Genomic DNA, 72,089 nt, shown 5'->3' on the forward strand with positions numbered 1-72,089 from the left:
GATCCAGATACAGAAATCATTAAAAGTAGCAACACAGGTTAATAAGGCCATTAAAAAAAAGCACTGGGGTACATTCCTAAAGGAGCCTTCTGTTCCGTGCCTAGGAGTTCTGAACCATGGCAGAGAGCGGCTGGGACACATTTCTCACATGCCTTGTGATTAACCCGCACAGCAACTTTGCTGTCAGTGAAGACAGACAAGAAAGACCAAAGTGCTGTTTGCACCTCTCAGTGTGGCCCTGAAGGACTGTGTCCAGGCTGGAGTTCTGTTCCCGTCGTACGATCCTCCCCGATTGTCCTTTCTGAGCTCCAGCCAGGTGATGCTAAACACTCAGGTGGGAAAGACGAAAATCTACAACAATGTGTTTAAAACAAAGTTGATTTATTGGACATATATCCAGAATATTAAACTCCAACCCAGTTCCCGGAGTTAACATCAGCAGAAACAATCCCCACCGGTCAGAATGAATATGGTTCAGTCCTGGATGTGATTAACAGCAGCAACAACAGCAGAATCCAACCCCTGCAGTCACTTGTGAACTCGCTGGTGTGTCAGGAGGTAGGATGAGCGAGTGAATCCCTTCCTACAGACGGAGCAGGTGAATGGCCTCTCCCCGGTGTGAGTGCGCTGGTGAGTCAGGAGGTAGTATGACTGAGTGAATCCCTTCCCACACTCAGGGCAGGTGAACGGCCTCTCCCCAGTGTGAACTCGCTGGTGTATCAGCAGGATGGATGAACGAGTGAATCCCTTCCCACACATGGAACAGGTGAATGGCCTCTCCCCAGTGTGAGTGCGCTGGTGTATAGTGAGATCAGATGATCGCTTGAACCCAGTCCCGCAGTGCGAGCAGCTGAACGGTCTCTCGTCAGTGTGAACACGTTGATGGCGCATCAGTTCCCCGGAACTTTTAAAGCAATTCCCACAGTCCGAGCAGTTAAAAGGTCTCTCATCAGTGTGAACTCGCTGGTGTCTCAGCAGGTTGGATGACTGAGTGAATCCCTTCCCACACTCAGAGCAGGTGAACGGCCTCGCCCCGGTGTGAACTCGTTGGTGTATCAGCAGGTTGGATGACTGAGTGTATCCCTTCCCACACTCAGAGCAGCTGAACGGCCTCTCCCCAGTGTGAACTCGCTGGTGTATCAGCAGGTTGGATGACCGAGTGAATCCCTTCCCACACGCAGAGCAGCTGAACGGCCTCTCCCCACTGTGAACACGCTGGTGTATCAGCAGGTTGGATGACCGAGTGAATCCCTTCCCACACGCAGAGCAGGTGAATGGCCTCTCCCCGGTGTGAGTGCGCTGGTGTGTCAGGAGGTGGGATGACTGAGTGAAACCCTTCCCATATTCAGGGCAGGTGAACGGCCTCTCCCTGGTGTGAGTGCGCTGGTGTGTCAGGAGGTGGGATGACTGAGTGAAACCCTTCCCATATTCAGGGCAGGTGAACGGTCTCTCCCCGGTGTGAATGCACTTGTGTCTCGATAGGCCAGAGGGTCGGCTGAAGCCTTGTCCACACACAGAACACGGGTACGGTTTCTCCCCGCTGTGAACAGTGCTTTTTGCTTCCATGTTCAGAGGCCAATGATATTCAGATCCGATGAGTCGAGTGACTGTCAGATCTTGACGTGATGTTTGGTTTGAGTTTCCCGTCTGCAAATCCTCCCCTTCCAGTGCCCTGTAAAATTAATTTAAAACAGGGATCGTGAGAGACAACCCACAAGAAAACAAAGGCAGGTTGTGAAATTGAGCTCAATGAATCTGGTCAATTGTGGGGCCGGCACTAGAAAAAAGTGACCATGAAAGCTGCCGGATTGTCATAAAAATCTAACTGGTTCACTAATGTCCTTCAGGGAAGGGAATCCACCACCTGGTCTGGGCCTACACAAGACTCTGGCCTCTATGGGAGGGGAGCGAGAGCGAGAGACGTGGGTGTGGGAGGGGGCGAAGGAAAGAAACTTTATACATCTGCAACTCGACCAGAACTTTGATAGAACATCCCAAACCTGCAACCTCCACCACGTAGAAGGACAAGGGCAGCTGTTGTATGGAAGCACCATCACCTCCAAGTTCCCCTCCAAGTCACACATCATCCTGACTCAGATATATTCATCGTTGCTGGGTCATAATCCTGGAACTCCTTACCGAACAACATTGTGGGAATACCTTCACCACACGGACTGCAGTAGTTCAAGAAGGTGACTCACCACCCCCTTCTCAATGGGAAACTGGGGATTGGCAATACAGGAAACTTTCGTTTAAACAGAGGTTAAATATCCGGAATGCTCTATCCACCGGCAAAATTCAGGAGTCGGTTCAGATAACCTTTTTTACTTTTAGCTGCTTTTTTTCTCCATTTGTGGCTCTGCAAGCGTCTAGCTGAAGCTGCTGCTTAGCTAGAGACGTATGCAAGCTGCGCCGACTGTTTTGAAGCTGTTGCTAAGCAACAGGGTTTGTTGCTTCAGACGGAGCGCAGAAGCTCCGTATTTTTAACTATAGCGCTCGTTTCTCCGGCAGTGTTGATCGACCGGCACCAGCTCGGTCCCGTCAGTGCCGGATACCAGAAAGTTTCCTGTACTTGCTGCTCTTGCTAGCTACACCCACATCCCAAGGATGAATTAAAACAAAGCTGTAGATGTAAACGGGATTAAAAGCCTGTACAGAAATACTTGTTCCTAAAACAATACTCTTTTACATTGTACGGACACTGTCTGTGTAACAACCTAAACTCCCCTAGAATCCGCCTCCCTTGACAGTCTCACATTGGAAATTGTTGGGTCCTCCTGGGCTCAGAAGTACTGGGGGGTTAAACCCAGCAGCTTCTCCTCCATTTCCACTCCAGCTCAAACTGAAGCATAGAAACATACAAACATAGAAACATAGAAGATAGGAGCAGGAGTAGGCTATTCGGCCCCTTGAGCCTACTCTGCCATTCAATGCGATCATGGCTGATCATCCAAATTCAGTACCCTGTCCCCGCTTTCTCCCCATACCCCTTGATCCCTTTAGCTTTAAGAAATATATCCAACTCCTTCTTGAATATATTTAATGTATTGGCCTCTACTGCCTTCTGTGGCAGAGAATTCCACAGGTTCACCACTCTCTGGGTGAAGAAATTCCTCCTAATTTCTGTCCGAAATGGCTTACCCCGTAACCTTAGACTGTGACCCCTGGTTCTGGACTCACCGACCATCGGGAACATCCTTCCTGCATCTAGTCTGTCCAGTCCTGTCAGAATTTTATAAATTTCAATGAGATCCCCTCTCATTCTTCTAAACTCCAGCGAGTACAAGCCCAATCATCCCAATCTCTCCTCATACGTCATTTCTGCCATCCCAGGTATCAGCCTGGTGAATCTTCGTTGAACTCCTTCCACGGCAAGAACATCCTTCCTCAGATAAGGCGACCAAAACTGCACACAATACTCACGATGTGGTCTCACCAAGGCCCTGTACAACTGCAGCAAGGCATCCTTGTTCCTGTACTCAAACCCTCTCGCTACGAAGGCCAACATACCATTTGCCTTCTTAACCGCCTGCTGCACCTGCATGCTTACCTTCAGCGACTGGTGCACAAGGACACCCAGGTCTCGTTGAATTTCCCCTTCTCCCAATCTATTGCCATTCAGATAATAATCTGCCTTCCTGTTTTTGCCACCAAAGTGGATAACCTCACATTTATCCACATTATATTGCATCTGCCATGCTTCTGCCCATTCACCCAACCTGTCCAAATCATCCTGTAGTTTCTCAGCATCCTCCTCACAGCACACACGCCCACCCAGCTTTGTGTCGTCTGCAAATTTGGAGATATTACATCTAGTTCCCTTGTCTAGATCATTAATATATATTGTGAATAGCTGGGGTCCAAGGACCGATCCCTACGACGGTACCCCACTTGTCACTGCCTGCCACTCGGAAAAAGACCCGTTTATTCCAACTTTTTGCTTTCTGTCTGCCAACCAGTTCTCTATCCAAGCCAATACCTTGCCCCCAATCCCAGGTGCCTTAACTTTATAAACTAATCTCTTATGCGGGACTTTATCGAAAGCCTTCTGAAAGTCCAAATACACAACATCCACTGGTTCTCCCTTATCTATTTTACTAGTTACATCCTCAACAATGAAGCAACAAAAAGACCTACACAGGCGGCCAGGGACCTACCTTCCATCAGCCTGCAATAAAACTCTTCCCCACAGCCGCTGACTAATGGCGGCCACAATTCCCCGCGCCCCAGAAACCGCTCTATCCAACGCGCCAATTTCCCCGCTGAGAGTGCGCATGCTCCCCGGGGCCGCGGGCCATTCTGGGAGCCTGGCTCCTGTCCTTTTCCCGATTCAGGCTTGGTGGAACCGGCTGAAGAAACCGGGAAGCGGCGGCTCGGATGGGGGAGGCGCTGCACCGTGGGTTTCCTGGTGCCAGGGCCCTGGCCGCACTTCCGCAGGGCCCGGCTGTTCTGATTCTGATTGAGTTTTTGATGAGGTAACAGAGATTGGAAGAAGAACCAAAGGCGACATGAGGAAAAACTTTTTCACTCAGTGAGTGGTTAGGATCTGGAATGCACTGCCTGAGAGGGAGGTGGAGGCAGATTCAATCACGGCTTTCAAAAGGGAATTGGATAAGTACCTGAATTGCGGTGGCATAGTGGTTAGCACTGTTGCCTCACAGCACCAGGGACCCGGGTTCAAATCCGGCCTCGGGTGACTGTGCAAACTCCACACAGACATTCTCCCCGTGTTTGCATGGGTTTTCTCCGGGTGCTCCGGTTTCCTCCCACAGTCCAAAGATGTGCGGGTTAGGTTGATTGGCCATGATAAAAAAGTTGACCCTTAGTATTAGGGGGGATTAAATATGTGGGGTTACGGGGATAGGGCTTGGGTGGGATGGTTGTCGGTGTAGGGACCGGGTGCTAGGGTTTGGATGATCAGCCATGATCTCATTGAATGGCGGAGCAGGCTCGAATGGCCTACTCCTGCTCCTATCTTTTATGTTTCTAAAGAAATTTGCAGGGTTACGGGGAAAGGGCGGGGAGTGGGACTAGCTGAAGTGGTCTTGCAGAGAGCCGGCACGGGCTCGACGGGCTGAATGGCCTCCTTCTATGCTGTAACCATTCTATGATTCTATAAAATATGAGAAAGTTTGTTCTACAGAAGCACGGGGGTTATCTGCTTTTATTAATGAATTTTAAAAGTCTCTATTAAAACCTGAGCCAGTGTGTTGTGAGCCAAAGAGCCTTGTGTCCAATGAGGGGAATAAAGGCCCACAGCCTCCCCTGGCCCCGGGCCCTGAACAAGGGACTGGAGAAACTCGCTGCCCTGCGGATCAGACAATCAGCCGGCACTAGTCCCACCCCTCGGGCTCCCCGATTGGTTGGAGGACCCGCCGTCGGCTCGCTCCTCCAGCCCCGCCCCACTCGCTCCCTATTGGTCGGAAGCTCCCATCACAGGCCCTGTGCCCAGGTCACGTGTCCCCGAGGAGCTCACGTGCTCCGTCCAACTGATGCTGCTTGGTCCGGGGCCTCGCGGACTCAGGTTTTTCTATTTCTCTTTATTCTCTCCTGATCCACCCCTCCCCCCCCACCCCCCACCCCACGTGATTCTCCACCCAATTGGAGCAGAGAAAACTCACTTTGCGTCACCGATCGTGACTCTGGAACTGACACCAAGGCCTTTCCCCGGAATGGCCCGCGCCGACTCCATCTGGCAGGATCCGAGTGCGCAGGCGCAGCTCCAAGTGTGGGAGGGGGGGTTGGTGTCCTCTAGGCATGCGCGGTTGTTGCCCTTGGTGACCGGGAGGGGTCGTTGTGCCGGACTCGGGCCAAACCGCCGCTCCCTGTGCGCATGTGCGGACTATCGTCTGTCAATCAACCATCAGCCAGAAGAGGTCGCTGGTGAGACCAGTGAAGAAAGAAACACTTGCATTTCTATAGCGCCTTTCACCAGCACCGGACGCCCCAAAGTGCTTTACAGCCAATAAAGTACTTTTGAAGTGTAGTCACTGTTGTAATGTAGGAAATACAGCAGCCAAATAGCACACAGCAAGCTCCCACAAGCAGCAATGTGATAATGACCAGATAATCTATCTTTTTGTTAACTCTGTTGCTCTCTCTACGGATGCTGCCTGGCCTGCTGAGTGTTTCCAGCATTTCCTGTTGTTATTTAAGATTTCCAGCATCCGCAGTATTTTGCGATTATCCTTTTGTTACATTGATTGAGGGATAAACATTGGCTAGGACACCGGGGATATTTCCCATGCTTTTTCCCACATTACAACAGTGACTACACCTCAAAAGTACTTCATTGGCTGTAAAGCACTTCAAGACGTCTGCTGGTCATGAAAGCACTGTATAAATGCAAGTCTTTCTTTCTCAAAATAGTGTCATGGGATCTTTGACATCCACCCGAGAGCAGACAGGGCCTCAGTTTAATGTCTCATCCGAAAGACGCCACCTCTGACAGTGCCTCAGTACTGCACTGGAGTGTCAGCCTGAATTTTTGTGCTCAAGTCTCTGGAGTGGGACTTGAACCCACAACCTTATGCCTCAGAGGCAGGAGTGCTACCATAGAGTCATAGATTTATACAGCACAGAAAGGGGCCCTTCGGCCCATCGTGTCCGCGCCGGCCATTAAGCCCTGTCTATTCTAATCCCATTTTCCAACACTTTGTCTGTAGCCTTGTATGCTATGGCGTTTCAAGTGCTCATCTAAATGCTTCTTGAATGTTGAGGATTTAATGCCTCTACCACCCTTTCAGGCAGTGAGTTCCAGATTCCAACCACCCTCTGGGTGAAAAAGCTTTTCCCCAAATCTCCTCAACCTCCTGCCCCTTACCTTGAAACTATGCCCCCTGGTTATTGACCCCTCTACTAAGGGGAAAAGTTCCTTTCTATTTACCCTATCCATGCCCCTCATAATTTTGTACACCTCAAGCAGGTCCCCCCCTCAGCCTTCTCTGCTTTAAGGAAAACAACCCCAGCCTGTCCAGTCTCTCTTCATAGCTGAAGCGCTCCAGCCCAGGTAACATCCTGGTGAATGTCCTCTGCACCCTCTCCAATGCAATCACATCCTTCCTATCGTGTGGCAACCAGAACGGCACACAGTATTCCAGCTGTGGCCTAACTAGCATTTTGTACAGCTCCATCATAAGCCCCTGCTCTTATATACTATGCCTCGGCTAATGAAGGCAAGTATCCCATATGCCTTTTTAACCACATTATCTACCTGTCCTGCTGCCCTCAGGGATCTATGTACATGCACACAAAGGTCCCTCTGATCCTCTGTCCTTCCTAGGGTTCTACCATTCATTGTGTATTCCCTAGTTAGTCCTCCCAAAATGCATCACCTCACACTTTTCAGGGTTCAATTCCATTTGCCACTGTGCTGTCCATCTAACCAACTATATTCTCCTGTAGCCGGAGGCTTCCCTCCTCGCTATTTACCACTCCACCAATTTTCGTGTCATCTGCGAACTTACTGATCATACCTCCTACAGTCATATCTAAATCATTAATGTACACTACAAACAGCAAAGGACCCAGACCCTGTGGTACACCACTGGACACAGGCTTCCAGTCACAAAAACAACCTTCGACAATCACCCTTTGCCTCCTGCCACTAAGCCAATTTTGGATCCAATGTGCCAAATTGCCCTGGATCCCATGGGCTCTTACCTTCTTGACCAGTCTCCCATGTGGGACTTTGTCAAAAGCCTTACTGAAGTCCATGTAGACTACATCAACTGGACTGTCCTCATCCACACACCTAGTCACCCCCATCAAAAAATTCAATCAGATTGGTTAGACATGATCTCGCCCTGACAAAGCCAGGCTGACTATCCTTGATTAATCCCTGCCTCTCCAAGTGGAGACCAATTCTGTCCCTCAGAATTTTTTCCAATAATTTCCCTACCACTGATGTTAGGCTCACTGGCCTGTAATTCCCTGGTTTATCCCTACTACTACCCTTCTTGAATAATTGTACTACATTAGCTGTTCCAGTCCTATGGCACCTCCGCTGTTGCCAGAGAATTTGTGTCAGAGCCCCTGTAATCTCCTCCCTCGCCTCACACAGCAGGCTGGGATACATCTCGTCTGGGCCTGGAGGTTTATCCACTTTTAAGCGCGCTAAAACCACTAGTACCTCCTCCCTCTCAATACTAATTTGTTCAAGTATGTCACAATCCCCCTGCCTGCAACGTCCTTCTCCATAGTGAACACAGATGCAAAATATTAATTTAAAACCTCACCTACATCTTCTGGCTCTACACACAGATTGCCACTTTGGTCCCTAATGGGCTCAACTCTTTCCCTGGTTATCCTCTTGCCCTTAATATACTAATAAAACACCTTGGGATTTTCCTTTATTTTGTCTGCCAGTGCTTTTTCATGACCCCTCTTTGTTCTCCTAATTTCTTTAAGTACCCCCCTGCACTTTTTATACTCCTCTAGGGCTTCCACTGTTTTTAGTCCTTTGTATCTGCCAAAAGCCTCCCTTTTTTTCCTAATCCATTCTTGTATGTCCCTTGACATCCAGGGTTCCCTGGGCTTGTTGGTCCCACCCTTGACCTTTACGGGAACATGTTGGCGTTGTACTCTCTCTATTTCCTTTCTGAAAGACTCCCACTGCTCTGATGTGGATTTTCCTACAAGTAGCTGATCCCAGTCCACTTTGGCAAGATCCTGCCTTATCATATTAAAATCGGCCTTCCCCCAATTTAGAACATTTATTGCGAGTCCATCTTTGTCCTTTTCCTACTCCTTCTTGAATATATTTAATGAATTGGCCTCCACTGTCGTCTGTGGTGGAGAATTCCACAGGTTGACCACTCTCTGGGTGAAGAAATTCCTCCTCATCTCTGTCCTAAATGGCTTACCCCTTATCCTTAGACTGTAACCCCTGGTTCTGGACTCCCCGCCATCAGGAACATCCTTCCTGCATCTCGTCTGTCTAGTCCAGTTAGAATTGTATAAGTTTCAATGAGATCCCCTCATTCTTCTAAACTCCAGCAAGTATAAGCCCAATCGACCCAATCTCTCCTCATACATCATTCCTGCCATCCCAGGTATCAGTCTGGTGAATCTTCGCTGCACTCCCTCCATGGCAAAACATCCGTCATCAGATAAGGTGACCAAAACTGCACACAATACTCAAGGCGTGGTCTCACCAAGGCCCTGTACAACTGCAGCAAACAGCCTTGTTCCAGTACTCGAACCCTCTTGCTACGAAGGCCAACATACCATTTGCCTTCTTCACCGCCTGTTGCACCTGCATGCTTACCTTCAGCGGCTGGTGCACAAGGACACCCAGGTCTCGTTGCACTTCCCCTTCTCCCAATCTATTGCTGTTCAGATAATAATCTGCCTTCCTATTTGATGGGCCTTCAATAACCACAAAACTAGAAGTTATAGACTTAAACAAGTTGGCTTTTAATCACTAAGATCAGAGCTAACATCTCAACACGCCGACTGGTTCACAGGAATGAGTCATACAGATCCTGGGATCTTTATGTAAGAGAAGTCAGGGGCGGAGCCAAGAGCCAAGACCTGGAACCTCCCAGGTTAGTCGGGAAAGAGGAAGTGAAACTACAGAGTGGGGGAGGGTCATATACCCGAGTGCAAAACGAATACAGGATCAAGACAAACAGATTTCATTACATTCACCCCATCTATAGATTTAGTCCATCGGGGTGATGTTTCTTAAAAGTTGGTATCAGTGAGTCTGTCAGGAGGTTTTGCAGTTCTCAGTGATCGGCGCAAAGCCAGTTGGGGTGCCTCTAGGGGAGTGGATTCTGGTTCCTCAGCTGTCCGGGCCACCGCAGTGTCTTCCAGGTTATCTGCAGTGTCCTCCAGGTTAAAGTTGGGTATTGATACCTCTGGGCGTCCTGTCTCTTTGTAGTGTAGGTCTTCATCGGGTAGTCTCTCATCGTTCTCTCCGCTCCCCGAGGGAGCGAGGTCTTTTATGGAAACAGTGTCCTCTCGCCCGTCAGAGTATTCGATATAGGCGTACTGAGAGTTTGCATGGAGGAGCTGTACCTTTTCCACAAGGGGGTCCTTTTATGGCCTCTCACGTGCTTCCGCAATAGTACTGTCCCCGGAGACGTCAGCCACGCGGGTAGAGATATGCCAGAGGTGGATTTCCGGGGGAAAACGAACATCTTTTCATGAGGGGTAGCGTTAGTGGCAGTACATAACAGAGACCTTATGGAGTGGAGCACGTCTGGGAGGACTTCCTGCCAGCGGGAGGTCGGAAGGCCTTTTGACTTTAAGGCTAACGTGACAGCCTTCCAAACAGTAGCATTCTCCCTTTCCACTTGCCCATTACCCTGGGGGTTGTAGCTAGTCGTTCTGCTAGTGGCTATCCCCTTCGAGAGCAAGAACTGGCGCAGCTCGTCACTCATGAATGACGTCCCCCTATCGCTGTGTATGTAGTTCGGCATGCCAAACATGCAGAATAGATTACAGAGACACTTGATGACCATGGCACTGGTCATGTCTGGGCAGGGAATGGCGAAGGGGAAGCGGGAATATTCATCGATGATATTGAGGAAGTATACGTTACGGTCGGCAGAGGGAAGGGGTCCCTTGAAGTCCAGACTTAGGCGCTCGAATGGCCGTGTGGCTTTGATAAGGTGTGCACGGTCAGGCCTGTAGAAACGAGGCTTGCATTCCGCACAGATGCGGCAGGCTCTGGTCATTGCCCTGACCTCCTCGATGGAGTGGGGCAGATTGCGGGACTTTGTAAAATGGTATAGTCGGGTGACCCCTGGGTGACAGAGGTCGTTGTGGAGACCCTGTAATTTGTCCGTATGAATGCTGGCACACATTCCCCGCGATAGGGCGTCTGGGGGTTCATTAAGGGCTCCCGGCCTGTACATAATATCATAGTCGAACGTGGATAGTTCGATCCTCCACCTGAGTATTTTGTCATTCTTGATTTTCCCCCTTTGTTTGTTATTAAACATGAAAGCCACCGACCGCTGGTCGGTGAGCAGGGTGAAACGTTTGCCAGCTAGGTAGTGTCTCCAGTGCCGCACTGCCTCCACTATGGCCTGTGCCTCCTTCTCGACAGAAGAGTGCCTGATTTCAGATCCCTGAAGGGTTCGGGAGAAGAAGGCCACAGGTCTCCCAGCCTGATTGAGGGTCGCAGCTAAGGCAAAGTCTGACGCATCGCTTTTGACTTGAAAGGGAATGCATTCATCCACTGCACACACTGCAGCCCTTTCAATGTCCTGTTTAATACTGGTGAAAGCCTCCCGAGCTTCAGCTGATAGTGGGAAGGACGTCGATTCAATGAGGGGTTGGGCCTTATCAGAGTAATTGGGCACCCATTGGGCATAATACGAAAAAAATCCCAGGCACCTTTTTAAAGCTTTGGGATTGTGTGGCAGGGGCAGTTCCTTTAGGGGGCGTAATCGGTCAGGGTCCGGTCCAATTACCCCATCTTCCACCACACAGCCGAGGATACAGAGACGGGTTGTGTTGAAGACACATTTGTCTTCGTTGTAGGTTAGATTCAGCTTTAGGGCAGTTTTTAAAAATCTCGCAAGATTTAGATCGTGGTCTTGCTGGTTGTGCCCGCAGATAGTGACATTGTCCAGATAGGGGTAGGTAGCTTGTAGTTTATTCTCGTCAACCATGCCGTCCATCTCATGTTGGAAGACCGAGACCCCATTTGTTACCCCGAAGGGCACTCTGAGAAAATAGTAGAGGCGCCCGTTCGCCTCGAAGGCGGTGTATGGGCGGTCCTCCATTCTAACGGGGAGCTGGTGATACGCGGATTTGAGGTCAATAGTCGAGAAGACTCGGTATTGCGCAATCTGGTTGACCATTTCTGATATGCGGGGTATAGGCGTCCAGCTGGGTATAAATATTAACAGTCTGGCTGTAGTCAATTACCATCCATTTCTTTGCTATTTTTAACTATGACTACTTGGGCATGCCATGGGCTGGTACTGCATTCAATAATGCCTTCCCGCAGGAGTCTGTCCACTTCCGCCTTGATAAAGTGTCTGTCTTCCAGACTGTACCGTCTACTTTTGGTCGCTATGGGCCTACAGTTAGGAGCGAGATTAGCGAATAAAGAGGGCGGGCTGATTTTTAAGGTTGATAGGCCACAGAGTCGCGGCTGGGACCCGCCATATGCTAGCGTGACACTTTCGTAGTGGCACTGGAAGTCCAGGCCCAAGATTACATTAACACAGAGTTCTGGCATCACGAGGAGTTTAAAATCGTTGTAGTCCGTGCCTTTTACAGTCAGTGTTACCACACAGTAGCCCAAAATGTCCGAAGTGTGGGGCTTAGCAGCCATAGCAATTCTGCTCCGTGTAGGGGTTACCGTTAATGAGTGCCGCTGTACCAGGCTAGGGTGGATAAAACTCTCGGTACTCCCACAGTCAATTAAACATTTCGTTAAATTCCCGTTTACCTGTATGTCCATCATGGATTTTGTCAACGGGTGTGGCCTGGATTGATCCACCGTGATCGAGCCACTGTTGGGCCCTGGGCGGCCGTTGAGTCGGGAAAAGATGGTGGATCCCAAGATGGCGGCCCGCACGAGGCGGTGACGGAGTTGGAAATCGGATTCCCCCTGCAGACTTTGCTAAAATGCCCCTTTTTCTTACCTTTGAAGCATGTAGCGTCCTTCGCTGGGCATCGTTGTCTGGGGTGCTTGGCCTGGCCGCAGAAGTAGCATTTTGGGCCTCGAGACATTGCCGCTGTAGTAGGACTCCTGGGTGAACTTCTGAGTGGGGACTCCGGCGGCGTAGAGCTGGTCTGAGACCTGGATGGGGAAGATGGCCGATTCCAAGATGGCTGATTCCAAGATGGCGGCCCCCTCGGCATGCACGAGGCGGTGAGGGCCGCATGGCCGGAAGAATAAAAGAGTCAGAGTTTTTCTGGGCCACGTCCAGCTATCGCGCAGTGGCCACTGCCTTTTTAAAGTCCAGGACCTCCTGCTCCAGCAGTCTCTGCCGGATATAATTCGATTTGAGGCCCGTGATGAAGGAATCGCGTACCAATTCGTCAGAGTACGCATTGGCCGTCACGGCCTTGCAGTTACAGTCCCGGACCAGGTCCTTTAGGCCCTGTAAGAAATCGTCCATTGATACCTCTGGTCGCTGCCTGCGTGTAGCCAGCAGATGTCTGGCGTACACTTCATTTACCGGCCTCTGGTATTGGGCCTTCAGGATAGTGATGGCCTCCGTGTAAGAGGTGGCGTCCCGGATGAACGAATAAATCCGATGACTTACGCGAGTAGTCAGTAGACTCAGTTTATCTACCTCGCTAGCGGATGAGGCCCCCACGAAGAGTTCGAAGCATTTGAGCCAGTGTCCAAATTGATTTGATGCTTCAGCAGAATGTGGATCCAAGTCCAGACGCTCTGGTTTTAGGAGTCGATCCATCGTAGTATTCTTTAGTGATTAAAATTGATGGGCAATTTCCCTAACACCATTTCCCTACAAATACTGATTTCTTTCAGTTCCTCCCTCTCATTAGACCCTATGTTCCCCGAAATCTCTGGGAGGTTATTTGTGTCCTCCTTTGTGAAGACAGAACCAAAGTACAGGAAACTTCGCGATACCCAGCACCGACGGGACCGACCTGCTGCCGATCTATCCAAACTTCCGGATAGACCAGTGCTAATGTTGTAGGATACGGAGGTTTTCATCTCCGTATCTGACAACAAACACTGTTGCTTAGCAACAGCTTGTAAACACTCGGCCCGTATCTTGGAAGCGTCTCTGAAGCTGTTGCTAAGCTAGAGATGCTTTCCAGTGCCTGCCTGTTAAAAGAATGCTCGAAGAAAAAAAACCTAACCAAAACTGCTGCTGATTTCTGCAGTTAGATCGAGGTTTACGGACATACAACCGCCGGATAAACCAAAGTTTCCTGTATGTATTTAATTGGTCTGTCATTTCTTTGTTCCCCATTATAAATTCCCCTGATTCTGACTGCAAGGGACCTACGCTCGACTTCACCAAACTTTTTCTCTTCACATATCTATAGAAGCTTTTGCAGTCAGTTTTTATGTTCCCTGCAAGCTTACTCTCACTCTATTTTCCACCTCTTAATTAATCCCTTTGTCCTCCTTTGCTGAATCCTAAACTGCTCCCAATCCTGCTTTTTCTGGCCAATTGATATGTCCTCTCCTTGGATCTTACGCTATCCCTAATTTCCCTTATTAGCCACGGTTGAGTCAACTTTGGTTTTATTTTTATGCCAAACAGGGATGAACAAATTCTGTAGTTCATCCATGCGGTCTTTGAATGTTTGTAATTGCCTATTCACCATCAACCCTTTGAGTGACATGCCCCAATCAATCCTACCCAACTCGCGCCTCATACCATCGTAGTTTCCTTTATTTAAATTCAGGACCCTAGTCTGAGTCAACTACTTCACTCTCCATCTTAATGAAGAATTCTATCATATTATGATCGCTCCAACCCAAAGGGCCTCGCAAAACAAGATTGCTAATTAATCCTTTCCATTACATAATACAGTCTAAGATGGCCTGATCTCTAGTTGGTTCCTCGACATACTGGTCCAGGAAACCATCCCATATACACTCCAGGAATTCCTCCTCCACAGTATATGGTTACTAATTTGGTTAGCCCAATCTATATGTAGATTAAAGTCACCCATGATAACTGCTGTGCCCTTATTCCACGCATCTCTAATTTACCGTTTAATGCCATCTCCAACCTCCGCATTACTGTTTGGGGTTCTGTATACCACTCCCACTAACGTTTTCTGCCCCTTGGTATTTCTCAATTCTACCCATAAGGATTCCACATCATCAGAGCTAATATCCTTCCTTTCAATTGTGTTAATCTGCTCTTTAACCAGCAATGCTACCTCACCTCCTTTTCCTTTTTGCCTTTCTTTCCTGAATATTGAATACCCCTGGATGTTGAGTTCCCAGCTTTGGTCACCCTGGAGCCAGGTTTCCATAATCCCAATCATATCATATATCTGTTTACCTCTATTTGCGCAGCTAATTCATCCACTTTATTACGAATGCTCCTTGCATTAAGACACAAAGCCTTCAGGCTTGTTTTTTTAATGCTCTTAGACCTTTTAGAATTATTATTTACTGTGGCCATATTTGATTTAAACCCTTGATTTCTCTGACTGCCACCTTTGTTTTTCTCCTTCCGGTCTTTTGCTTCTATCCTTGTTTCCCTTTCCTGTCTCCCTGCTCAGGATCCCAACCCCGTGCCATTTTAGTTTAAACCCTCCCCCAGAGCACTAGCAAACACTCCCCCTAGGACATCGGTCCCGGTCCTGCCCAGGTGCAAACCGTCCGGTTTGTACTAGCCCCACCTCCCCCAGAACCGGTTCCAATGTCCCGGGAATTTGAATCCCTCCCCCTGGCACCATTCCTCTAGCCACGTATTCATCTGAAATATCCTTCTATTGCTACTCTACTAGCACGTGGCACTGGTAGCAATCCTGAGGAGATTACTACCTTGGAGGTCCTATTTTTTTAATTTACCTCCTAACTCCCTATATTCAGCTTTTAGGATGTCATCCCGTTTTGTACCTATATCGTTGGTACCTATATGCACCACGACAACTGGCTGTTCACCCTCCCCTTCCAAAATGTTCTGCACCCGCTCTGAGACATCCTTGACCCTTGCACCAGGAGGCAACATACCATCCTGGAGTCACGTTTGTGGCCGCAGAAACGCCTATCTGTTCCCCTTACAATAGAATCCCCTATTACTATAGCTCTCCCACTCTTTTTCCTCCCGTCCTGTGCAGCAGATCCACCCACGGTGCCAGGAAGTTGGCTGCTGCTGCCTTCCCGATAAGCCATCCTCCCCAACAATATCCAAAGCGGTATATCTGTTTGAGACGGGGATGGTTGCAGGGGACCCCTGCACTACCTGCCTGCGCCTACTACTCTGCCTGGTGGTCACCCATTCTCTTCCTGCCCGTGCAGCCTTTACCTGCGGTGTGACCAACTCCCTAAATGTGCTATCCACAACGTCCTCAGCATCGCGAATGCTCCAGTATGTATCCACTCGCAGCTCCAGCGCCACAATGAGGTCTGTCAGTAGCTGCAGCTGGATACACTTCCCGCACACATGGTCGTCAGGGACACTGATGCGCTATCAATTCTAATAAAAGGCTAGGCAGAGTTCAGAACAACAGGCTTTTATTAACTACTGAATTGCACTTCAGACAGATCAGGACTATGCCTCTAGTGGACGACCGAATGCCAGAAGCTGCCATGCGGCCGCTCTTATACTCGGTAGCCCAGGGGCGGAGTCAGCTGAGGCATAGTCAGGCACAACAGTGAAACAAGAGTGAACGACAACAACAACAACAGTGAACACAGTGAACTACAGTGGTTTACCACAGACACAGGAAGTGTCCCTGATTTCCCATAGTGCAGGAAGAGCATACCACGGCACAGAGCTCTCCTGCCATGCCTTACCCTTTAATTCATTCAAATTAAATTAAAAGTGAGGCAGGTATGGTGACCCAGGAGGTGGGGGAGCCTCAGCCTTTGCAATTGTCCAACAGGTTTGAGGTTCTTGCGGCCTGTATGGATGAAAGCGGTGGCTGCAGGGTGGATGAGAAAACTGACCGTGGCACCGAGGTACAGGAAGCGTTCAAGCGGGGGGAGTTAATAGGAATATATAGTGGTAATAAGGGATAGCATAGTAAGGGTGATAGATACAGTTCTCTGCGGCCAAGAGCGAGAGTCCAGATGGCTGTGTTGCCTGCCCGGTGCCAGGGTTCAGGATATCTGCTCTGGGCTAGAGAGGAACTTGCAGTGGGAGGGGGAGGAGCCAATGGTCGTGGTCCATGTAGGTACCAACGACACAGTTAGAACTAGGAAAGCGGTTCTGCTGAGAGACTGTGAGCAGCTAGGGGCTAAATTAAAAAGCAGAGCCTCAAGGGTAATAATGTCTGCATTGTTACCTGAGCCACGAGCAAATTGGCATAGGGTAAATCAAATTAGAGAGATGAATGGGTGGCTCAAAGACTGGTGTGGGAGAAATGGGTTTCGATTCCTGGGGCACTGGCACCACACTGGGGAAAGTGGGATCTGTATCGTTGGGACGGTCTTCACTTGAACCGTGCTGGGACCAGTGTTCTGGCGAGTCATATAACTAGGGCGGTAGAGAGGGTTTTAAACTAAATAGTGGGGGCAAAGGATCAAATTTGGGAAGATGTGGTAAATCAAAGAGTAGAGACAAGGCAATAGAGAAAGGTATTAATATGGGAAATGATAAACAGACCGTGACAGGAAGGGATAGAGAGGACAAATCTAAGAGTAAATCAACAGTTAAGGCTAGAGGTTACAAAAATAAAAGGACAAAACTAAAGGCTCTGCATCCGAATGCACGTAGCATTCAAAATAAAACAGATGAACTGATGGCGCAAATAGGAATAAATATGATCTGATAGCCATTACAGAAACATGGCTGCAGGATGACATAGATTGGGACCTGAATGTTGAAGAGTATGTGACATTTAGGAAGGACAGAAAGCTAGGAAAAGGTGGAGGGGTGGCTCTGTTAATTAATGATGGTATTAGCACAATAGAGAGGGATGATCTAAGTTCAGGAAACCAGGATGCAGAAGCAGTTTGGGTAGAGATGAGAAATGATAAAGGCAAGAAGTCACTTGAGTGGTGTACAGGCCCCTAACAGTAACCACAGTAGGATGGAGTATGAAGGAAGAACTAATAGGAGCTTGTCAGAAAGGTATGGCAATAATCATGGCGGATTTAATCTACATAGAGACCGGAAAAATCAGATCGGCAAAGGTAGCCTAAATGAGGAGTTCATAGAATGTTTTCAGGATAGTTTCTTACAACAGCACATTCTGGAGCCAACCAGAGAGCAGGCTATACTAGACCTGGTATAGTGCAACGAGATAGGATTAATTAAAGACCTCATCGTGAAGGTGCCCCTAGGTAGCAGCGATCATAATATGATTGAATTTTACCTTCAGTTTGAGGGAGAGAAGAGTGGGTCCAAGACTAGTATTTTAAAATTAAATAAGGGCAATTACGAGGGCATGAAAGCAGAGCTAGTTAAAGTGAACTGGCAAATTAGGTTAAGGGATAGGTCAATAGAGATGCAGTGGCAGACATTTAAGGGGATATTTCAGAATACACAGAATATATACATTCCAACGAGAAAGAAAAATTCCAAGGGGAGGACCCACCATCCGTGGTTAACTAAAAAAATTAACGATGTATCCAACTTAAAGAAAAAGCATATAATTGCGCAAAGATGGCGGGCAGGTCAGAAGATAGGACAGAATATAAAAAACAGCAAAGAGTGACTAAAAGATTAATGAGAAAAATTAGAGTACGAAAGAAAGCTAGCTAGAAATATAAAAACAGATAGTAAGAGTTTTTATAGATATTTAATAAAGAAAAGATTTAACAAAGTGAGTGTTGGTTCGATAAAAAGTCAGGGAATTAATAATGGAAAATAAGGAGATGGCAGTTGAATTGTACAGGTATTTTGTATCGGTCTTCACCATAGAGGATACAAGTAACATCCCAGAAATAGCTGTAAATCAGGAAATGGAAGGGAGGGAGGAACCAGTGTGTATCTGAGTCAATGGGAGTCTCTCTGACCTTTCTCCCCAGTCCATCTCCAGGACCAGTGTGTATCTGAGTCAATGGGACTCTCTCTGACCTTTCTCCCCAGTCCATCTCCAGGACCAGTGTGTACCTGAGTCAATGGGACTCTCTCTGACCTTTCTCCCCAGTCCATCTCCAGGACCAGTGTGTATCTGAGTCAATGGGACTCTCTCTGACCTTTTTCCCCCAGTCGATCTCTGGAAGCTCTTGGCATCGGAAGAGTTCTCCCCAGTTGGTGCTCTCACAATCCTGTGTTGGTTCACCTGCTGTCGTTCCTCAGTCTACAATCCCTGTTTACTCTCAGCTGTGTACCTTTCTCAATCACTCAGTCTTTCACCGGGAGATCTAATTATGGCAGGACTGAAAATAACAACATGAATAGTTTGAAGTAATGTAATGTAGACTTTCTTCAGCTTAATAAAAATAAGTTTGGGTCCGAGTGCTTTTGTCTGATGTTGTCCCTTTTCTCAGATCCCCGCCATGCCTGCCTGGGCTTCCAGCAAATCACCAAAGTTCTGGATAGAAATGTACAATTTCCCTGTGCTTTTGGCAAACCGAAGCTGGGGCCATCTTTCCCAGGTAACATAGTCTGATCTCACTGGACCCATCCTCCCCGGGTTACACACGGTCTGATCTCACTGGGCCCATCCTCCCCGGGTTACACACTGTCTGGTCTCACTGGGCCCATCCTCCCCGGGTTACACACTGTCTGATCTCACTGGGCCCATCCTCCCCGGGTTACACAGTCTGATCACACTGGGCCCAACCTCCCCGGGTTACACACTGTCTAATCACACTGGGCCCATCCTCCCCAGGTTACACAATCATAGAAATTTACTGAACAGAAGGCCGCCATTCGGCCCATCTTGTCTGAGCCGGCTGACAAAGATCTATCCACTCTAATCCCACTTTCCAGCACTTGGTCCGTAGCCTGGTAGCTTACGGCACTTCAAGCGCATACCCAAGCAGTTTTTAAACGTGATGAGGTTCTCTGCCTCCACCACCCTTTCAGGCAGTGAGTTCCAGACCTCCACCACCCTCTGGGTGTAAAAAACTCACCTGAAAACCCCTCTAATCCTTTGACCATCTGCTTTAAATCTATGCCCCCCCTGATTATTGACCCTTCTGCTAAGGGATATAGGTCTTTCCTATCCACTCTATCTAGGCCCCTAATAATTTGATACACCTCAAATCGAGTCTCCCCTTGGCCTTCTCTGTTCCAAAGAAAACAACCCCAGCCTATCCAATCTTTCCACATAGCAAAAATTCCCTAGCCCAGGCAAAATCCCCGTAAGTCTCCTCTGCACCCTCTGTAATGCAATCACATCCTTCCTGTAATGTGTTGACCAGAACTGCACACAGTATTCTAGCTGCGGCCTAGCTATACAGTTCACGCATTACCTCCCAGCTCTTATATTCTATGCCTCGGCTAGTAAAGACCTTTCTCCCCTGTCCATCCACTAGAGGGTGCAGAGCAGATGTAATTTTTTTCACCCACAGGGTGGTGGGGGTCTGGAACTCACTGTCTGAAAGGACGGTAGAGGCAGAGACCCTCAGCACATTTAAAAAGTACTTGGGTGTACACTTGAAGAGCCGTAACCTACAGGGCTGTGGAGCAAGAGTCTGCAGGACGGGTTCATGGAATCCATTCGGGACAGTTTCCTGGAACAAAATGTCATGGAACCAGCAATGTTAGAACTTGTATTGTGTAATAAGACAGGGTTAATTAGCAATCTCATTGTAAACGATCCACTGGGGCAGAGTGATCATAATATGTCAGAACTTCACATTAATTTTGAGGATGACTTGCCTAAGTCCGAAACTAGTGTCTTAAACTTAAATAAAGCCAATTACATTAGGTATGAGGGGAGAGTTGACTGAGGTAGATTGGAAAAATAGATTAAAAGGTATGGCGGTAGATAAGCAGTGGCTAGCATTTAAAGAAATATTTCATAATTCTCAACTAAAATACATTCCATTGAGAAACAAACTCCACGGGAAGTGATCCAACCATGGCTAACTAAAGAAGGTAAGGATAGCATTAGATTGACAGAAGCTTATAATGTTGCAAAGAATAATAGTAAGCCTGAGGATTGAGAGTTTCAGAAACCAGCAAAGATTGACCAAAAATTGCTAAAAGGGAAAAAATGCAATGACAGAAAACTAGCAAGAAATCTAAAAGCAGATTGTAAGATTTTCTACAAGTATGTAGGAAGGAAGAGAGTAGCAAAAGTAAACATTGGTCCCTTAGAGGCTGAGACAGGAGAAATGATTATGGGGAATAAGGAAATGGCAGAAACGTGAAACAAATATTTTGTATCTGTCTTCACAGTAGAAGACACAAAAAGCAGACCAAAAATGGTGGGGAACCAAGGGTCTAATGAGGGTGAAGAACTGAACGTAATTCATATACAGGAAACTTTGTGCTTTCCGGAGGTGAGCTACCCGGAGAGGGAAATCATGTTTGACAACTTTTAGTTTTTTGATGATGTTACTAGCAGGGTGGATAACGTGGAATCACCACCACTACTACTACTACTTCCCAAAGATTGCCTAAGAGAAGCCGGCGCTGCTGTAAATGTCGGAGATTCTCTGATCCACACTCACCGCACCATCCGCCGCTCCTCAGTCCCGCCGCCATTTTATCTCCTTCCTCAAACCGGAGCCTCATCCGGGGACTGCGAGCAGCACCCAGCATGCGCACTGCGGCCACACAGCCCGCGCTTAAAGTCCCTCAGAGTCCGTCTCTTCTATTGGCTGCGACTGGTAGATTGACAGCTGCGCTCACCAATCGCAGCCCGCAACGCCTCGGGGCCCCGCCCACTCTGTTAAAAGGCCGCCGCCAGCTCCGGGTCACGTGGCTCCAGATCGGCCGTTCAACCGCCTCAGCGCGCGGGTGAGGTCATAGCCCCGCCCACCCGCGAGCCCTTGTTGCCCAAGGTGCCGGCCGACTGCTGTCCCTTCTCCCCGGGCGGGCGGCGGCTGTCCTTCCCCCGGGGGTCGGACTCCTCTCTAACTCTGTTCTCCAACTGCTCCTCCCCGCTCCGGGCTGCGGCCTTTATAGCAGCCGCCGGCCCCGCCCAGCCCAGCCCAGCCGCGCCTTCTGATTGGCTGAAAACCCGGCAAATTTCCGCTTCTGATTGGCGCCATTTTCAATCCGCTCCAACCTCGGACACCAACGAAAAAGGCGGCTTATAGAATAAGAGCTCGTCTGTGAATCAGACTCGTTATTGTTAAACTGATGGCCCTCTGTGGGACTGAATATTAACCAGTTATTAAAATCATTGCATCTGTGGGATTGAATAATAATCGTTAAAATTAAGGTATCTGGGACTGAATAATAATTAAAACTATGGCATTTGTGAGACTAAATAATGATCATTACTGCAAAAGATTGTCATCTGTGGGACTGAATAATCATTTTAATTAAAATTATAGCGTCTGTGGGACTGAATAATCATTTTAATTAAAATTATAGCGTCTGTGGGACTGAATAATCATTAAATTGGCATCTGTGAGACTGAATAATTCATTATTAAATTGTGAATTATGGCAAATTGATCCTTTAAAATTACTGGTTCCTGAATTGACAGATTTAATTTCATTTTAGCTTTTCAGCGACCCGCTTGTAAATGAGATGCCGGTGTCGGGTCGGGGTGGACCTGCTTCAGCACCTTGTAGATGTAGATGCTGTAACTCTGCTTCCTGGTCTTCCTGCGCTTCTTCTCGCCTTTGGCCCGCTTCTTGGTGGCCGCTTTCTTCGGCCCCTTTTTCGGGGCGATGCCCCTGGACGCCGCTTCAGGCCTGGTGAATGGACGCGAGGGTTTGTGATGGAGAAAGTCTGCCGGACGCGCTATTTAATAGCTAGCCGTATGCAAATGAGGAATCAGAAAGTGAAGGATTCCTATTGGTGAACCAGCGCATAAGTATCTATTGTGAGTTAGGAACAAGGGGTGCCAACTGGCCAATCAGAAACGCTCATGGTGTTGCAGCTGGTTTCAGGCACGTGGGGGAGAGTCTCCACATGGCCGCAGCTTGAAAACTATATTACAACAGGAAAATACTGCGGAATCTGAAATAACAACAGAAAATGCTGGAAATATTTGATGAAAGGTCCCAGACCTGAAATGCTAACTCTGTTTCTCTCTCCACGGATCCTGCCTGGCCAGCTGAGTATTTCCAGCATTTTCTGTTGAAAAATATATTGTTGGTACCATAAGTTGCCCTGTTAAATTGCAGACTGCTTGCCCGACATTGATCCAGCTGAATGTTGGGAAGGCCGGTCCCCGCCACTAACTGCGTCCCCACGTCACCGACTCCCTCCCTCTCCCTGGGCAGCTGGCTGAGCCAGACTGTTCGCAACCGTGGTGTCATATTTGGACCCCCACCCCCCTCAGATGAGCTTCCGACCACATATCCACGCCAGCACTAAGACCGCCTATTTCCGCCGCCGGTACATCACCCGACCCTGCCTCTGCCTCAGCTCATCTGCTGCTGAAACCCTCATCCATGCCTTTGTTACCTCTAGACTTGACTATTCCAACGCACTCTTGGCCGGCCTCCCACATTCCACCCTACGTAAACTTGAGGTCATCCAAAACTCTGCTGCCCGTGTCCACACATGCACCAAGTCCCGTTCAACCATTACCCCTTGTGCTCGCTGACCTACAGAGGCTCCCGGTTAAGAAACGCCTCGATTAAAAAAATCTCATCCTTGATTTCAAATTCCTCCATGGATTCGCACCCCCCACCCCCTCCCCCACACACACACAAAGCTAGGTGGGCGTGTGTGCTGTGAGGAGGATGCCGAGAAACTCCAGGATGATTTGGACAGGTTGGGCGATTGGGCAGATGCATGGCAGATGCAGTATAATGTGGATAATTGCGAGGTTATCCACTTTGGTGGAAAAAACAGGAAGGCAGATTATTATCTGAACGGCAATAGATTGGGAAAAGGGGAAGTGCAAAGAGACCTGGGTGTCCTTGTGCACCAGTCGTTGAAGGTCAGCATGCAGGTGCAGCAGAGGGTTAAGAAGGCAAATGGTATGTTGGCCTTCATAGCGAGAGGATTCGAATACAGGAGCAACAATGTCATGCTGCAGTTGTACAGGGCCTTGGTGAAACCGCACCATGAGTATTGTGTGCAGTTTTGGTCGCCTTATCTGATGAAGGATGTTCTTCCCATGGAGGGACTGCAGCGAAGATTCACCAGACTGATACCTGGGATGGCAGGAATGACGTATGAGGAGAGATTGGGTCGATTGGGCTTATCCTCGCTGGAGTTTAGAAGAATGAGAGGAGATCTCATTGAAATGTGTAACATTCTAACAGGACTAGCCAGACTAGATGCAGGAAGGCTGTTCCCGATGGTGGGGAGTCCAGAACCAGGGGTCACCATCTACGGATAAGGGGTAAGCCATTTAGGACTGAGATGAGGAGGAATTTCTTCACCCAGAGAGTGGTGAACCTGTGGAATTCTCTACCACAGAAGGCAGTAGAGGCCAATTCATTAAATATATTCCAGAGAGTGTTAGATATATTTCTTAAGGCTAAAAGGATCAAGGGATATGGGGAGAAGGCAGGGACAGGGTACTGAGCTTGGATGATCTGCCATGATCTCATTGAATGGCGGAGCAGGCTCGAGGGGCCGAATGGCCTACTCCTGCTCCTATCTTCTATGTTTCTATGTTTTTTCTATGTTTCTACCGTTATTTAATGAAATTAAATCCTCTCTACCTCTCTCTCTCCGCCTTTAAAATGCTCCTTAAAACCTCCGTCTTTCTGCCCTAATATCTCCCGATGTGGCTCGATGTCAATGTTGGTCTGATTACTCTCCTGTGAAACGTCTTAGGACGTTTTACTACATTAAAGGCACTATATGAATGCAAGTTGTTGTTGGAATACCTAGACCAGGCAGATGGATCATGGAGACCTGGGATTATCGTTAGCAGCATGACTCGATATTTCATCCATAAACCACGCCTGAAATCAAATATAAAGAGGCACATTCTTTGACAAAGATACACATAAAACATACCATAGTCACGCTGAAGCAAAGATTCTGCTGCTTGAACAGGTCTGGGAGGGTGGAGGGTGGGGGCTGTCCTATTGCACAGCGCTAGAAAGGTATCCATTATAGTGGTATGCTGCACAGTGCATAATTATGCTCTCAGAAGACACGTCACCATGCAATAGTTGGGACAGGAAGGACAGTCAGGATCGACAGAGGCTGAGCTCACGGCTGGCTGCTCCACCAGACTGGCGGCAAGGAAGACAAGCCCAGCAACTTCTAATGGACAACCATTTCAATTAGACATTCAAAGGTCACTTCAGCACAAGCATTGCTGAACTCATGTTCCCAACAAAACTGATGCACCAAACCCATCCACACCATTATGCTCTACCCAACCCCGGCCATCAAACATATCAATCCCATTCATTTCCTGCTACAGAAATGGGCCCCAGTAAGAGTGAAAACGTGATTCCAATAAACAGTGCAGGATTCATTATGAATTAATGCCTCTTTATCCCACTGTTTCTCTGTGTCCAGCGCATCTCCAACTACCTAATGTAAGCGACCTGATGGACGTGACTGAATGTTTACTTGGATACAGATGACTCTTTACCTCCTTCTGCTGGGCCATAAGATTGCCCTGTTAATGCCACATCTAACACTGCAGCGGCTGCCTGAGATTGCACTCTCTGGCTCAGTAGGATGGCAAGGATACAGCAGGACCCCAAGCAACAACTCCCTTCTCCAATATATCCAAGTTTGCTGATGATACAAAGCTGGGTGGGAATGTAAGTTGTGAGGAGGATGCAAAGAGGTGTCAAGGGGATATAGACAGGCTAAGTGAGTGGGCAAGAACATGGCAACTGGAATATAATGCGGAGAAATGTGAAGTTATCCACTTTGGTAGGAAAAATAGAAAAGCAGAGTATTTTTTAATTGGTGAGAGATTGGGAAATGCTAGTGTTCAGAGGGACCTGGGTGTCCTTGTACACGAATCACTCCAAGTTAACATGCAGGTACAATTAGAAAAGCAAATGGTATGTTGGCCTTTATTACAAGAGGATTGGAGTATAAGAGTAAAGACATCTTACTGCAATTACATAGGGCCCTGGTGAGACCACACCTGGAGTATTGTGTACAGTTTTGGTCTCCTTACCTAAGGAAGGATATACTTGCCATAAAGGGAGTGCAACAAAGGTTCAGCAGACTGGTTCCTGGGATGGGGAGATTGTCCTTTGAGGAGAGATTGAGTAGACTAGGCCTATATTCTCTAGAGTTTAGAAGATTGAGAGGTGATCTCATTGAAACATACACAAGTCTTACAGGGCTTGACAGGGTAGATGCAGGGAGGATGTTTCCCCTGGCTGGGGAGTCTAGAACCAGGGGTTAGTCTCAAAATAAGGGGTCGGCCATTTAGGACGGAGGTGAGAAATGTCTTCACTAGAGGGTTGTGAAACTTTGGAATTCTGTACCCCAGAGGGCTAAGGAGGCTCAGTCATTGAGTATATTCAAGACAGAGAAATAGATTTTTTAATATTAGGGGCATCAGGGGATAGTTCAGGAAAGTGGAGATGAGGTGGCGGAGCAGGCTCGAAGGGCCAAATGGCCGACTCCTGTTCCTATTTCTTATGTTCTTATCTGTGCCTACTCCTGCCACGCCCCTCATTGTCAAATCTCGCAGTGAGGTTTACCAGAATTTTTACATTTCACAGCCCTCTTGTCGATTGAATGGGTGGCTATTAAAAGAGCCTTTTTTCTTTGGTTCAGATCCATAATTTTATTTTAATCGTTTCAACCACCGAATCCATAGAGTGTCCGCCCCTGGTGTTTCAGCGCGTACACCACACCCAGGGCAGTGACCGTCCTGCGCTTCACGTGTTCCGTGTAGGTGACCGAGTCTCTGATGATGTTCTCCAGGAAGACCTTCAGCACACCCTGGGTCTCTTCGTAGATGAGACCGGAGATGCGCTTGACGCCACCTCGCCGAGCCAGGCGGCAGATGGCGAGCTTGGTGATGCCCTGGATGTTGTCACGAAGGACTTTGCTGTGCCGCTTGACTCCGCCTTTCCCCAGCCCCTTACCCCCTTTCCCTCTGCCGGTCATAACTGAAACTTAAGCTATTGCAAAAGAAACAACCCCAGTAATTGAATTGGGAATAAGAGTTTTCGGCGCCGCACACTCCTTTCATACAATGCTGGCGGACCTGGTTGGAAACCCATAAATGGGCGGAGTCAGGATGAAAATGAGGACTCCCGGTTCCTTCTCAAGTAGCCGATATTGTACTGCACCCGTGGGGGAGATAAGCAAAATACTGCGAATGCTGTCAAACCTGAAATAAAAACAGAAACTGCACGGAATATACGCAGCAGGTTGGGCAGCACCTGTGGAGAGAGAGAGAGAGAAATAGAATCGATCTTCCTTGTGCCAGACCTTGTTTTGGACACAGTTTTGTCTCCTTCAGCTGTGCTTTATTGAAGTCCTTCCCAGTTTTTATCTCCCATTACATGTTTCGGTCCTTCCAGCAGACGACTTTTCCATTGTACCACTGCTTCCCTCCACCCCCCCCAACCCCCTCCGCCTTTGTGGGGTGTTTCCAGTTCACCCGGGTTTTCACAAGTTAACAGGGGTGGGGGTGGGGAGATGCCTTCAGTTAGATGCAACCTGGATGAAGGCAGCCTAGACACCTCTTTCACAGAGTGTTGTAATCGCTGATAAGCACAAAGGTTTAATATAATAATGACTGGGAGATGGCTACTCTCCGAGTCCTCCTGACCCTCAGACTTGAGCACCTACCAGCAATCAGTGAAATCCCAATTGTGATCTGAGGTGAAACCTTTGCTTTAGAAAGTAGCTCCAGGGGTTTCAGAATGCAAGGGCCACTGTATGTGCGTTGTCCATCAGCAGCTTTACCAGCACAAAAATTAATCAGAAGAGCAAATGACAGAATAAACAGCCACTTGCCAATATACAAACAAGACTACTAGGAATCATTCCTAATAGAAATGTTACTCCATCTCCCCATATTTCCAATTGCATGTGATTACTATGGTGTACAATACTAATCAATCTTTGCTAGATAGGAAGGTCTATGGATGCAACATTAATATTTCCTGGTCTATTTCTCAGTAATTGTTTTCCATTGTTTCCCTAAACCTCTCCATCTCGCGACCTCTCTTTCCTCCTTTAAGACACTCCTAAAGACCTCCCTCTTTGACCAAGCTTTTGGTCATCCACCCTAATCTCTCCTTATGTGGCTCGGTGTCAAATTTTGCTTGATAATCGCTCCTGTGAAGCGCCTTGGGACGTTTTACTACATTGTTGTTGTTTTGTGCACCTCTTAAGTTAATATGCAGCATATTCCTTTCTTTCCTGTGGAATTGGAAGTGGTAGAGAACCAGGAGCCAATGTCGGCCGACAGTCACACCCCCATCCACATCAATGGGGCTGTGGTGGACAGCTTTAAGTTCCTCGGAGTCTACATCACGGAAGACCTCTCCTGGTCCCTCAATACCTCCTCTCTGGTGAAGAAGGCCCAGCAGCGCCTATATTTCCTAAGGAGGCTGAAGGGATGTAACCTGTCACCCCTGATCCTCTCTAACTTTTACCGCTGCATTATAGAGAGCATCTTGACAAACTGTATCACAGTATGGTATGGCAGCTGTAGCTACTATGACTGGAAAGCCCTGCAGCGGGTAGTCAAAACTGCCCAATGCATTACCGGCACCCGGCTACCGACCATAGAGCACATATACCAGAAACGCTCTCTACGGAGGTCACAGTCCATCATCAAAGACCCTACCCACCCCAGCCACAGTCTGTTCGCCCTCCTGCCATCTGGGAGATGCTACAGATGCAATCGCACCCGTATGACCAGATTTAGGAACAGCTTCTTTCCCAGGGCTGTCATCCTACTGAACTCCACAAACAAACTCTAATGCCTGCACATCTGCCAATGCACTTTATTATGGTTATGTTATGTTAATATACTACAAGCCAAATGTATGTTGAATGTTGAATGTCTTAATCCAAATGTGTACTCACGGGAGCCGCAAGCCTACATTTCGTTGTACTGCACTTGTGCACTAACAATGACAATAAAAGTTGATTTGATTTGAAGAGCAGGGGTGATTTGTGAGCGGGACCTGGTGCGGGATAGGATACGGGCAGCAGAGTCTTGGATAAGCTGAAGTTTGCCGAGGATGAAGGAAGGGAGGCTGCCCAGGAGAGCATTGGAATAGCCGTGTCTGGGGGGCGACAAAGGCACGGATGCAACTTTCAGCAGCAAATGGTCTGAGGCAGGGGCGGAGGCAGGCGATGCCACAGGGGTGGAAGTCGGCGATATTCGTGATGGAGAGTAAGGGGAGAAACCCAGGGGGTAGATTTTCACCTTAGCACTCAGGCGTAAAACGGGTGTTGCGGATCGGCCGTCCGTTAAATAAACCGCCCGATTTTCATTCCGTTGAATTTAATGTAGTGAAAATTGGATGACTTCTATAACCGGAAGCCTCGCCAGATTCAACCCCCAGACTGAGCCTTATGACATTTATGAACTAACAAAGCAGGTTCACTCCTAAGTTAGAAATTTCTTCCAAATCCATGGGAATCTTGAATTGTTTTTTTTATTGTTTTGAAAGTCTCTTGCATTAATATACAACATTCCTTTCCTTTTAAATTGGAGGTGTTAGGGAGCCAAGAGCCAAAGTAGGTCAGCAAGGGCAGGGGTGATTTGTGAGAGGGACTTGCTTTCAGCTGTGGCTCTGTGGGTAGCACCCTTGCCTCTTGAATCAGAAGGTTGTGGGTTCAGAGTCCCCACTCCAGAAACATCAGCACACAATCTAGGCTGACACTCCAGTGCAGTGCTGAGGGAGCGCTGCACTGTCGGAGGTGCAGTCTTTCAGATGAGACGTTAAACCGAGGCCCCGTCTGCTCTCTCAGGTGGATGTAAATAGATCCCAAGGGGGACGGTTTTGAACAAGAGCAGGGGAGTTATCCCCGGTGTCCTGGCCAATATTTATTCCTCAATCAACATAACAAAAACAAATTATCTGGTCTTTATCACATTGCCTGTTTGTGGGAGCTTGCTGTGCGCAAATTGGCTGCTGCATTTCCAACACTGCAACAGTAACTACACTTCAAAAGTATTTCATTGGCTGCAAAGAGCTTTGGGACATCCTGAGGTCATGAAAGGCGCTATATAAATGCAAGTCTTTCTTTACTTAATCACATGTTTTTTTTAACTTGTCACAAACAAGGCTTTTCGTTAGGCCTGTTATACCGAGCGCTCAACCATTCCGTCCAGGGAGATCAAGGCTGCCGTGCATCTTCAGCCTGGGGAGAACTGGACAAACAGGCCAGGTTTCTTTCTTCAGTGCCTAGGTGTATTGCTTGGCAGGGCAAAAGCTCCAATTGCAGAATTGGAACTAAAAGCATATCCTTCCATTGTACTGGTTTGCGACCAAATTTTAACCTGGTCTTATGTAGTCATGAAAATCTATAATGAATCTAAAAATGCAAAATTGGACAATTTCCCCAGTCTCCTTTACGTTCTAAACATTGGTGATTTTAGCAAAGATGGCTATAAAACAGGATAGAAGTTAAGGGACGTTTCATGGACTGGCAGAAAATGGGAAGTGGTGTCCTACAGGGACCACCGTTGTTCACCTTATAGATATATATATATAAATGATTTAGACTCAGAAATCGGAGATCTAGAGTCGAAATTTGTTGATTGGCATATAGGAACAGGAGGAGGCCATTCAGCCCCTCGAGCCTGTTCCGCCATTCAATGAGATCATGGCTGATCTGTATCTCAACCCCCTCTACCAACCTTGTTCCCGTGACCCTTAATAACTTTGCCTAACAAAAATCGATCAATTTGATACCAAATTGGGGTGAGGTTGGGGGGGGTGTGGTAGAGCTAATAATGTGGGGAGCTACACCAAAACACAGGAAGATATAAACAGGCTTGCAGAATGGGCAGATAAATGGCAAATGAAATTCACTATAGCTAAGTGTGAGGTGGTTCATTTTGGTAAGTGGAATAAGGAGGCCACTTATACCTGGGAATACAGATACAGTACGTAAATTGCTAACCGAAGTAACACACCTTGATAAGGTCATAAAGAGTACAAATAAATTACTGAGGTTCATTGCTGGAGAAATTGAATAAAAAAGCAGAGATGCCAATTTATATAGAACCTTGGTTAGACCACCACTGGAGTACTGTGTACTGTTCTTGTATCCATATTACAAAAAGGATACTGAAGCATTGGAAAAACTGCAGGAAAGACTTACAAGAATGTTTCCAGAATCGAGAGCACGGGAACTATCAGCAGGCTGGGGTTCTTTTCTCCGGAGAAGTGATGACTACGAGGAGACCCGATCAAGGTCTTTCAAATTAGGAAGGGGTTCTATGGGGTGGATGTGGAGAAATTGTTTCCACTTGTGGGTCCAGAACAAGTGGGCTTAAACATAAGAGAGCCACTAACAGATCAAATAAGGAATTCAGGAGGATTATTTTGACACAGAGAGTGGTGAGAATGTGGAACTGGCTGCCACATGGAACGGTTGAAGCAGAGAGCACCGGTGCATTTAAGGTGAGGCTTGATGCATACATGAGGGAGAAGGGACTAAAGAAGGAAAGACTTGCATTTATATAGCGCCTTTCATGACCACCGGACATCTCAAAGCGCTTTACAGCCAATGAAGTACTTTTGGAGTGTTGTCACTGTTGTAATGTGGCAGCCAATTTGCCTACAGCAAGCTCCCACAAACAGCAACGTGATAATAACCAGATAATCTGTTTGTGTTATGATGGCTGAGGGATAAGTATTGGCTAGGACACCAGAGAGAACTTCTCCTGCTCTGCTTCGAAATAGTGCCATGGGATCTTTTACATCCACCTAAGAGGGCAGACAGGACCTTGGTTTTAACGTCTCATCTGAAAGACGGCACCTCCGACAATGCCGCACTCCCTCAGCACTGCACTGCAAGCCTAGTTTTATGTGCTCAAGTCTCTGGAGTGGGACTATGAACCCACAACCTTCTGACTCAGAGGCGAGTGTGCTGCCCACTGAGCCACAGCTGACACTGTAGTACAGTGCAGAATAGAGGGCTAGGGTGGGAAGGGGCAATTCAAGTGGTAGGAGGTTTGTGGGCAGTATAAACATCGGCATCGAGCTGTTGGGCCAAATGGTCTGTTTCTGTGCTGTAGATTCTATATTGACCATTGAACCAGATCTCGGTCTCCGCCTCTGGTCTTAGTATGGCCTCAGTTGTCCACCGATATAAAAGCCCTTTTGCATTAATAACAAAACAATTTGTTGCTGGAAAAAGAAACAAAGAAAGACTTGCATTACTACTACTTTGGTCTGGTGGGTAAAGCTTATGATGGGATGTCTAGTTTGGCCGTCCATCCGATGGCCTCCTGAGATGCCGAGCGGAGAAATGAGGGGCCTCCCACAACAGATCTTTAGTGGGCATGTGTGATGTGTTCCATGGTCTGGGACTCATGGCCACAGTCGCACATCGGGCCGTCCCTCATCTTCCACTTGTGGAGCGGCTGGCCGCAGCGTCCATGTCCTGTGCGGATTGGGTTGAGCGCTGTCCGCTGTCTTTGAGCGAGGTCAAAGCCAGGGGCCTCTGCTGTTGAGTCAGTGATGAGGTGTCGGTTCTTTATGTTGCATGCATCCCACGAATCTGTCCATCTGGATAGTGGGTCGATACCAGCTGCATCAAAAGTGGCTGCTGTTTCCCAGAATGGCCGGTGCAACTTTCAGCGCCTTCGTGGTGGGTTTATCCAGTCTTTGTGAATGGGAAGGTCAACGTTGCTCATGATTTCTTCCATCTCATGGAGCACGGTGGCATCGTGGTGAATGGCAGGCGGGGCAATGTGGGACTGCACCGGGAGCAAGTTCAGCTGGAGTGGACTTAAGCATCCCTGACACCGCCCTCAGCGCCTTTCACCACCTCAGGATGTCTCAAAGCGCTGTACAGCCAATGAAGTATTTTGAAGTGCAGTCGCTGTTGTAATGTCGGAAACACGATTTTCACATGACTGCATATAGTGATATTTCAAGCACCAGGCAGAATGGAGATGATTTGGAAATACCTGCATCAATCATGCCTGGAGACCACACAGCTGTAAATGACTGGGATTAATTTTAAGCATATCATTTCTATTATGGAACTATCCTCCACTCACGGCATTTCATTGGAGAAATAAACTCTCTATTATCAGGAGACTTTGCTGTCGTTTCGGTCATGAGTTATGTTTCCTGTAGTTTGTTAAATAGACTTTGTTTGCTGTATGCTGAGTAATAGGCTGTTTAATCCTGTTGTGACGTGTTTTAAAATATGGTTCAATCTTTTTTTATTATTCATTCATGGGATGTGGGCGTCACTGATAAGGTCGGCATTTATTGCCCATCCCTAATTGCCCTTGAGCTGCCTTCTTGAACTGTGACGTGATGATAATCCCGTTGAATGTCAAGGGGAGGTGGCTAGACTCTCTCTTGTTGGAAATGGTCATTGCCTGAAACTTGTGAGTTGCGAATGTTACTAGCCACTTATCAGCCAAAGCCTGAATGCTGTCCAGGTCTTGCTGCATGCAGGCAAGGACTGCTTCATTGCCTGAGGAGTAATTGGTGTAAGACAAGCCCGAATTCAAAGTTTGAAGAGCGTAACCAGATCGGATGCACCTGCCCAGGGAGGGGGAGGGGGGTATTGAAAGTTTGAAGAATGCAGCCAAATTTGATGCACCTGCCCATTGAGGGGAGGTGGGTGTTGGGTTGTAGGTTTGAAGAATGCTGTCCCATTGCATGTCAAGGGGAGGTGGCTAGGCTCTCTCTCTTGTTGGAGCTGGTCATTGTCTGGCACTTGTCAATTATCAGCCCAGTCCTGAATGTTGTCTGGGTCTTGCTGCAGGCGGGCAGGGACTGCTTCGTTATCTGAGGAGTAATCGGTGTACTCTTTTGATTGGGTACTTAAACAAAATGTCTGTAAATTAATAAAACTTTAAATAAAACTTAACAAATTAAATTAAAATTAAATTCCGGGTTGATAATGCACTCCAGTCCCCACGGCACCCACCGGTCGCGGAATGGAGTAATCGGTGTGAGGCAAACCCGAATTCAAAGTTTAGTTCGCATGGTTAATGTAATGGATGCACCGCCTCGGGTGAAAGAGGGGTTGTAGGTTTGAAGAATGCAACCAAAAGGGATGCACCCACCTTGGGAGAGGGAGGGGTTGAAGGTTTGAAGAATGCAACCAAAAGGGATGCACCCACCTTGGGAGAGGGAGGGGTTGAAGGTTTGAAGAATGCAACCAAAAGGAATGCACCCGCCTAGGGAGAGGGAAGGGTTGAAGGTTTGAAGAATGCAACAAAATGGGATGCAGCCACCTAGGAAGAGGGAGGGGTTGAAGGTTTGAAGAATGCAACCAAAAGGGATGCACCCGCCGTGGGAGAGGGAGGGGTTGAAGGTTTGAAGAATGCAACCAAAAGGGATGCACCCGCTTCGGGAGAGGGAGGGGTTGAAGGTTTGAAGAATGCAACCAAAAGGAATGCACCCGCCTAGGGAGAGGGAGTGGTTGAAGGTTTGAAGAATGCAACCAAAAGGGATGCACCCGCTTCGGGAGAGGGAGGGGTTGAAGGTTTGAAGAATGCAACAAAATGGGATGCAGCCGCCTAGGGAGAGGGAGGGGTTGAAGGTTTGAAGAATGCAACCAAATCTTTTCACGCTCACACTCACACAGAAAGAGTCGCAGGTGGCGCTCGGCCACGCGCCAGGTCCCGGTGGAGGAGTTGCCTCTGGACCGTCCGCCTTGAGCTTACAAAAGGCGCGGCCGCCACCGCCGCTCGGCAGCTGGACTCGGCGCGGTGAGGAGCGCGGAGCAGCCGGAGGAGGGGGGGAGGCGCTGAGCGGAGCAGCTGGACTCGGCGCGGTGAGGAGCGCGGAGCAGCCGTAGGAGGGGGTGAGGCGCTGAGCGGAGCAACTGGACTCGGCGCGGTGAGGAGCGCAGAGCAGCCGGAGGATGGGGGTAGGCGCTGACTGAGCGACAAAATAAAATGGCTTCGGGCGACCAGACCAAAGGCCCGGCCCGAGGCTGCAACGCCAGGAAGAGGAGGAGCCCAGCCCAAGGCGCGGCCGGCGGGCGGGCCCACGGTGTCGGGCCACATCCTGCAGGCGGTGGCGGCTTCCAGGGAGCGGCGCGGCCTGTCGCTGGCAGCCGTCAAGCAGGCGCTGTCGGCCGCCGGCTACGACATGCCGCGCATTAACTGGCGGGTGAAGCAGGCGGTGCGGAGCCTGGTGACCGAGGCCTCGCTGGTGCGGCCGGCCGGCAAGAACAAGCCCAGGGGGCGGAGGAGGAAGGAGGCCGGGGGCGGTGATCCTGCTGCTGCCGCCCGCTGGAGAAAGGCCGAGGAGTGGGCGGGTGGGGTCCGCCAGGGGGCGAGGCCCATCGGGCGACCCGGGAGCCGTCGGGGGCCCCAGGTCCCCTCCAGGGGCAGGAAGCCCGGGAGCTGCCGAGACCAGAAGGCGGCAGCAGCCCCACGGGCGGCGGCCAAGACTGAAAACCCAAAACAGAAATACTACCCGTGTGGACCAAAACAACAGGCTCTTTTCAGAGCCACCACACCCTTCAGATGAAAGAGGTTGTTCCAGAATTATACAATAAATATCTTTATTTTTAAATCATTGCTGCGGCCGATAAACCCGAGAATCTTCGAATGATCCTGGCGGTTGTCCTCCAGCTCTCGGGAGCCTTTGCAACCAGCTGCAGCCGTCGTGAAGCATCTTGCAGACTAGAATGAGTTGGAGAAAAAATAGTCACAGAAATGATTGGTAGTCATTGGATTAAGAGTTGGAATTGTGTTGGTGTTTCTGCTCCATACGATCATCCATGTCGCCCTACTTTACCTCATGTTTCCAGCGTATTCTGCAGTGAGTGTCTCACTTCCTGACTCCAAGCCTTTCCACCATCTACAAGGCACAAGTCAGGAGTGTGATGGAATACTCTCCAGTGTGGACCATCGACAAGATGCACTGCAGCAACTCGCCAAGGCTTCTTCGGCAGCACCTCCCAGACCCGCGACCTCTCCCACCTAGAAGGACAAGGGCGGCAGGCGCAGGGGAACACCACCACCTCCAAGTTCCCCTCCAAGTCACACATCATCCTGACTTAGAAATATATCGCCGATCCTTCATCGTCACTGGGTCAAAATCCTGGAACGCCCTCTCTAACAGCACTGTGGGAGTACCTTCACCAGTCGGACTGCAGCGGTTCAAGGAGACGGCTCACCACCTCCTTCTCAAGGGCGATTAGGGATGGGCAATATAAGCTGGCCTTGCCAGCGATGCCTACATCCTGAGAATCTTTTAAAATACCAAATAAATTGCCTCAGGTTCAGCATTTGTGTACTATGCCATAAGGGTTTTAGTAAGTAACTAATATTGCAGTGGCCTTTCTTAAACAGAAGCGATTAAGCGCATATATTTTTTTCTTAGACAATCTCTTTTGTCGTTTCTGGGACCCGTCTAATTTGTATATTATGGGGAGTTCCAGAATTGTTGTGGCTCGAATGAATTTATTTCGCATAAGACATTTACTGTGGACGTGTCACATGAGAGTATGAGATTTTTTTATATATATATATAGCTTCGGGATTTTGCTCCAGCAAATTAAGGTTTCCCCATTCCTTGCGTGGCAGCGGCTGCTGACAAAAAAAACTTGATAGTTGACTGTGATTTGTGCAGAATGAACATGTGGTGTGTCAAGGATCAGCCAATTGGAATAGACAATTTGGCATCCCTCATTAGCATAAAGCAGTGTATATAAAGGAGGGGTTGCGGGCTGCAGTTCGATGTTGCTTTGTGTTTTTATTAACCAGTCGAGGTGGAGAAGGAATTGAAGGGCTTGCCATGCCGACTGCTGCTGCTGTTTCCACCAGTTCCACCACAGCCGGTGCCAAGGGCGCCGTCTCCAAGAAGGGCTCCAAGAAAACCGCCATGAAAATGACCAGGAGAGGGGACAGGAAGCACAGGAGGAGCAGGAAGCAGAGTTACAGCATCTACATCTACAAGGTGCTGAAGCAGGTCCACCCCGACCCGACACCGGCATCTCCTCCAAGGCCATGAGTGTCATGAACTTGTTCCTCACCGACATCTTCGAGCGCATCGCCTGCGAGGCCTCCCGCCTGATCCATTACACCAAACACCAGACCATCTCCTCCCGGCCGGGAGATCCAGACCGCCGTCCGCCTCCTGCTGCACGGGGAACTGGCCAAGCACGCCGTCTCGGAGGGGACCAAGGCGGTCACCAAATACACCAGCTCCAAGTAGAGTCCCCCTCCCAAAATAAAACCTGCAATTAAATCACCAAACGGCTCTTTTAAGAGCCACTTCGCAAAGCCTTAAAACGGAGCTATAAAACAAAACCGAGACCCCTGAACAAATACTTCTGTTAGGCTGTATGTTAATGCAATGAATTGCTAAATTAATCGTCCGGTTCATCCATCTACATGTGGTGCGTTCTATTTATGAAAGCTGTTTTAATTCGCATTTCTTACTTTTGAGTATAAGTCCCTGAAGAGATTGGGGAATTCACGGGGAAGGGGGCAATCGGCGCTCAATAACTCCGAGAACAAGGATTTCGGTTGAAACCAAGGCTCTTCCCTGCCAGTTGAAGAATTTACTCTTGATATTGAGACCCAGGAGTACAGCGAAGATCAATGTTGCCGGACCGCCAATATTGTGGAAAAAAGCGGGTAAAATAGGAGGTAGTTCAAGCATTAATGTTCAGTGACGCCACATTTCGGTTTAGGAAGACCTTTGTTTTGTACAGGGAAGGGGAGAACTTGGAGACAAGATATCATTGAGACCGCGACTTGGAGTAGGAGATAAGACGGACACATTTTCCCAGATCAAGAAATCTGCACAACTCGCATTTACAAATGACATTTAAGGTCGAAACACATCCCAAGACGCTTCACGGGGGAAAGAGATGAAGAGACGCTCAAGTCTTTACAGAGAGTTGAGCTAAAGATACATGAAAAAAGCATAAGATTCAGAAGAACTTAATAATAATAATAATCAACTTTATTGTCATTGTTAGTGTACAAGTGCAGTACAACGAAATGTAGGCTTGTGGCTCCCGAGAGTGTACATTTAGATTAAGACATTTAACATTCAACATTCATTTGGCTTGTAATACATAAACATAAACATAATAAAGTGCATTGGCAGATGTGCAGGCTTTAGAGTTTATTAGCAGAGTTTAGTAGGATGACAGCCCTGGGAAAGAAGCTGTTCCTAAATCTGGTCGTTCGGGTGCGAATGCATCTGTAGCGTCTCCCGGATGGCAGGGGGGCGAACAGACTGCGGCTGGGGTGGGTAGGGTCTTTGATGATGGTCAGTGACCTCCGTAAAGAGTGAGAGAGAATGTCTCTGGGGATATATAATCGCTCTGAGGTGATACGCGCTTTGGAAAGAAGGCGACTTTGTTTTGTGTTTTGTTGGTGGGCATTTTTCAGGAGATGAGACCTTTGGCTCTGCAGCATCCGGTTCGCCTGGTGAAATAGCGCCGGCTGCTGGAAACTCTTCATCCCCCAACACACACTCAGATAGATAGATAGAGAGAGAAGGTCCCAGCCCAAGCCATGGCCGACACTCTCCCTGCCAGGAACACCAGGATGAAGACCAGGACTGCGCTCCTGGCCAGGAGACCCGGCGCCACCGTGTCCCAGCAGATCCTGGAGGTGGTGGCGTCCACCAAGGAGTGCCGGGGGCTCGGGCTCTCGGCTCTCAAGAAGGTCCTCTCGGGCCACGGCTACGACGTGGCCAGAAACAACTGGCGGGTCCACCAGGCGGCCCGGAGCCTGGTGACCAAAGGCTCACTGCTGCAGCCCACCGGCACCGACGCCTCGGGCTCCGTGAGGCTCAGCAAGAGGTGGGGCGACCGGGAGGAGGAGGAGAAACCCAAGAGGGAGTCCGCCGCCGCCGCCAGGGAAAGGAGGAGGAGGAGGAGGAGGATGAAGCAAGGTGCGGACAGGAAAGCGGTGCCCAGGAGCAGAGGCTTGCCCAGGAAGACCAAGAAACAGGGCGCCGCCAGGAAGGGGGCGAGGAGGGCCACCGCCCGCAAACCCAAGGGGAAGAAGGCGGCCAGGGCCGAAGGGAAAGGCAAAGGCCAGCGTGCAAAGCCGAGAAAGCTGGCCAAACAACCAGAGCAGGAAGCGGACCAAACCTCCGCTCAGGAGGAGACCTCCCTGTCGGAGAAAGAAAGCCAAGTTTGCTCAGAGCAAGAGGACAGCTCCTAAAGGGGAGACCAATCAGAGGATGAATACCTTCAATATCAAACGGCTCTTTTCAGAGCCACAAAAAACATTCACAAAGAGCCGGACCGGAGGGTTGGGTGTGTGAAAAAAGGAACATTGCAATTGACCCGATGGTATATGACCAAAATCATCCTTATTGAAAAATAGAAAACCAATTATTTCCCCATTACAATACTGGAAATTATTAAAACTTCGATTGAGTTTTAATGCCTGAAGTATACCTGCCAGGAATAATATAACATACGAACCAATATTGGTTTTTAACTCCTATTTTAAAGGTGGTTAAATTGAGAGCAGCAGAGCTGTGATAGATTGTAGGGCGGGAGAATCGGAAGACCAGGGCCTAGAAATTAGTTGGGCGTGCCAGCCGTTAGCGCCTTAGGGGGAGTAGATCTCGAGCACTAGGCGCTTATCACCCGGGCGCAGCGCGATCTGCGCCTCTCCCCAACTTCAGGACACATTTAGCGCCGGCGCAAAGTCTTAGCGCGCGCCCTGCTGCGCGCGCAGATCATGACGTCATTTAATAGTGCAACGCCCTTTGTGCACCCCAAACCGGAACTTCACTCGCGCCGGCCCATTGTGCGCCGGGCGTCCCGAGCGACTGTGAAGTGGAACGGTACACAGGCCAGCCGGGCCGGGGGGAGCGCTAATTAAAGGGCACTTACCCAGCAGTATAAAGGCCAGCCATTTTGCAGCATTCACTCTTGTGCAACGGTTTTTTGGACAGAGACCAAGGAGGAGAGTTTACTGGTTTGGACCAACACTTGGACAGGTATTTTTGGCTCAGGCCAGAGCTTACCAATTATCTTTGCCTTCATTCAGAGCTCAGTGTTTGCCAGCATATAATGGGGGCTGCATTGGGTGGCAACGCTGAATTTCAGCCTTATGCCAGAAGGGCTTACAGACGCTGTGAGAGAGTGGCAGCCCTGGCTAGACACAGAGGGGGCAACAGGCATCACCAACTGAGGCCTTACCCACGCAGGGTATACCGCCAGCAGACCTCCTATCTGACCATGTCTGCCGCGATGTGTGTTAGGAGGCTGCGATTCCGAAGAGAGGTGGTTGCAGACATCTGCCGGCTGCTTCAGAGAGATCTGCAGCCACAGCTGATGCGCAGGACGTCTCTGTCGGTGGCAGTAAAGGTGACAGTGGCTCTCAACTTCTATGCCTCCGGCTCCTTCCAATCCGCTACTGGGGACATCGCTAACATCTCCCAGTTCGCCGTGCATTGCTGCATCCGCCAGGTGACCGAAGCCCTTTTCAGAAGGAGACATCGATTCATCTCCTTCCCCATGACCCTGGACAAGCAGCAGCAGCGTGCAGTGGGGTTTGCAAGAATAGCGGGCTTCCCCATGGTGCAGGGCGCCATTGACTGCACGCATGTGGCTTTGCGGGCACCTCTTGAGCATGCCGAGGAGTACCGCAACCGGAAGGGCTACCATTCCCTCAATGTACAGCTGGTGTGTGACCACAGGCAGCGCATCCTAGCTGTCAATGCCCGCTTTCCAGGCAGCAGCCACGATGCCTTTATCCTGCGACAGACAACTGTGGCTGACATGTTCCAGGCACAGCCTCCCCCAAGAGGATGGCTTATCGGGGACAAAGGCTATCCTTTGTGTACCTGGCTCATGACCCCGCTCCGCGCGCCCACGACCCCCGCTGAAGAGGCATACAACGAGAGCCATCAAGCGACGAGGAACCTCATAGAACAAACAATCAGCGTGCTCAAGCAACGGTTCCGCTGTCTCGATCGCTCCGGGGGAGCCCTCCAGTATTCGCAGGATCGAGTCTCCCAATTCGTCATCGTTTGCTGCATGCTGCACAACCTGGCTATCCGCAGGACTCAGGCACTGCCACCTCACGTTGGACCACCACCTCAGGAGGAGGAGCAGGAGGAGCATGAGGATGACGAGGACGAGGAGTACCAGCCCAGGAGGGGCGCACAAGGTCCAAGGGCCGCCCGTCGGTGGCTTATTGAACGTCACTTCTAGGCCCCCTGTCAGGGAATGGCTTGTGCCAATGATAGAACATGATTGCAGCTGCTCCGCAAGCCCTCAGCCGGTTAAGGCAACAAACACTTCAAAGATCAAACATGGACAATGTGAATAAATAAAATGCTTTATTGTACAAACTCTGGGCCCTTCCCACATGAAAACCAAAAACAGATGAAACCCCCAAAAAACACTCAAACACATTACTCGCTCCCACAACCTGGGGAGGATTAACAAAATAGGGCAACTAAAATGGCCGTCATTCTCGGCCTTCGTCCAAAACAAACATCACATCATCGGCCTTCAAAAAACAAACATCCAATTCTCGGCCTCAAGAAACAAACACAAACGGCCACACATTCGACTACTTGGCCCGCTAGGGCGATGCCTTGGCCATCTTTGGGTGGCCCCTGCCCGCCCTGCTGCTCCACCTCAAAGTAAGGCCATTGGCTGCTGCAAGGCTGGGGGCAGGCTCCTGAGGGGCACATGTCGTGGCGGCAGATGCCCTTGGGGGTCGGCCTAGTCGAGGTCTGGCCGTCGAGCGGCCAGCTGTTGATTGCTGCAGCTGTGGCTGGCCAGCATCAGTCACTGCAACAGCTCCTGGCAGCTCCACTGGGGGAGTGGCAGTGGCGGCTGGAGGAATGGCGGCAAGCTGGCGGATGGCAGGTGCTCGCTGGTTGCCTGAGACACTGGCACTCACCTGGGCCAGCACTGCAGCATGCGCACCAATCTGCCGAGGGACAGACCAATGTGCTGCTGCAGTGCGCCGGGTGCCCTGGTGATGCCTGGCTGACACAGCGAGTGTGGCAGCAGTGAGTGCCCGTGTTGACCTGTTCACTGACCGCAGCAGAGCAGCCAGTGACTGGACGGCACCACTAATCACCTGGCCAGTCGCTGACAGACCTGGCCTGTATTCCACCCGACTGGTGGCCTCTAAGGGCCCGAACTCGGCACACACCGAGAGAGGGAATCGATGGACTCAGGCAACCGTGCCACTGCCGCCATGAGCTCCGTGTGCCGGTGCTCTGAGTCCGCGGACAAGTCTTCGAGGCGTTCCATCTCCTCGGCGAAGAGCATCTCCTGACTGGAGGCCGGACTCTCCCTCTGGGGAGCAGGCCGCCAAGCTGGCCGACCCTTCCTGCATTGCTGGAGGCCGCTGGGCCCAGCAATTGGACTCCCCTCTGATGCATTCCCCCTCTGGGGAGAAGGCCGCCGAGCTTCCACCCCCCTGCTGCCTTTCTGCAGCACACAGGTCCCAGGAGCTCCCCTCCCCTTCGACACTTCCGCCACGCTGCCCTCCAGGGAAGACGTGTCCCCTACATTGGCCTGGGTGGCCACGGCTGAGGGTTCCCCTGATGGGCCGCCTTCCTCTTGCTCCTCCTCCTGCTCCTCCTCGGAGGGTCTGTCACTGGCAAGTTGAGGGACCTCCTCTTGACCATCTGAAAGCAGGAAGGCACAAGAGTAGCTTTAGAGTGAGGAGAGGGCGTCAGTCCGGGATGCATGAGTGGTGGCATTCACTGCATTGGTCGGACAGTGGCAAAGGATGTATATCTGATGCGCAAGTGGGACGAGAGAGGTACAAAATGTGATGTCCTTACCATTGCTGCCCAGAACAGGGTCGGTATCTCCACATGCAACGGGCCCAATCACCCAGCCACCCATGAGGTGCTCCATGCGATGTTGCAGGTCGGTGAGTGGCTGGATATGGGGTCGTCCTCCCCCGGTCACAGTCCGGCTCTTGCGATTATTCACCAGCTTGGCCTGCAAGAGAAAGGACGGCCTCTAAGTACAGTGTGTCGCCGGGATCTTGTGTGCACTGCCTCCCATGGTGGAATAGCCTGGCCAGTGTGTTGCCATGATCTGGTGTGCACTGCCTCCCATGGTGGAATAGCCTGGCCAGTGTGTCGCCATGATCTTGTGTGCACTGCCTCCCATGGTGGAATAGCCTGGCCAGTGTGTCGCCATGATCTGGTGTGCACTGCCTCCCATGGTGGAATAGCCTGGCCAGTGTGTCACCATGATCTGGTGTGCAATGCCTCCCATGGTGGAATAGCTTGGCCAGTGTGTTCAGTGCAGAATGTGCAATTGATGCTCATGGCTGTGCCATAGCTGCTGGATGAAGGCTGCCCATTAGAGCTTTCAGGTCCCTTTGCCCATAATGTGAGGTGCACATGCAAGGATGAGGAGGTCATTGGAAAGGGTACTCACCCTGACAATGCGTGTGAGGTCATTTAACTTTTTGCGGCATTGGGCACCGGTCCTGGGGACCTCGCTGTTGGCTGACAGCTTGCTGGTGACATGCCTCCAGGCTCTCCTGTAGACGAGGACCGTCGCCTTCTTGCCATTGTCCGGGTACAAAACATGGTGCCTCTTCTCCACAGCAGCAAGCAGCACACTCAGATCACGCTCTGAGAAGCGCTGTGCACGTTCACGGGCCTTCTCCATGTCTTCAGGCGCTATTTGGGTCCAGCAGCAGTGTTCAGGCCTAGCTGGAGGGCTCCACTATCCAGGGCGTGGCAGCAGACACAGTCGACCCTTCCCCCTTAAGAGCTGGCCGGCGCCAGGGTGTCTGCTGTCAGTCACGAGATGGCCGCCCCTGCGCTGCGCCCGGCCTCGGCGCTATCGATCACCACCTCCGGCTTAGCGCCCAAAGAGAGGCGTCCAACAGCAGTTTTAGCGCTCGCCCGAACTAGTAGGGCAAAGCTAATGAATATCGGAGAAGTGGCCTAGATTTGGGGGCGGATGCAAACTTTAGCGGACGCCCCACTTTAGCGCCCCAAAAGTGGCGTCAATGAATTTCTAGGCCATTACATCTAGTTCCCTCGTCTAGTTAATTTATATATATATATTGTGATGAGCTGGGGTCCTATCACCGATCCCTGTTGTACCCCACTAGTCAGTGCCTGCCACTCGGAAAAAGACCCGTTTATGCCAACTCTTTGCTTTCTGTCTGCCAACCAGTTCTCTATCCAAGCCAGTACCTTGCCCCCAATCCCATGTGCTTTAACTTTACACGCTAATCTCTTATGCGGGAACTTATCAAAAGCCTTCTGAAAGTCCAAATACACCACATCCACTGGTTCTCCCTTACCTCTTCTACCAGTTACCTCCTCAAAAAATTACAGTAGATTAGTCAAGCATGTTTAACCTTTTGTAAATCCATGTTGACTTTGTCCGATCCTGTCACTGTTTTCCAAGTGCACTGCTATTACATCTTTTCTAATGGATTCTAGCATTTTCCCCACTGCCAAATACTCTGCCTTTCTGTTTTTTTCTATCAAAGTGGATAGATTCACATTTATGCACGTTATATTCCATCTGCCATGTTCCCACCCATGCACTGAGCCTGCCGATATCCCCTGGAATCCTCTTCACATCCTATTCACAACTGACACTGCCACCTGGCTTTGTATCATCAGCAAATTTGGAAATGTTACATTTAATCCCCTCATCCAAATCATTCATATAGATTGTGAATAGCTGGGGCCCAAGCACCGATCCTTGCGGTACCCCACTAGTCACAGCCTGTCATCCTGTCAAAGACCATTTTATCCCTACTCTGTTTTCTGTCTGTTAACCAATTCTCAATCCATGCTAGTATATTACGCCCAATTCAATGTGCACTAATTTTGTTCACCAACCTCTGTGTGGGACCTTATCGACGGCCTTCTGAAAATCCAGATACAACAAATCTACTGGTTCCCGTTTGTCTACTCCATTAGTTACATCCTCAAAGAACTCCAATAGGTTTGATAAACAGTATTTGCCTTTCATAAATCCATGAAGACTCTGCTCAATCTTACTATTAGTTTCTAAGTGCCCAGTTATTGCATCCTTTATAATAGATTCCAGCATTTTCCCAACTACTGATGTGATGCTTACAGTTCTATAGATCCCTGTTTTCCCTCTCCCTCCTTTCTTAAATAGCGAGGTTATATTTGCTAGCCTCCAAACTGCAGGAAGCATTCCAGAATCTATTGAATTTTGGAAGATGACAACCAAATGCGTCTGGCTGTTTACCCTCCCCATTCAGTTTCCTGCAGCTGCTCAGTGACATTCTTGACCATGGCACCTCGGAGGCAACATACCATCCTGGAGTCACGTCTGCAGCCACAGAAACGCCTGTCTGCTCCCCTAACTGTGGAATCCCCTATCATTATTGCTCTTCCACTCTTTTTCCTCCCCTCCCTCCGTGCAGCTGAACCACCCGTGGTGCCATCGACTTGTCTCTGGCTGCACTCTACAGAGGAATCATCGCCACCACAAGTACATGGAACAGAATACTGGTTGGAGAGCGAGATGTACACCGGGGACTCCTGCACTACCTGTCTGGTCCCCATTCTGTCTGGTGGTCACCCATTCCCTGTTTCTGTGTCCATTAGAACTGGGGTTTGGACGTGGCTGGTAAAAGGCACAATTTTGAAATTTGCAGCTGACTCGAAACCTGGGAGTGTGAGGAAGATAGTAATAGGCTTCAAGAAGACATGAACCGGCTGGTGGATTGGGCGGACACATGGAAGATGAAATACAGCACTGAAAAGTGCAAGGTGTACAGTTTGTTAGGAAGAATCAGAAGAAAACATACACACTTTTGAAGGGGGGTCCAAGTCCCCAGACCTTGGGGTGCTTGTGCACAAATCCTTGGTGGCAGAACAGGTTAAGAAAGCAGTTGTAGTTCATAAAGCATATGGGATCCTGGGCTTCTTAAATAGAGGCATAGAGTACAAAAGCCAGAAAGCTATACTAAACCTATAGAAAACACTAGTTCTGCCGCAGCCGGAGTATTGTGTCCAATTCTGGGCACCATACTTCAGGCAGGATGTAAAGGCTTTGGTGAGGGTTCAGAAGAGATTTACTTGAATGGTTTGGGGGATTATTTGAAGAGTTGGTGGTTCTCCCGGTGTCTTGGACTGACATCACTCTCTCAACCAACATGAGCAGAGACACCCATTCTGTTAAATCTCATTTGCTGTTTGGGGAATTTGCTGTGGGCAAATTGGTTGCCGCGTTTCCTACAAAACAGTGTCGGCACTTTAAAAACAATCCATGGTCTGTGAAACTCTCTGGGCCCTTCTGGTGCCAGGAATGGTTCTATATCAATGTCCAATCTTCTCTCTCTGGTCTCAGATAGGGGGGGTGTTGGGCTCCATTCTGAGGAAAGCACTTTGGGCTGCCCTTCAGGACAAAGATTGGGGGAGGGGGAGCGGCGTGGGCTTTCATTAAGTATGAAAGATTTAAGGTTCATGTGTGTTCCAGAGTCCGTCGCAGTAACACTGACAGACTCCGCTTCATGTTTACTCATTGTTCTCCCTCCCTCTGTGTTCAGAACCATCAATCAATTCATTCTTCATTTTGGATTTTAGCCGACTGCGACGATATGACGAACAATTTACATGTGTGGACGAATGTAATAGCAATGAGAATCTGGTCACGGTGCTACAATGGGAAGATTTGCTGCACACTGCTAAAATTAAAGCTCCAGTGATTGATTCCCACCAGCCCGAGCTCACTGAATGAAACCTTCGTTCACAGCAAAGAGGCTCTATTTGATTCTTTAGGTCTCGTATCCCCTGACCCTGTATTACTGCTGTCAGAATAATGGGCTGTACTCGGAAATAAAACTTACTGCATTGATCATAGCTTCATATCCGGGTCTTGTTTCTGTGTTGGATCAGTGTGTCCTAGGAGAAGGTGTTCGGGGTGGAATGAGACTGGGAGAAGAGGTGGGAATTGCAGGGAATGAGAAGATGAAACCGCTGTAGGGAATCTCTACAAGTGTCTAATAAAACATTCAGTAAGCTACTGAGATAAGAAATGTGTCCCAGAGTGTCAGCACTCTGACTGTTCGGGGTACAGAATATCTCACTTTAACGGGTTTATTCAGGCACATTGGCAGCGGACATACTTTGCATAAGACCCACAGACTGTTTGATGGGACGGTTCAAAGGGAGATTTACACTGTACCTAACCCGTGCTATAACTATCCTTGGTAGTTTTTGAGGGGACAGTGTGGAGCAGGGCTGGGCAATTATTTGGGCTGGAAGGCCGGTTAACAAGTTTTGGCGAGCTGTTGAGGGCCGCACACCAATGTTCCCAAGAAGGTGCATGGCCGCGGAGCAATGGCGAGGTCATGTGCAGGCCGCTCACCAGCTCCTGCCACTGGAAGAGATGCAGCAAATTGAAAGGGACCACACATTAAAAACTAATTAGAGGGAACATTGCTGCACAAATAAAATGAATTGTGCTCACCAGAGCTACCATTAAAATTAGTTCTGGCATTTATTGTATAAAGAGCCCTTCAGGTCGTTTCCACACAGACTAAAAATAACAAAACTTATTAAAAGGCTAACCAACATGATGCAGGTTCAGGAGTCACTTTGAAAAGTGCTCGGTCTGTTTCTTCCAAATGGTCTCAATTCATTCTTATAGTGGAAAATGAGTGATCGACTCTGCTTCCACTGGCAATTATAACCATGGTATAAGGCACAATCAAGGATAAAATCATTCATACATCCTTTAAAAATTACACATGCAAGTGCTGCTTTGAAGCTTTTGAAAACCTCGCTGAGAAATAATTAGGTGATTCTGAAAATGATTTAATCTGCAAATTTCGCCCCAGATCAGCCATCAATCTGGGCTTTTTCATTGTCAACGTGTGATCACTCCTGAGAAAAGACAAGACGCCGATAGAGTTTGCCGACGTTCACTTGAAAATGGCTACAATAATGCACCATTTTAATGCACATTTCATCCCCGAGTGCCATTTATTACTGGGACTGGCCAATGACATCAATCTCTACAGCCCTCTTCCAGTCATGACAATAAACTTAATTGATCATGACATGGGAAAAAGGGCTTAAATTAAAAACAGCGAGTGCAATGTCCAATATACCCGGGTCATTTTAGTTATGGATCCACTATGCTAATAAAGTGGGGTAATATTAAAACGGGTGAGTAATTGTGCAGCCGTGACTCGAATCTAAAATGGACGGGGCATATTGGGGAGCAATGTCTGCCATTGTGGCAGAATCGCAGAACTGATCCTTTTAAGATCGGGCTGGGCAGTATCGGTTTTGCGAATTGATAAATTAAATTAAGCATTGATGTGTGTTCCCTGGCTGCAGTTTGCATCTGTCTCTGACCCACAAGAAGTGAAAGTGGATAGACTAATCTGCAGCTCGAGCTCCAGCCGCGTTCCATTTCTGGCCTGTCCATCAGGCCACATAGAATGATTGCATCCACCAGGGTGTGTAGGACTGTAACCTATTCATCAAGTTGTGTGTGAGACTGAGCCACAGCCTCCAGGCTGTGTGTGGGACCAAATTCCACCCCCAGGGGGTTTGAGGGACCGTGCTCCAGCCCATAGGGCGTGTTGGACTGCGATTCAATCCCCAGGATGTGTGAACATAAGAACATAAGAAGTAGGAGCAGGAGTAGGCCATACGGCCCCTCAGGCCTGCTCCGCCATTCAATAGGATCATGGCTGATCCGAATCTAGACTCACGTCCACTTCCCTGCCCTCTCCCCATAACCCCTAATTCCCTTATCTGCTAGGAAACTGTCTATCTCCATTTTAAATTTATTTAATGTTGCAGCTTCCACAGCTCTCTGAGGTAGCAAATTCCATAGATTTACTACCCTCTGAGTGAAGAAGTTTCTCCTCATCTCAGTTTTGAAAGGGCAGCCCCTTATTCTAAGAATATGCCCCCCAGTTCTAGTCTCACCCATCAGTGGAAACATCCTCACCGCATCCACCCGATCAAGCCCCCTCACAATCTTATATGTTTCGATAAGATCGCCTCTCATTCTACTGAACTCCAATGAGTAGAGTCCCAACCTACTCAACCTTTCCTCATACGTCAACTCACTCATCTCCAGAATCAACCGAGTGAACCTTCTCTAAACCACCTTGAGAGCAAGTATATCTTTTCTTAAAAATGGAAACCAAAACTGCACGCAGTATTCCAGGTGTGGCCTCACCAATACCCTGTATAACTGCAGCAAGACCTCCCTGTTTGGGAGAGAGCCCCAGCTACCAGGTTGTGTGTGGGATTTAAAGCTAACACCCAGGGTGTGAGGGATCGAATGCCATCCCGCAGGGGGGTGTGGGACCGATCCCCATCCCACAGGGGGATTGTTGGACATATCCCATCCCCCGGGTAGTGCTGGACCGAGACCCAGCCCCCAGGAGATGTTTGGGACCGGGCCCCAGGCCCCGGGCTGTGTGTAGGAATGAGCCCGGTCTCACTCTCTGTTTCTCTCTCTCTCTGTCCCTCTCTCACGCTGTCTCTCTCTCTCAAAAAAACATAGAACATTAAGAGCAGGAGTAGTCCATTCGGCACTTTGATCCTGCTGTGCCATTCAATATGATCATGCCTGATCCTCTATCTCAAGACCATATTCTCGCTCTCTCTCCATATCCCTTGAGTCATTTTTGTCCAGAAATCTATCTACTTCTTAAATATGGATACTGACTGGCGTCCACAGCGTTCTGTGATAGATAACTCCACAGAATCTCAACTCTGTGAGTGAAGAAATTTCTCCTCATCTCAGTCCTAAATCTCCCACCACGTTTCCTGAGAGAGTGACCCCTCGTTCTAGACACCCCAGCCAGGGAAACATCCTCCCTGCACCCAGTCTGTCTAACCCTGTCAGAATTTTAGGCGTTTCAATGAGATCCCCTCTCATTCTGCTAAACTCTAAATAATACAGGCCTAGTCGACCCAATCTCTCCTCATATGACACTCCTGTTATCGCAGGAATCTGTCTGGTGAACCTTTGCTGCACTCCCTCTATGGCTAGTGTATCCCTTCTTAGGAAATGATTACAAAGCTGCACATACTAGTCCAGGTGTGGTCTCACCAAGGCCCTGTATAACTGTAGTTACACATCCCTGCACCTTTACTCAAATCCTCTTGCAATGAAGGCCGACGTACCATTTGCCTTCCTAACTGCTTGCTGCACCTGCATGTTTGCTTTCAGTGATTGGTGTACAAGGACACCCAGGTCCCTTTGTACATCAACATTTCCCAATCTAGCACAATTTAAATAATACTCTGCCTTTCTGTTTTTCCTACTGAAGTGGACACCATCACATTTATTCACGTTATATTGCATCTGCCATGTATTTGCCCACTCACTCAACTTGTCTAATTCTCCTTGAAACCTCTTTGCATCCTCCTCACAACTCACAATCCTACCTAGGTTCGTGTCATCAGAAAACTTGGAAAATACACTTGGTTCCTTCATCCAAATCATTGATATATATTGTGAATAACTGGGGCCCAAGCACTGATTCGTGCAGTACCCGACTAGCCACTGCCTGCCAACCCGAAAAAGACCCTTTTATTCCTACTCTCTGTTTCCTGTCTGTAAACCAATTTTCAATCCATGCCAGTACATTACTCCCGATCCCATGTGCTTTAATTTTGCACACTAACATCTCATGTGGGATATTATCAAAGACGTTTTGAAAATCCAAATACACCCCATCCACTGGTTCTCCCTTATCTATTCTTTCAGTTACATACTCAAAAAGCTCCAGTAGGTTTGTCAAACACGAGTTCCGTTTCCTAAATCCTTGTTGACTTTGTCTAATGCCGTTGATATGTTATAAGTGTCCTGTTATCACATCCTTTATAATAGTCTCGAGCATTACTCCTATGACTGATGTTAGACTAACCTGCACTAACAGGTCTGTTGTTATCTGTTTTCTCTCTAACTCCTTTTTAAAATAGTGGGGTTATATTTGCCACCCTCCAATCTGCAGGAACTGTTCCATAAACTATAGATTATTGGAAGAGGACAACCAATGCATCCACTATTTCAATGGCTAAATCATTTAGTACTCTGCAGATTATCAGGCCCTGGGGATTTATCGGGCGTCGGTCCCATTAATTTCACCAGCACTACTTTTTTTACGAATACTAATCTTTACTCTGTATCTAACACGTGCTGTACTTGCCCTGTGAGTGTTTGTTAGGACAGTGTGGACGGAGTTTCTCCCTGTATCTAATGAGTGCTTTACCTGCCCTGGGAGTGTTTGATGGGGCAATGTAGAACGAGCTTTATTCTGTATCTAACCCGTGCTGTGCCTGCCCTGGGAGTGATTGATGTGACATTGTAGAGGGAGTGTTACTCTGTATCTAACCCGTGCTTTGCCTGCCCTGGGATTGTTCGTTCGGACAGTGTAGAGGGAGCTTCACGCTGTATCTAACCCGTGCTGTACATGCCCTGGGAGTGTTTGTTGGGACAATGAAGACAGAGTTTTACTCTGTATACAACCCGTGCTGTACCTGCCCTGGGAGTGTTTGATGGGACAATGTAGAACGAGCTTTATTCTGTATCTAACACGTGCTGTGCCTGCCCTGCGAGTGTTTGATGGGACAGTGTAGAGGGAGCATAACTCTGTATCTAAACCGCGCTGTACCTGACATGGGTGTGTTTGATGAGACAGTGTTGAATCATAGAAGGGTTACAACAAAGAAGGTGACAATTCAGCCTGTTGAGCCCGTGCCGATTCTCTGCAAGAGCACTTCAGCTGGTCCCACTTCCTCGCCCCCTCCCCATATATTGCATTATTTTTCCTTTCGGTACTTATCCAATTCTCATTTGAAAGCTACGATTTAGTTTGCCTCCACCACCATTTCAGGCAGTGCATCCAGATCCTCACTAGTCACTGCATAAATATGATTTTCCTCATGTTGCCTTTGATACTTTTGTGATCACCTTAAATCTGTGTCCTCTGGTTCACGACCCTTCTTCCTATGGGAACAGTTTCACTCTATCTACTCTATCTTGACCCCGCATGATTTTGAACACCTCTATCAAATCTCACCTCGACCTTTTATGCTTTAAGGAGAACAACCCCAGATTTTCCATTCTATCCACGTAACTGAAATCCCTCATCCCTGGAACAATTCATGTAAATCTTTTTGGCACCGTCTCTAAGGACTTCACATCCTTCCTAAATTGCAGTGCCCAGAATTGAACACAATACTCCAGTTGAGGCAGAACCAGTGTTTTATAACGTTTCATCATAACTTCCACATTTTGCACCCTATGCATCTATTTATGAAGCCCAGGATCATGTATACCTTTTTAGATGCTTTCGCAACCTGCCCTGCCAGCTTTAAGGATGTGTGCACAGATGCCCCCAGGTCACTCTGTTCATGCACCCACTTTGGAATTGGACCCTTTATGATCAATTGCATCTCCTCGTTCTTCCTACCAAAATATATGACTTCGCAATTTTCTGTGTTAAATTTGATTGGCCATGTGTCCTCCCATTCCATCACCCTTTCTATGTGTTCTTGAAGTCTATCATTATCCTCCTCACTGTTCCCTATACCTCCAAGTTGTGTGTCACACGAAAATTTTGGAATTGTGTCCTGTACAGAAAAGTCTAATTCATTTGTATATATCTAGAAAAGCAGTGGTCCTTTTACCGACCCCTGGGGAACACCACTCTGTATCATCCTCCAGTCAGAAAACCAACCATTCAGCACTACTCTCTGTTTCCTGTCACTTTGCCAATTTCAGATCCAAGCTACCACCGTCCCTTTTATTCCCTGGGCCTCCATTTTGCTGGCAAGTCTACTTTATAACACTTTAACAAACATAAGAACTTAATGTGGAGATGCCAGTGTTGGACTGGGGTGGACAAATGTAGGAAGTCACACAACACTAGGTTATAGTCCAACAGCTTTATTTGAGATCACAAGCTTTCGGAGCGCTGCTCCTTCATCAGGTGAAGTGGAGAGAAGCATAAAGGGACAGCATATATAGTCAGCGGAAACTGCCAGATGATTACAGCTAATCTTTCTAACTGCCCTTTATCACACCTCAGCAGAGGGATAATCACAGCAATCAATGCTGAATGTGAATGGTGTCCAAACAGGTCAGTCAGGAAAACATTACATCAAAAACAATGACGTGGGGTCACAAGAGGTCAAATTTTGCAGATGCTGGGGTCTGTATGAAAAACAGAAAAAAATACTTTGCTTGAAATCACAGCAGGCCCGGCCGCATCCCTGCAGAGAGAACAAGCCAATGACGACTCGAGTCTGGATGACTCTACATCTGGTGCAGTTACATGTAGCGTGACATGAACCTCAGATCCCGGTTGAGGCCGTCCTCATGAGTGCAGAACTTGGCTATCAGCCTCTGCCCTAAGCTTGACATGTATGCTCAAGCTGTCAGGAGATGCATCAACGCCAGAATCATCAGCCACACTCACCAAACAGTCCAGAATGTCACCTGAGCACAACGCAACGACATCTACTCTCTCAAGACCAACCACAACATCGTCATCAAACCAGCAGGAGGAGCCATCGTCATACAGAATAGAATGGACTATTGCAAAGAAGCATACCGACAACTGGACAACCAGGAATACTACAGACAGTTACCCGCAGATCCGACCAAAGAACACACCCGCCAACTCAACAGACTGATCAAGACCTTCGATCCAGACCTTCAGAGTATCCTACACGCTCTCATCCCACGTACTCCCCGCATAGGGGCCTTCTACTGCCTCTCAAAGATACACAAAGCCAACATGTCCGGGCGTCCTATCATATCAGGCAACAGAACCCTGTGTGAGAACCTCTCTAGATAAATCGAGGGCATCCTGAAACCCATCGTAACGTGAACCCCCAGCTTCTGTCACGACACTACAGACTTCTTACAGAAACTCAGCACCCACGGACCAGTTGAACTAGGAACACTCCTCGCCATGATGGACGTCTCGGCACTCTACACCAGTATCCCCCACGATGAAGGCATCGCTGCGACAGCCTCAATACTCAACACCAACAACAGCCAATCTCCAGACGCCATCGTTAACTCATCCGCTTCAGCCTTGACCACAAGGTCTTCACCTTCGACAACCAGTTCTTTACCCAAACACACACAACAGCCATGGGGACCAAATTCGCACTCCAATACGCCAACATCTTCATGCACAAGTTCGAGCAAGACTTCTTCGCTGCACAGGACCTCCAACCAAACCTATACACCAGATACATCGACGACATTTTCTTCCTATGGACCCACGGCGAAGAATCACTGAAAAGACTACACGACGACATCAACAAGTTCCATCCCACCATCAAACTCACTAGGGACTACTCCTCAGAATCGGTTTCATTCGTGGACGCAAGAATCTCCATCAAAGATGGACACCTCAGCACTTCACTCTACCTCAAGCCCACGGACAAGCTCACGATGCTCCTCTTCTCCAGCTTCCACCCTAACCACGTTAAAGAAGCCATCTCTTATGGACAAGCCCTGCAAATACACAGGATGTGCTCAGACGTGGAGGAGCGTGATCGACACCTACAGACGTGAAAGACGCCCTCGTAAGAACGGGATATGATGCTCGACTCATCGATCGACAGTTCCGATGCAACACAGAGAAAAATCGCATAGACCTCCTCAGAAGACAAACACGGGACACAACCAACAGAGTACCCTTCGTCGTCGAGTACTTCCCCAGAACGGAGAAACTATGCCATGATCTCCGCAGCCTTCAACATGTCATCGACGACGATGAACACCTCACTAAGGCCATCCCCACGCCTCCACTACTCGCCTTCAAACAGCCGTCTAACCTCAAACAGAACATCATTCACAGCAAATTACCGAGCTTTCAGGAGAACAGCCACCACGCCACCACACAACCATGCCCCGGCAACCTCTGCAATTCATGCCAGATCATCAACACAGATACCATCATCACACGTGAGGACACCACCCACCAGGTACATGGTTCATACTCATGTGTCTCGGCCAACGTTGTCTACCTCATACAGTGCAGGAAAGGATGCCACGGAGCATGGTACATTGGCGAGACCATGCAGACACTGCGACAACGGATGAATGGACACTGCACAACAATCGCCAGGCAGGAGTGTTCCCTCCCAGTCGGGGAATGCTTCAGCAGTCAAGGACATTCAGCTTCCGATCTTCGGGTAAGCATTCTCCAAGGCGGCCTTCGAGACACACAGCTACACAAAATCGGCGAGCAAAAACTGATAGCCAAGTTCTGCACTCCTGAGGACGGCCTCAACCGGGATCTTGGGTTCATGTCACGCTACATGTAACCCTACCTGACGTAGAGTCATCCAGACTCGAGTCGTCGTTCGCTTGTTCTCTCTGCACAGATGCGGCCGGACCTGCTGTGATTTCCAGCAAAGTTTTTAGTTTTTTCTGTTTTTCAGACATACCCCAGCATCTGCAACATTTAACCCCTTGTGAACCCACCTCATTGTTCTTTGATGTAATGTTTTCCTGACTGACCTGTTTGGACACCATTCACACCTTTGATTGCTGTGATTATCTCTCTGCCGAGGTGTGATAAAGGGCCGTTAGAAAGATTACCTGTAATCATCTGGCAGTTTTCTCTGATTATATATGCTGTGCCTGTATGCTTCTCTCCACTTCACCTGACGAAGAAGCAGCGCTCCGAAAGCTTGTGATCTCAAATAAAGCTGTTGGAATATAACCTGGTGTTGTGTGACTTCCTACATAAGAACTTAAGAATAACATAATAAATAAAAGAACGTGTAGGCCATGCGGCCCCTCAAGCCTGCTCCACAATTCAAAAAGGTCATGGCCGATCATCGAACTCAAATCCACTTTCCCGCCCGATCTCCTTATCCTTTCATTCCCCTTTTGTCCTAAAATGCATCTATCTCAGCCTTGAATATAGTAGAAGACTCAGCATTCACAGCCCTCTGGGGCACAGAATTCCAGAACTTCACAACCCTCTGAGTAAAGAAATTCCTTCTCATCTCAATCTTAAATGGCCTACCTCTTATACTGAGACTATGCCCCCAAGTTCTAGACACGCCAGCCAGGGGAAACAAGCTCTCAACATCTACCCTATTAATCCCCTTTAAAATCTTGTATGTTTCGATGAGATCACCTCTCCTTCTTCTTAACTCCAGAGCGTATAGGCCCATTCTACACAATGTCTCATCATAGGACAGACCTCTCATCCCAGGAATCAAGCTAGTGAAACTGTCTTGCACCGCCTCCAAGGCAAGTTTATCCTTCCTTAGACAAGGAGACCAAAACTGTGCACAGTGCACCAGGTGTGGTCTCACCAAGGCCCTGTACAATTGTAGTAAGAATTCGTTACTCTTACACCAACCCCCTTGCAATAAAGGTCCACATGCCATTTGCCTTCCATATTGCTTGCTGTACTTGAATGCCAGCTTTCAGTGTTTCTTGCATGAGGACACCCAATTCTCTCTGAACACCAACATTTGAGTGTTTCTCAGCATTTAAAATATAATGGCCTAGAAATTCGGTATAGCTGCGTTTGGGGCACTAGTCCTGGTGATGTGCAAAGTTTAGCGCCAGGCGCAATTTAGCGCCACCTAACGCCATATTGGGTAGCAGCGTCCCTAAAGGTGATTGCAGCGCTAAATCAGGCGCTGCCTTCTACTCTTAAGGCGCTAAACCGGCGGCGCAACCCAATTTCGCGCCGCGTGGGGCGTAGCGAAGGTGCTGTCAATAATCACTTTCACTTAGACACACTGGCGCCGGCCAGCTGTTAAAGGGGCAGGTCAATTGTCATCACCAGCCACACTCACTGCCTTGTAGGCCTTCAAAGCGGTGGGAGCCTACCTGTGGCGCACCAGGCTAGCAAGATATGGAAAGGGTGAGGCAGAGGGCGGAATGCCTCACTGATGGGTCATTGGATGCTTTGATTGGTGCAGTGGAATCAAGGCCATGGCAGATGGTCGTATTGTGATTTATGTTTTAGACAGTCTCCCGGGTGTGAGAGTCAGTTATATGGCAGTGTATTAGTTTTGCTTTCTGTTGCCATAGCTTTCTCATGTTTGAAGGAACCACATTTTGTGTAATGAAACACTTTCTTCATTTACAATGGCCATGCCTGCTGTTTACATGCATCTTGCCCTTCACAGGCTTGGGGGTATCAGACTGGCTCCATTCCACTTCTTGGAATGGCAGCAAGCGTTCTGTGAGATGGGCCTAGAAGCTACTTCTGATCAGCCTCTGACGCACAGCCTGAGAAGAGCCGCTCGCATAGAAGTTCAGGCCAGCAGGCATCTTCTCAGCCACCGACAGAAATGTCCTGCACCTTATCTGAGGTTGCAGATCTGGCTGAAGCAGCTGGCACAGCTTAGTCACCACCTCCTTTCTAAATTGCAGCCTTCTGACACACTGCTCCTCCGGCATGTTCATGTAGGGAAACTGCTGTCGGAAAACCCTGCCAGCGTAAGGTCTGCTGTGGCAACGTCTGTGGCCCTCCTCTGTCTGGCCATGCCTGCCCCCCTCTCCCAGCGTCTCAGTGCCCTTTCCAGATGATTCAGCAGCAGGACGTTCCCCTCCAATGCCCACAGGAAGGTTCCCTGTTGTCAAGGCTCACCAACAGCAAGGTGACGGTCAGAAGGCTGAAGATCGTCTGCCTGCACTGGCTCAGTGGTCAAATGGCTGTCAGTGTGCAGCTCAGCAACTCTTTGTAGCTCTCGAGGAATTTGAGCTCCAAAAATGGCTGCCGCTTTTAAACCACACCAGTCCCCTTTAAATAACGCTCCTCCAACCCGAGACCGACTTGGTAAGGCCCAGGTAAGCTGTCACTATTAGCGCCAGGTGCTACGGAGGGGGGAGCCACTGAATTTCCAGTCTGGGGCGCCCAAAAGGCATTGCGCACTCAAATGACATCATAATCAGCCTGCGCCCATGAGCGGGCGCTAAGATTTAGCGCCGGCGCTAAATGCATGCTCAATATGGGGCGAGGCGGTAGGCGCCTTGCGCACAACCGGAAATTGGCTAGCGCCCCACTACTCGGCCTCTTTAGGTGTTAATCGGTGGCGCTAACAACCGAACCTCACATTTCCATACATTATACTCCATCTGCCACCGTACTGCCTACTCACTCAGTCTATCTATATCCCTGTGCAGATTCTTTGCATTCTCCTCACAGCTCACTGTCCCACATAGCTTTGTATCATCAGCAAACTTAGGTACATTACACACGGACCCTTCATCTGTGTCATTAATATAGATTGTAAATAGCTGAGGCCCCAACACAGATCCTTGCGGCACCCCACTAGTTACAGCCTGCCAACCTGAAAAAGATCCGTTATCCCTACTCTCTGGTTTCTGTCTGTTAACCAATCCCCTATCCATGCTATTAAAGTACCCCTAAATCCATGCGCTCTAATCTTATGTAATAAACGTTTATGTGGCACCTTATCGAATGCCTTTTGGAAATCCAAATATACTATATCAACTGGTTCCCTTTATCTACTCTGCTAGTTACATCCTTAAAAATCTCTAATAAATTCGTCAAACACGATTTCCCTTTCATAAAACCATGCTGACGCTGCCGAATCATGTTATGATTTTCTAAGTGTCTTAATACCATTTCCTTAACAATGGATTCCAGAATTTTCCCGACGACTGATCTCATGCTAACTGGCCTGTGGTTCCCTGTATTTTTCTCCCTCCGTGCTTGAATGGCGGTGTTACATTTGCGACCTTCCAATCCGCTGGGACCATTCCAGAATCTAGTGAATTTTTGATGATCAAATCCAATGCTCGCCACTATCTCTTTCGCCACCACTTTTAGAACCCTAGGATGTAGGCTGTCAAGTCCAGGGGATTTGTTGGTGTTTAGTCTCATTAGTATCTCTAGTACTTTTTCTGTACTTATATTAATTATGTTAAGTTCCTCACTTCATTAGACCATTGGGATCCACGTTTTTTTGCAGGCTTTTTATGTCTCCTAATGGGAAGACAGACAGAAAATATTTGTTGAATGTTTCTGCCATTTCCTTATTCCACATATTAATTTTTGCTGTCTCAGACTCTAAGGGAGCAGCGTTTCCTTTTGCCACTCTTTAACTATTTCCATACTTGCAGAATCTGCTTTTATACTTCTTGCTAGTTTTCTCTCATAATCTATTTTTTCCCTTTTTATCAATGTTTGATCAACCATTGCTGGTTTCTGAAACTTTCCCAACCCTCAGGCTTACATTATTCTTTACACAATTATAAGCTGCTTCTTTCAATCTAATGCTATCCTTAAGTTCTTTAATTAGCTATGGTTGGATCACTTTTCCCATGGAAAATAAGAACATAAGAAATAGGAGCAGGAATAGACCTATTGGCCCCTTGAGGTTGCTCCGCCATTCAATAAGATCATGGATGTACTAGGGCTCAAAGCCACTTCACAGCTGGCTCCTCAAAACCCTTCACTCCCTTATCTTGCAAAAAATTTCCAACTTAAATATATTTAATGACCCAGCCTCCAGAGCTCCCTAATAGAGAAGACGTTCTTCCCCATTTCACTTCTAAAAGGGTGACCCTTTATTTTGAGACTGGGCCCCGAGTTCTAGATTCTCCCACGATTGGAAACATCCTCGCTGTATCTACCCTGTCGAGCCCCCTTAGTATCTTATGTGTTTCAATAAGATCACCTCTCATTCTTCTAAATTCCAATGAGTATAGGCCCAGCCTGCTCAACCTTTCCTCGTAAGTCAAAACCCTCATCTCTGGAATTAACCTAGTGAATCGTCTCTGAGCTGCCTCCAATGCAATTATATCCTTCCTTAAATAAGGAGACCAAAACTCAACGCAGTACTCAAGCTTTGGTCTCAGCAATACCTTGTACATTTGTAGCAGGACTTCCCTGCTTTTATACTACAACCCTCGTGAAATAAAGGCCATCATTCCATTTGCCTTTTTAATTACTTGCTGTACCTGCATGCAAACTTTTTGTGTTTCCTGCACAAGGACCGCCAGGTCCCTCCGAACTGTAGCATTTTATAATCTCTCTCCATTTAAATAATAGATAGCCTTTTTATTTTTCCTGCCAAATTGGATAAACTTGCACTTTCCCACATAATACTCCAACTGCCAAAAGTTTGCCCACTCACCTAGCCTGTCTATATCCTTTTGCAGTTTCTTTGAGTCCTCTGCACAACTTGCTTTCCCACCTATCCTTGTATCATCCGCAAACTTGGCTACATTACACTCGACCCCTTCATTCAGGTCATTAATGTAGATTGTAAATAGTTGGGGCCCCAGCATCGAACCATGTGGCACCCCACTAGTTACTGTTTGCCAACCATAAAATGACCCATTTATCCCAACTCTCTGCTTTCTGTTATTTAGCCAATTTCTATTCATTCTAATATATTACCCCAACTCCGTTGCAGTAAAATTTTATGAGGCACATTATCGAATGCCTTCTGGAAATCCAAATACACAACATCCGCCTGCTCACCCTTGTCCATCCTGCTTGTTACATCCTCAAGGATCACCAGCATATTTGTTAAACATAATTTACCTTTCCTAATACCATGCTGACTGTGTGACTGCAATATATTTTCTAAATGCCCTGCTACTGCTTCATTCATGAAGGACTCCAGCATTTCCCCAACGACAAATGTTAGGCTAACTGGTCTATAGTTTCCTGCTTTTTCTCTCCCTTCTTTCTTAAATAGGGGTGTTATATTAGCGATTTTCAAATCCGCTGGGACCTATCCAGAGTCCAGGGTAGTTTGGTATATTGCAACCAATGCATCCACTATCTCTGCAGCCACTTCATTAAAGAGCCTGGTATGCAGGCCATCTGTTCCAGGGGACCTGTCGGTTTTTAGTCCCATTATTTTACTGAGTAATATTTCCTTAGTGATAGTGATTGTTTATCGTTCCCCACTCCTTGTGGCCCCTTGATTATCCATTATTGTGATGTTGTTAGTGTCTTCTATGGTGAAGACCGATGCAAAATATTTGTTCAGAATCTAAGCTATTTCCCTGTTTCACTTTATTTATTCCCCAGTATCATACTCTAAGGGACCAACGTTTACTTTATCTACCCTCTTCCTTTTTATAAACCTGTTTTTGTTTATCAATGGAATGTATTATTGTCGAGAATTATTAATTTTTTCTTTAAATGCTAGCCACTGCTTATTTACCGCCATATCTTTTTATCTATTTTTCCAATCAATTCAACCAACTCTCCCCTCATACCTATGGAATTGGCTTTCTTTAAGTCTAAGAGTCTAGTTTCAGACTTAGGCAAGTCACTCTCAAAGTTACCATGAAATTCTATCATATTATGAGCACTCTGCCCCTGGGGGTCCTTTACTATGAGATTGCTGATTAACCTTGTCTCATTAGAGAATACAAGTTATAAAATAGCTTGTTTGCTGGTTGGTTCCATGATATATTTTTCTGGAAACTGTCCCGAATACATTCCATGAACTCGTCCTCCAGTCTACATTTGGCAAATTAATTTGGTCGGTCTATATGAAGATTAAAAGCCCCCAAGATCCTTATACCCATCACTTCTCACTGTAACACATTGTTTACCATACACTACTCACTCAAACACTGATATTCCTCATGCCCCGCAAAGTAACAAACTGATATAAACCCAATCCAATGAATTTAACACGGATATAGCCAGCAACCTCTCAGTGTAACACTCCGATATACCCTACACCTCTCATTGCAACACTCTGCTGTACCCCACACCCGGCAATGTAACAATCTGAGAAAGCCCACACCCCTCACTGTAACACTCTGATATACCCCACACCCCTCACTGTAAAAATCTAATATACACCACGCAACTCACTATATCCTCACCCCTCACTGGAACACACTGAAATACCCCACACCCTTCACTGTAAAATTCATATACCACACATTCTCACTTTAACACTCTATTATACCCCACGCTCCTTACTATAAAACTCTGATATACCTCACACCCATCACTATTAAATTCTGACATACACTACACCCCTCAAGGTAACAATCTGATATGCACCACACCACTCGCTTTAACACTGGGATATACACCATCCCCGTCATTTTACACACTGATATACCCCACATGCCTCACTTTATCACTGATATACACCAAACCACTCAATGTAACACTCTTGATATATCCCTCACCTCTCATGCTAACACTCTGATATTCCACACACCCAGCAATGTAACAATCTGTGAAAGCCCACACCCATTATTGTGGCTCTCAGATATACCATCACCCCTAATTTTAGCACTCTGATATTCCCCGCATTCTCACCGTAACACTCTGAAATAACCCGCACCCCTCACTGTAAAACTCTGATATACCTCACACCACTCACTATAACACTCTGATATACCGTACACACCTCCCTGTAACATTCTGATATACCACACACCCCTCACTGTAAAACCTTGACATACGTCAATCTCCTCACTGTAACACACTGATATACCCCACACCCCTCACTGTAACACACTGATATGCCCCACAACCCTCACTCTAACTCTCAGATATAACCCACACTCCTCACTGTAACACTGATATACTCCACACCCCTCACTGTAACACACTGATATACCCCACACCCCTCACTGTAACACACTGATATGCCCCACAACCCTCACTCTAACTCTCAGATATAACTCGTAAAGGACATCCTCCTCCCCAGGCTGGGCTGTTCGGGCTCCTGTGGGCCTGGCCAGGCCGGGCTGCTCTGCCTCACCACCCACTTTCATGGTAACTGGGCCTCCAGCTGCTGCTGCTATCTGGATGTTTGCCTCTTGCAGCCAGGGAAAGGCCCTGAGAGACAGCTGCCATTTTGCGTAGGGCCCCAGATCTGCCAGCATTCTGCCGAGCCCCAGAGTCACCATCATTGTGCGGGGCCCCAGAGCCTCCATTTTTCTGCGGTGCCCCCAGCCCAGCCATCATTGGGCAGGACCCAAGAGCCACCATCTTTGTGCAGGGCCCCAGAGCCATCAGATTTGAGCGGGGCCGAAGAGCCGCAAGCATTGTGCGGGACCCAAAAGCTGCCATCTTTGTGCGGAGCCCAAAAGCTGCCTGATTTGTGCGGGGCCCCAGAGCCGTCAGATTTGAGCGCGGCCACAGGGCCGTCAGATTTGAGCGGGCCCCCAGAGCCATCAAAAATGTGCATGGCCCCAGAGCCATCAGATTTGAGCGGGCCCCCAGAGCCATCAGAAATGTGCGTGGCCCCAGAGCCATCAGATTTGAGTGGGCCCCCAGAGGCATCAGAAATGTGCGTGGCCCCAGAACCATTAGATTTGAGCGGGCCCCCAGAGCCATCAGAAATGTGCGTGGCCCCAGAGCCATCAGATTTGAGCGGGCCCCCAGAGCCATCAGAAATGTGCGTGGCCCCAGAGCCATCAGATTTGAGTGGGCCCCCAGAGCTGTCAGAAATGTGCGTGGCCCCAGAGCCATCAGATTTGAGTGGGCCCCCAGAGCCATCAGAAATGTGCGTGGCCCCAGAGCCATCAGATTTGAGCGGGCCCCCAGAGCCATCAGAAATGTGCGTGGCCCCAGAGCCATCAGATTTGAGTGGGCCCCCAGAGCCATCAGAAATGTGTGTGGCCCCAGAGCCATCAGATTTGAGCGGCCCCCCAGAGCCATCAGAAATGTGCGTGGCCCCAGAGCCATCAGATTTGAGCGCGGCCCCAGAGCCGTCAGATTTGAGCACGGCCCCAGAGCCATCAGATTTCAGCGGGCCCCCAGAGACATTAGAAATGTGCATGGCCCCAGAGCCATCAGATTTGAGCGGGCCCCCAGAGCTGTCAGAATTGTGCATGGCCCCAGAGCCATCATATTTGTGCGTGGCCCCAGAGCCGTCAGATTTGAGCGCAGACCCAGAGCCGTCAGATTTGAGTGCGGACCCAGAGACGTCAGATTTCTGCCTGGCCCCAGAGCCATCAGATTTGTGCATGGACCCAGAGCTGTCTGATTTGAGCACGGCCCCAGAGCCGTCAGATTTGTGCGCGGCCCCAGAGCCATCAGATTTGAGCGGGGCCCCAGAGCCGTCAGATTTGAGCAGGGCCCCAGAGCCGGCATCTTTGTGAGTGGCCCCAGAGCCGGCATCTTTGTGCGGGACCCTAGAGCCGGCATCTTTGTGAGTGGCCCCAGAGCCGGCATCTTTGTGTGGGACCCAAGAGCCGCCATCTTTGTGCGGAGCCTCAGAGCCATCATATTTGAGAGGGACCCTAGAGCCGCCATCTTTGTGCTAGGCTGCAGAGACGATTTATCTGTGCTAGGCGGGGGTGGGACCTGCTACTTTGTTCAATGAGCAGTGCTGCTATCTTTGTCTAGGACACAGCGAACGCTACCTTGGTGTGGGCGGGGGTTGTGCTGTTTCAGACGGCCCGGTATGGGCGGCCATCTTTGTCTACATCAATGGTGCCTTTCCAGAGGTGACTGACCGATGGCCGTGCCCCTCACAGGGAGCCCAGTGCAGACAATGTGTGAGTTAGCGTGTTAATGTTCATCAAGATCACTGACCCCACAGTGTGGAGATGCCGGTGTTGGACACAATTTACACCTTTGGTTGCTGTGATTATCTCTCTGCCGAGGTGTGATAAATGGCAGTTAGAAAGATTACCTTTAAACATCTGACATTATTCTCTGACTATATAAGCTGTATTTTTATGCATCTCTCCACTTCACCTGACGAAGGAGCAGCGCTCCGAAAGCATATGATTTCAAATAAAGCTGTTGGACTATAACCTGGCGTTGACTGACCCCACAGGCAGCCGAGTTTGGGGGAGAGCAGCTCAATACAATTCAGGCCCAGGGAGCCCAGTATAAACATTGTGTGAATAAGCATGTTAATGTCACCCAGATCAGCAGCCCAGCCCGGCCCGGGGGAGAGTGGCTCGCCACAATATGAGGGCCAGCGAGCCCAGTACAGACAGTGTGTGAGTGAGCATGTTAATGTCACCCAGATCACCAGCCCCGCCGGCCCGGCCCGGGGGAGAGTGGCTCACCACAGTATCAGGCTCAGGGAGCTCTCAGGCTGCACATTCAATGCTTCTTCTTATCCTTTATTGAATTTTACAATCAATGTAAATGGATATTTCCCCGCATTCTTCAGCTGCTCTCTGAACTTACTCTGTGTCACGGCATATATCCCAGTGTTTGTGCAGCAACTCAGCAGCTGAAGCATGAATCCAATGTCCACTACAAAATCTATTACATATATAGAACGATGACCCAAATAAACCACCCGATTCCACATAGAACACACCATAAATATTGTCCATAACAGGATGAAATTGCCAGAGATAACAAGGAGTAAAATCATGGATTTCCTGCGGCTCTCCATCTCTGGATCTCTGGGACTCTCCGCACTACTGGGACCCCGGAGCCTCCTGCGGGCTCTGTTGGACAGTAAAATGTGTCTGACGGTAACAGCATTGAGCAGCAGAATCACAACAAATGGGAGCCCCGGTGTGAGAATATTATGAAGCAACTCGATTACTGCCCAGGCCAGTGAATACTGAACAACCGGTGATACAGCACAAAACCAGGGGAAGTTCTCTAACCAATATTCATCTGTCAACATAAAATACCAGAAGATATTCTTTAAACCGCTCAGCACAGTTACTGTTCCCAGAACCACAGCCGCCGTTTTCTTGGTGCAATAATTAGTTCTCAGCTTCTGACAACAAATGGCCACAAATCGATCAAAGGTGAAAGTGACGGTGAACCAGACAGAACAGTCTGTGGCTGCATAAAGCAGGACGGCGTGGATATTACACACGGGGATGGACCTCACGAAACTAAACTGTTCCCAATAAACAATCGGTATGTGCCTCAATATCAGGTCGAGGACAACGACCAGTAGATCCGCCGCTGCCATGGCCACCAGGTAGCGAGTGACACATGTGGAGAGTCCGCACTTCCCCCGAGACAGGATCACAATCGTCACTACGTTCACTGTGAGGAAGGGAAATAAACAGGGAAATTATACATCAGGGTGGGAACATAAGCAGTAGCTGATGGAAGCCGGAGTGAAATCTGCGACTCACGAGCAACATTCAATGATATAACCTAATTCTATTACCTGTGGAGCTGAATACAGGGTTTATTGCAAGAATAATCGGGAAGTACATTGTGGAATCAATAAATAAAAGGGGATAAATACAACATGAAATTAACAGATGTTTGATCAATGAGAGGATAAATGATCAATCTATATTTTACCCAGCAGACAGAAGCACTGCCCGAGGTACCAGGGTCACAAAGGGCCAGAACCTTTCAGGAAGCCTTCGTGTCCCGGGATCAGTCAGTATTAGGAGAAGTGCAAATCGCTTTGGTGCCCCTTTGTCGGGGAGGGTGAAATCCACTTGGATTCCTGCTCCTGGTTAGAATATCCATTACATTTTATACTGAACATGAATGCAACAGCAAAATACAGAGACAGCAACCATGGCGTGCAATAATTGCAGACAATTGTATGTAAAATGTACAGATGTATATGACAATGCTAAGATAATAAATAAAAGTGCGCTGCAATTATAAAGATAACTCAGCTGTAAGAAGTGTTTTGAAGATTGAATTTTCTGCATTTTTGTTGAGATACACAAGTCGTAGCTCATTGAAAGGAAGATTCACCAAATAACATTGCAAATAACATCAATACGGATGGACACTGAATTAAAATAAATAATTGTCATAGACCAGGTAATGTCCCACTAAATGCATTTATTACCATCGAAATCAGACGACTTATCCCACAGGCAAAGTGCCGCTGAATGATTTTGTAAAGTATCTGAACACAAATGGAAGAGATTAATCCATGTACCTTTTCACCTGTTGGTTTCCAACCTGTGCAGAGAAAACAAAATATCAAAGGGTTTTCTGATCCTCACTTCCTCAGTTACAATCAGCTGGGATTGTTTATCCTGAAGTACAACAGGGGGCAATATAGACTCACTCTGCGTCTCACAGAGATCCAGTGAACTGTAACAGACAGGCATAGGGTCCAATTGTAAATTCAAACAAAGATTTGCAATTTTGAAGGCACCGAGAGTAATTTATCCACGTTTGCTGATGATAAAAAGCTAGGTGGGACAGTAAGCTGCGAGGAAACATAAAGCATCTGCAAAGGGATAAAGATTGATTAAGTGTCTGGGTAATAAGGTGGAAGATGGAGTAAAATGTAAAGAAATGTGAAGTTATTCACTTTCGTTGGAAGAATAGAAAAACAGAATATTTTTGCAATGGTGAGAAAATTTCAGATGTTGGTGTTCAGAGACATTTGGCTGTCATGGTGTAAGAAACACAGAAAGCAAGCGTACAAGTACAGCAATAATGAAGGCAAATGGCATCTTGGCTTTTACAGGATTCTGAAGGGGATTTAAAGGTAGATGCTGAGAGATTGTTTCCCCTGGCTGGAGTGTCTAGAACATAGTCTCAGGATAATGGGTAGGCCATTTAAGACCGAGATTATGAGGAATTTATTCACTCAGAAGTTTGTGAATCTTTGAAATTCATGGCCCCAGATGGCTGTGAAAGCTGAGTCGTCGATTGTATTCAAGGCTGAGATAGATAGATTTTTGGACTCTAGGGGAATCAAAAGGGCAAGAAACTAGAGTTGAGGTGGATGATCAGCCATGACCTTATTGAATGGTGGAGTAGGCTCGAGGCCTACTCCTGCTCCTATTTCTTATGTTTTTATGTTCCTATGAAATCTGGCTGAATGAACGCCTTGTTAGAATATAAATTATCCTTGTAATCCTATTTTAACCATCAGAAGCAGTGCCACTAATGCAGAACTGGAGAGGGTAAAGAAAGAGACGCGGACTGTAACTGAATGATTAGCGAATATTTCAGGCATTTATTGATGTGGATGTGATCTGCCAGGCTTTGTTCCTGTGAATCTTTACGTAACCATACCGAGTTTTTGGTGAAAACTAAAGCAAAATCCTGTGGATACTGGGAATCTGAAATGAAAACAGAAAATGTTGCAAATACTCAGCGGCTCAGGCAGCTTCTGTGGAGAGAGAGAGAAACAGAGTTAATGCTTCAGGTCGATGACCTTTCGCCATTAGGTGAAAATTCTCCTCAACAAAGACAACATTCTTCTGATCTGATGCAAATATTCAATGTAGATAGCAGACTGAAATTCGTTAAATTAAGAGTCGCACCCAATAAATTTGCTTGAGTTGAATATCGAATATTTGAATCTTGGTAACATGATATCACCTTCAGTATCAATAGCTGACAGCAGCGCGGATGTGATGGTGAATGACAAAGAGAGAAACACAGTTAAACATGGTGTAAATAATTCATTGTTGGATGCAGAGATTTACCAGGAACACCACAGCAGCCAGGGCGGGGACTAGAGGGAGTAAATGAAAAGAATAGTAATGCAGTTAAACATGATTTACACAATTAATTGCTGGATAGTGAGGCTTACCAGGAACACCAACAGTAGCGAGGATGTTCCATTATATTTATGCAACAAACCATGTGTTAACAAAGTTGCAACAACTAGAAACAGAAATAACTGAATACCCCACGGTAAATAGCAAGAGTAATATAACAGTGTTGCATGCATTATTGGATTAATAACTGGACATAGATCCTTACTAGGAACACCAACAGCAGCGAGGAGGGGATAGTAAAACTTTTGTAAATCCAAACATATTCCTAATTTCCTAAACTCTTCCTCCCAATCCATGCCTTCCCTTCTGTGAGTGTCTGGTGGTCTTTGTGCAGGAGGAGGTGCGCTGATTGAACGAGGAGACACCGTGAGGGGAGCCTCCTTATTTAGAGCAGCGGGAAGTCCCCGAGTGACATGATTACGTCTGCCATTATTACTAATCTTTATTTCTTCCACCTCTCTGTAATTTCCCTGCAAACTTGCTCCTCCGTATTCTTCCCACTAGTTGGTGGCATATAGAATACACACAGTAGTGTAATTGTACCTCAATTGCTTCTTAACTCTAACCAATACATTCTGTCCTTGACTCTTCCAGGACATCCTCTCTCTCCAGCACTGTAATATTCTCGTTATTCAATACTGGCACCCATCTCCTTTCGTTCCTCCACAATCGTTACCAAATATCTTATATCCAGGAATAGTTAGTATCCAACCCTGCCCTTTTTAGAGCCAGGTCTCTGTTATCACCACGACAGAGGTCGAGGTTCACATTGGTACCAACGACATGGGTAGAAAGAGGGATGAGATCCTGCAATAAGAATTGAGGGAGCTAGGTAGCAGATTAAAAAGCGGACCTCAAAGCTTGTAATCTCTGGATTACCCCCGGTGCCACGTGCTAGTGAGTATAGGAATAGGACGATAGAGCAGATGAATGTGTGGCTGAAGAGTTGGTGCAGTCGGGATGGCTTTAGTTTCCTGGATCACTGGGTCTGCTACTGGGGAAGGTGGCTCCTGTACAAGTCGGATGGGTTGCATCTGAACCGAAACTGGGCCAGCATCCTTGCGAGGACGTTAGCTAATACTTTTGCAGAGGGTTTAAACTAAGTTGGCAGCGGGAAGGGATACGGAGTGGATCAATAGTAGGGGGTGATGCACAGCCAAATATAGAGGAAAATCAAGTCAGCCTGGAAGGCAGAGAAAATATGTAACGGCACAAGGGAGTATAGCAAGGCTGGATGGCATTTAATTTAATGCAAGGAATCTTATGAGTAAGGCAGATGAATTGAAGTTGTTCATAGACACATGGGAGAATGGTATTGTTGCTATCACAGAGACATGGTTGAGGGAGGGGCAGAACTGGCAGCTCAATATTCCGGGGTATAGAATCTTCAGGCGAGACAGAGGTGTGAGGAAAAGAGGAGGGTGTGTTGCCATATTAATCAAGGAGTCAATTGCTGCTGTAAGGAGGGATGATATCTTAGCAGGTTTCCCTAATGAGGCGATATGTGTAGAATTAAAAACAAAAAGGGGCAAGCACTTCTCTGGGAGTTTACTATAGGCCCTAAAACAGTCAGGGGGAGATAGAGGAACAGATACGCTGGCAAATCTCAGAGAATTGTCGAGAGAATAGGGTAATAATTGGGATTTCAACTTCCCCAATAGTAACTGCGATTGTCACAGTGTGAAAGGCTTAAACGGTGCGGAATTTTAAAAATGCATCCAGGAGAGCTTCTTGAGTCAGCATGTAAAAAGTCCTACAAGAGAGGGGACAGTACTGGACCTAATGCTAGGGAATGTAGCCGGGCCATTGGTAGAAGTTTCAGTAGGAGAGCATTTTGGTAAAAGTGACCATAATTGGGTGAGATTTAAGGTAGTCATGGAAAAGGACAAAGATGGACCGGAAATAATGGTTCCAAATTGGGGGAAGGCCGATTTTTTCCTGATAAGGCAGGATCTGGCCAGAGTGGACTGGGATCAGCTACTTGCAGGAAAATCCACATCAGAGCAGTGGGAGTCTTTCAGAAAGGAAATAGAGAGAGTACAACGCCAACATGTTCCCGTAAAGGTCAAGGTTGGGACCAACAAGCCCAGGGAGCCCTGGATGTCAAGGGATATACCAGAATGGATTAGGAAAAGAAGGGGGCTTATGGCAGATACAAAGGTCTAATAACAGTGGATGCCCTGGAGGAGTATGGAAGATGCAGGGTGGTACTTAAAAAAGAAATTTGGAGAGCGAAGAGGGGTCATGGAAAAACACTGGCGGGCAAAATAAAGGAAAATCCCAAGGTGTTTCATAAGTATATTAAGGACAAGAGGATAACCAGGGAAAGAGTAGCGCCCATTAGGGACCAAAGTGGCAATCTGTGTGTAGAGCCAGAAGATGTGGGTGAGGTTTTAAATTATTATTTTGTATCTGTGTTCAATATGGAGAAGGATGATGTAGGCATAGAAATCAGGCAAGGGATTATTATATACTTGAACAAATTTGTATTGAGAGGGAGAAGGAACTAACGGTTTTAGCGGGAATAAAATTGAATAATTGCCGAGGCCCAGACGAGATGTATCCCAGCCTGCTGTGTGAGGCAAGGGATGAGATTGCAGGGGCTCTGACACAAATTTTCAGAAGCCCTCTGGCGACAGGGAGGTGCCAGAGAACAGCTAAAATAGTACCATTATTCATGAATTGTAGTAGGGATAAACCAGGGAATTAAAGGCAAGTGAGCCTAACATCAGTGGTAGGGAAATTATTGGAAAAATTCTGAGGGACAGAATTAGTCTCCATGTGGAGAGGCAAAGATTCATCAAGGATAGCCAACATGGCTTTGTCAGGGGGAGAGTAGGTCTAAAAAATTTGATTGAATTTTTCGAGGGGGTGACAAGGTGTGTGGATGAGGGTAGAGCATGGACTTCAGTAAGTCTTTTGACAAGTCCCAAATGGGAGACTGGTCAAGAAGCTAAGAGCCCAGGGGATCCAGGGCAATATGGCAGATTGGATCCAAAATCGACTTTGTGGCAGGAGGCAGAGGGTGATGGTCGAAAGTCGTTTTTGTGACTGGAAGCTTGCGTCCAGTGGTGTACCGCAGGGATCGGTGCTGGGCCCCTTGCTGCTTGTAGTGTACATTAACGATTTAGATATGAATGTAGGAGGTACGATCAGTAATTTTGCAGATGACACGAAAATTGGTGGAGCAGTAAATAGTAAGGAGAGAAGCCTCAGGCTACAGGACGATATAGATGGGGTGTTCAGATGGGCATAACAGTGGAAAATGGAATTTAACCCTGAAAAGTGTGAGGTGATGCATTTTGGGAGCACTAACAAGGTAAGGGAATAAAGAATGAATGGTAGAACACGAGGAAAGACAAAGGATCAGAGGGACATTGGTGTGCATGTACATAGATCCCTGAAGGCAGCAGGACAGGTAGATAAGGAGGTCAAAAAGGCATATGGGATACTTACCTTCATTAGCCGAAGCATAGAATATCGGAGCAGGAAGGTTATGATGGAGCTGTACAAAACGCCATTTAGGCCACAGCTGGAATACTTTGTGCAGTTCTGTCGCCACACTATAGTAAGGATGTGATTGCATTGGTGAGGGTGCAGAGGACATTCACCAGGGTGTTACCTGGGCTGGAGTGCTTCATAGAAACATAGAAACATGGAAGATAGGAGCAGGAGTATGCCATTCGGCCGCTCGAGCCTTCTCCACCTTTCAAAGCGATCATGGCTGATCATCAAAGTTCAGTACCCGGTCCCTGCTTTCTCCCCATACCCCTTGATCCCTTTAGCCTTAAGAAATATAACAAACTCCTTCTTGAATATATTTAATGTATTGTTCTCCACTGCCTTCTGTGATAGAGAATTCCACAGGTTCACCACTCTCTGGGTGAAGAAATTCCTCCTCATTTCTATCCTAAAAGGCCTACCCCTTAACCTTAGACTGTGATCCCT

At 48.0% G+C, this 72,089-nt stretch overlaps 2 protein-coding genes and 1 pseudogene across 2 annotated transcripts; 2 read left to right on the forward strand and 1 right to left on the reverse strand.

The window, feature by feature from the left end:
* Positions 1–362: 362 nt before the first annotated feature.
* On the reverse strand, positions 363–21,642 carry LOC147091615 (uncharacterized). The gene is made up of 2 exons (XM_085976837.1): positions 21,212–21,642; positions 363–1,672 (listed from the first exon to the last, which is right to left on the reverse strand). Exons 1-2 carry the CDS (start codon positions 21,217–21,219, stop codon positions 529–531), a joined length of 1,152 nt encoding a protein of 383 aa, XP_085832963.1. The 5' UTR covers positions 21,220–21,642; the 3' UTR covers positions 363–528.
* Positions 21,643–38,271: 16,629 nt separating this feature from the next.
* On the forward strand, positions 38,272–38,928 carry LOC147091616 (uncharacterized). Its single transcript, XM_085976615.1, has one exon. It carries the CDS (start codon positions 38,272–38,274, stop codon positions 38,926–38,928), a length of 657 nt encoding a protein of 218 aa, XP_085832741.1.
* Positions 38,929–53,676: 14,748 nt separating this feature from the next.
* LOC147091617 (uncharacterized) lies at positions 53,677–54,818 on the forward strand (annotated as a pseudogene).
* The last annotated feature ends 17,271 nt before the right edge of the window (positions 54,819–72,089 follow it).

The sequence above is a fragment of the Somniosus microcephalus genome, unplaced genomic scaffold (assembly GCF_052327205.1).
Source record: "Somniosus microcephalus isolate GS21.2 unplaced genomic scaffold, FLI_Smic_1.0 unresolved_chr3, whole genome shotgun sequence".
NCBI classification, from domain to species: Eukaryota; Metazoa; Chordata; class Chondrichthyes; order Squaliformes; family Somniosidae; genus Somniosus; species Somniosus microcephalus.

Bases quoted from the DNA above. Each gene is read 5' to 3' on its own strand.
- LOC147091616 (XM_085976615.1), top strand. From the start codon at position 38,272: ATGGCCGACACTCTCCCTGCCAGGAACACCAGGATGAAGACCAGGACT.